Below are 72,089 nucleotides of genomic sequence, written 5' to 3' on the forward strand. Positions count from 1 at the left end.
GCTGTCATATCCGCTGCCCGCCGCGGCGACGTAAGTGTTGTGGGCCTCACCGCGAGCACATTTTTGTCGCTTGTTTCTGTTGTGTCGTGGTGCGTTGCAACATTTTCACAAGTTTGAAAAACTGCGACGCCACCTCCGCGGCTGCTGCATGGCACCCGTAGTGCTGCGCTAAGGTTTTAGAAAAGTGGCCGGGAACGACGAATATTTCCGTGCTAGTGCGCTTGAGAAGGGGCGAAAGTTGTTCGCTGCGAAATACGCTTACGACGTTGAGGAGACCCTGGAACGCTTTGATGGCGATTCACAAGTGGCGGCGAAATGCCACTCGCAAGTGCGTCAAGCTACGTACGACGTCAAAATTCAGGTACGTGCTTATATTCGTTAAGCTTTTTCTTATTTCACCATGACCGCGAAGTTTGGTGTCTTGCGTACTTTGACCAGCGTTTACGGACTTCATATCCTTATTAATTTTAAGTTTTGTGCGGTGTAGGGAAGCCTCACAAACTAAACAATTTCGAGCGCTGCTTATCTCGTGTACGCCTAGCGCAAATTTCGCTACGTCCGTGCGCGATAAGAATCACGTTTTCAGTTGTTTGACTAAAAAATCATATTTTTGCGTCGGCAGCTGTCATCGCAGCGGCGAATGCTGGGTGCGCAGTGCACGTGCAAGGCCGGCCTTGGTGGCGGTTGCAAACATGTAGCTGCCGTCGTCCTGTTTGTCAACGAGGCCGACGCGCCGTCTTCGACTGATCGCCCTCAAGGGTGGGGTCGGCCGTCCTCTAAGCCGGACACTTCTCGAAGGGAGTCCATCGAAGAGCTTTTTGGAGGTACACTGTCCACTTTGTCTTGCAAAGATGTGGCGTGGAGAACTACTGGTTCTCGGTGCAGCGGAAATTGAACGCCTTTTGGAAACATAATTTCATTTTCGTATTTATATGCCTGTTTTACAAGTCGACATTAACATGGTCAAAGTGGTGTCTAGCTGGTTTTGGGCATGCTGATGTTAAGCATATGTGGAAGGAAGCTATGTGCATGTGGAAGCTTGTGTATGTGTGTGGGTATGCAGGAAGGGGGGGGTCAGCAGCACTAAGCTGCTGGTCCTGTCGCTTGCGTAGGGACGCCCCTGCAATGACGATGCAACAGTGTCATATCTAATTAGCATGCATTTTCTGAGCATGGAGTCGGTATGTGTGTATGCCTAGCACAAGTTTGGCTATGTCTGTACTCAATCACAATCATGTTTTTATTGTTGCACTAAATACTGATCATGCTTTTGCACATGCAGCTGTCGTCACTGCAATTTCTTTGCTTTTAGTTTATTAAACATGTAGTTCACAGCTGTTATCTCTTGCAGAGTACAAGCCCCTGTATATTGGTGGCAAGTGCCCAAAAGAAGAACCACCATCCTATGTTCTGCACCATTTCCCCGACATAAGCTGTGTAATGAATTCAGCTTTGATAAGTGAGGAGCAAGGGCGAAATGAACGAGACGTGCAAGACGTCTTAGACGACCTTATTTCAAAAGCAGCACGCCATGCTGACGTATTATCTGTAGAAGAGGTGTTGATCTGGGAATGCAGTCTACCTCACTATACAGCAGGACAGTGTGCCTCACTCACTGCAATTGAGCAGCAATTTATTGCCACAAAAGTGGCATGTACAGGCTCCCAGGCAACCGTGACAGCTGCTGAAACTATAATGAAGGGAAAATGCCCCCGGTTTGTAACAAAGCACTGCACATTTCTGAAATTTCGCATTTTTTCCTTTTCTTACCTTTTCTGCTGCATGGGAACATGTAGTACACTATACTCTTTCTTGGTGCATGCATGGGTGCACGCTTTCAGAATGTGCTCTACGTTTTATTACTGGCCATGAAATTTAACTGATCCTTTTTGTGTTGCAGTTGGCACAAAGAAAGGTCGGTAAGGATATCCAGCTCCATTGCACACCGCATCCTGACTAGGCAAAAGGCCTTCGAGTCCCTGGCTGAGCAGCTGCAGAACTCCAAAACACCACTTGTTCCGGCGCTGATGTATGGTAGGCACCCTATTTTTTTTAGAAATGACTTGATGGACTTAAGACATGTAATAGAAATTAATAAATTTTGGTTTAAAGCAGCAGCCCTGAGCCAGTGACGGCACTAAGCACTGTAATCCACTGTAATATACCACTTTACATCACTTAGGAACACCTCAATCATGCAACTGAACAAATGTTTACATATGCACTGCTAAAGATTGGTCTTTGCTTAAATACTACTGCAACGTGGATCAGGTTATCAGTGACAGTAAAATTTGTAGCTCTGTGTTCCGTTAAGGGCATGACTGAGTAACAGTTCCTCTGGAAATGCACATTCTAACAAGGGAACATACAGCAAGGATTATGACAGCCGTAGATTCTTGTGCAGGCATTTGAACTTGAATGTCATGTGCCTACATACACCCTGTGAGCCTGTAAGCATCTAGGCAACCAACATATTGGTGTCTGTTGTATTCACACAGGAAGACGTAGGCTTCAAGAAATTGTTTTATTTTCCGTGCTGCATACTGGCAGCATGAAAGCAACAATTGATGATAGTGCAGTACACAAACAACAATATATATACACCAAGATACAGTCATACATGGAACATCATGGTGACATTCATTAGCCAGGTCATTGTCCTGAATACCAGCTAAGGAGGCATGCAATGTCACATTTCTCTGCTGGTGGGGCCGATTTGCCAGTGCACCACTAGGCATGTGGCGGCTGTAGTGAATTAAAAGAAATGTTCATTACTCGGTGTGCTAGAGGTTGAAGTGGCAGCAATGCTTGGGTTGGGGCTTGGATGTCCGTGTTAGCATGCCATCGTTTTACTGACAGAAACATAGTCTTGAGAAGCAGATATGGCCCTTTGGGCATGCGCAATACACAGTTTTTGCTAATTATTTTTCTTGTATATCTGACGCTGGCTTTGCATGTAGTGTTTGATTACCATGTCCGCGAGAGTGATTATGGCTGGCCTTGTGCGTGCACTGTACTCCACTGGGTTTTCATCAAATTTTGAGTTGTAAGCCAATGCTTGTGTATCATGTAGTATTCCTTGAATCCTGTCTGTATAATTGTATTTCACCTGGAATGAAAAGTAGCTGGGGTGTACTGGTAGGGCACTTGTTTCAGAGTTTTGCTAGTGTGTAGATGTGCTTAGTAGACGACAAAAGAAAGAATGAGATGCGCACAGCTGGTGTGTTACGCGTGTCTCGTCATCTCTTCTGTAATGTCTGGTAAGCACATGAACATGCACGATTGCAATTCTCAACTCGCCCAACTAGCTGTGTTGACCTGCTTGGCAGTCATGAGGTTCTTTGTTCGAGCCAACGAAAATTCATGAACCTTTTGTTCCTTTTCACTTCTGACACTTCCAAGTTTGATGTTACCAGGGGCCATGATGTAAAATGGATACACTAATAACTGCTTAGCACACTAAAAATGTTCAACACTGATACTGACAAGTGATTTATGGAAGGATTTCAGAGCAAAATCTATGATATCATTAATGAGCATGAGGCTCTCTAAGTATTTCTACATTGAACTCGTGCGATGGAAGCTTGTGCACATAGCATCTGCATTTTTTTCTACTTTTCTGAAGGTACTGCTATGGAACCAACAGCAAGGGCAACATTCGAGAAAAAAATTGGTGCCAAAGTGACCCAGGTTTGTAACTACATTCATCATCATCGTCACCAGCCTACTTTATGTCCGCAGCAGGCCGAAAGCCTCTCCCTGCGATCTCCAATTACCTCTGTCCCACGCCAACAGATTCCAACTAGCACTCGCAAATTTCCAAATTTCGTCGCACCACCTAGTCTTCTGCCATCCTCTACTGCACTTCCCTTCTCTTGGGACCTATTCTGTCACCCTAATGGTCCAACGGTTATCTAATCTGCGCATTAGATGACCTGCCCAGCACCATTTCTTTCTCTTAATGTCTATTAGAATATTGTCTATACCTATTTCCACTCTGATCTAAACCAATCTCTTTCTGTCTCTTAAAGTTATGCCTAGCATTCTTCATTGCATCGCTCTTTGCGCGGTGCTTAACTTGTTCTCAAGCTTCTTTGTCGGTCTCCATGTCTCTGCCCCATATGTCAGCACCGGTAAAATGTGCTGATTGTATACTTTTCTTTTCAGTGATAACAGTAAGCTCCCAGTCAAGAGCTCATGATGTCTGCTGTATGCGATCGAACCCATTTTTATTCTGTGAATTTCCTTCTCATGGTTAGGGTTCCCTGTGAATAGTTGACCTAGGCAAACATACTCCTTCACAGACTGTAGAGGCTGACTGGCGAACCTGAACTCTTGTTCCCTTGCTCGGCTGCCTATCTACAATTGCTCGTAGGTATAGCGGGGCGTGGTACTTGCGCAGATGACGGATGTTTGCACGCATGTGCGAGTAAGAGCGGTTGCAAGAGAGGAAATGTGGGGACTTTTGCTCCTTGAAAATGCGACTCTGCCTAGGCACTACGGAGGAGTTTCTTAGCACGTGTTTTATGTTTGTCCCTAGGCATGCCGGCAGAAGTTGCCGGGTGTGGTAGCGCTGAACTGGGCGTTGCAAATTGGTGGCTGGACGTAATTACATTTATTCAATCATCTTTTTTACTAATTGAAACAACGTGCCATTATTTCACATTACTGGCTGCACCTCCAGGACACCAAAGCGGCAACGAGGACATCAAAGCTGGAACCCAGACTGGTCTGTGGGTTGGGGCTCGCCGAATTATCCATGGGCCACCCTGCTTCCAGCTTTGATCCCCCCGCTACCCCTTGGGTGCCCTGGAGACCTGCGCCGCCTGCTTTATTGTAACCTCAGGTGCTCTTCTGAGGCCTCCGTTAGCCGGTTACATGTGCCCTCCTGGAGCAGTGCTTGTAAAAAATGCAATCTGTCGTCCCAACGAACAAACACCATGACTTATACAACACCAGTCAGAACCTTTCCCCTTCAGACACAGCGATCACCAAATGGGGCGTCCGTGTCCACTGCCTCACCGTGCCAGCAGCCAGCGGCAGAGCGTAAACAAACTGGACCACACTTCTTAATGCCGGCATGCCTAGGGGACAAACGCCTACAACACACGCTAAGAAACCTCCTCCGTAGTGCCTAGGCAGACTCACACATTCAAGGTGCAAAGGCCCCCAGATTTTCTCTCGCACCTGCTCATACTCGCGCCTGCGCAGAAACGTCCAGCACCACTGCAACTACTAGCACGAGCAACTACTAACGCTGTCCAGCTATTCATCATTATCTTTGTCTTCTATGTATTAACCTTAAACCCCACTCACACACTATCTTTTACGGTCCTTCCAGTTTTCCGGGACCCTTGCAGTCGATAGACACTTCATATTGAGAGCCGCCATTTTTCCAAGCATTATGTCTCCTCCATCTTTGATTAAATAGACTGTTATTTCATCTTCTCCTGCCGCTTTTCCCCATTTCATGCCTTGCAAGGCCCTTCTGACCTCATCTCTAGATATAGAGGAGTTTCTGTATACTGTTCAGTATTGTTTCGAATAGAGTACTCCTGGGTCTTCTGGGTACTGTACAGGTCAGTATAGAATCCTTACGCTGCTTTTATTATACCTTCGAGATTGCTGATGATATTACCCTGCTTATCTTTCAGTGCATACATCTTGGTCTGTGCTATGCCAAGTTTCTTTCTCACCGATTTCAGGCTGCGTCCATTTTTTACGGCTTCTTCAGTCTTTCTCACGTTATAATTTCAAATATCACTTATTTTCGTTTTGTTGATCAGTTTTGACAGTTCCATGAATTCTATCTGATCTCTTGAGTTGGACACTTTCATTCTTTGTCGTTTCTTTATTCTGTCCTTTGTTACTTGGGAGAACTTGCCTATTGGTTGCCTTGGTGCCTTGCCTCCCACTTCAATTCCTGCGTCTGACGCCAGCTTCGTTACGGTTTCATTCATTGCCTCTATGTCATCATCATCATCTCTGTTCTAAGGCAGCATATTTGTTTGCGAGTACCAGCCTAAATTTGTCTGCTCTTACCCTTCCTGCCTCTAAGTTGACCTGCTTTTTCTTGAGTGATTGTACTGTTTTTCTGTTCAATCTGAGGTGAATCCTAGCCCTCATTAACCTATGATTATTGCACTTTACCCTACCTATCACATCTACCTTCTGCAGTATGCTGGGATCGGCAGAAAGTATGAAATCAATTGCATTTCTTGTTTCACCATTACGGCTTTTCCAGGTCCACTTTCTGTTGCTACGTTTCCTGAAAAAGGTGTTCATCATTCTCAGCTTATTGCTTTCGGCGAAGTCTACCAGCATCTCTCCTCTAGCGTTTCTAGAATCGACGCCGTAGTTGCCAATTGCCTGCTCACCTGCCTGCTTTTCCCCCACTTTTGCATTGAAGTCACCCATTACTACTGTATACCGAGTCTGCACTTTTGTCATCGCTAATTCAACATCTTCATAAAACTGATCTACTTCCTCATCGTCGTGGCTGGATGCTGGAGTGTAGGCTTGTGCTGCCTTTAATCTATACCTCTACTGCTACTACTGCTACCCTCTTCATTAAAACTTCTTTCTGGGTGAGTTGGTGCATACTTGACATAAAAATTGTAACAGCGCCAATGCATGCATCCGCTAAGTAACAAGCGCTTGTGTCTCGTCCATTGTGGATGCATGTGTTGACACTGTTACAATTTTTATGTCAAGTGTGCTACCCTCTCGTTAATGCTGTAGAATTCGTCAGTGTTGCCCGCTATGTCCTTGTGGATTAGGAATCCTACCCCGTATTGCTTCTTATCAGGGAGACCTTTATAGCAGAGGACACGGCCGGTATTTAGAATGTATAAACCTCAACAGTTCTTCTAATTTTGCTAAGGCCGATAATATCCCAAACAATGTCCGATAGTTCCTCAGCTAGCCTCACTCGACAGAGTTCGGCTGTTAAAGGTTGACAGGGTCAGTTTCCATTGGCGGCCTGTTCGGACCTAGAGATTCTTAGCACCCTCTGCTGCGTTACAGGTCTGACCGCCGCCTTGGTCAGGTGCTCCGCAGCTGTTGGGGACTGAGGGCTATTAATTGTAGATATCATCAGGGAGGTTGTGGCCGAATACTGCACCAGGGAGGCCAATTGCTGTTCTGGTTGTAACTACGTTGTCACATAATGCATTTTAATATTGCACAACTAACTAATCTATCAGTTTACTAATACATACATCAAGTTGTTTTTTGTAGTGCTTTTATAGGAACTGCTAAGCGAGTTCGTAATAGATAAGGGCAAGTTTGAATTTCATCGACAAGTGCACGTTACTCAGCACAGCTGAAAGAATATACACTGCAAGAGTGGGTCATTAGTAGAGCTTGGCAGCGTTGCCCTTGTCTCTCTATCCCCCTCTCCACTATGCATTACTGGAATAAAAGTAAAACCGATTATTTTTCCCCTGAGCACATTTATAGATCAGCGTAATGCATTTTCATCGAAGTGCTTGTACACTGAGGCTGGCTCACACATACTGAAACTGTCACAGCCACTGCTGCACACACGGTGATTGCTACTGATATTTGAAAGCATGACTGTTGGACAAAACATATCGAATATGGTGTTCGTGCATGTTGTACATATTATTTGCTAACTTTACAAAATATGCTTTGCAGGTTGGCGTTGTGATTCACCCCTGTCAGCCATGGCTTTGTGCAAGTCCCGATGGGCTTTTCCAAAGAACCAGTGGTGTCGTTTTGCTTGAAATCAAGTGCCCCTACAGTCGTAAAGATGACATTATCATAGATCATTCTCTGTGCGAAAGCTACGTTAGCTATGTGACATATCATGATGGAATGCTTCAGTTGCCTCGCAGCCACCCATATTATTCACAGGTTCAGGTTGCCATGTATGTCACTAACACTACAGAATGTTTCTTTTTTGTTTATACAAGCAAGCAAGATATTACTATAGTTGTTGACAGAGATGAAGACTTTCTTGCTCGAAACATTCCTCGGTTGGAGACGTTTTATTATTCATACTACATTAAGCAGCTCATGCGTTAGACCAGATTCCTGCTTGCAGGAAGTAAGTTTGCTCTTAAAGGTTCATACAGCCGCTCAGCATATGAAATCAGATAACCCTGCTTATGGGATGATTCCCTATCCTAGTGGCTAAAACAAGCCATGTTTTTCTCATTAAATATGGAAATTTAGTTTTTAATCTATCACTAAAAGTCGCGAAAAATGACCTTTCGCGCACCACGTGGCACACACATGAAGCTGCATAAGAGCTCTGCCACGTGACCTTCTACTAGTGTACGCGGTTACTGGTCTTTTTATTAGTACTGAAATGCAGTATACTTTCTATTACACGTTTTTCCTGACTTACAGTGTGCAGATTTACAGATTACAGTGTGCAGAGTTGGCCCACTTGTGGCATAGTTGATGTCATATTGTATCTCTTAGGGGGGACCACAGAACTTCGGTTACTTGCATGCAAATTCGTCTGTGTACAAAAGCATCCATGTGTACCATTATGCATGCCTTTTTTACCTTGTAATACTCACAGATAATAGCGCCTGTGATTTTAAGGCAGGTAAAGCACAAATAAAAAACAGACAGCGGAAAGAATGATAAAATACATTGTGATTGCCATACATGCCTTACAAAACATGTTACTGTCTCGATCTTCCCCTGTACCAGCTAGCTTGGATACAGACCCTAGGTCTGTGTAATATAAAGGCTGATTTGTAAATTATGCTGCACTTATTAACAGCTCAATTACCTACAGTATGTTAGTATCAAGGTTTCACCTCCAGTGAATGACAAAGTGTTTTTCGATTTCTGTGCCAATTTAAAATTATAATTGCTACTTAAAACATGTACAGCATCCTTGTTTCTATCCATATAAATCATGGTCTTTTCCTTTGCACCATTTCATGACACATTCTTTGCACTTGTTGGCCCTTTAAGGAAGTTGCTAGTGCATTAAACACTGTTGAGCTACCTGATCGCAAAAGCTGGTTTTAGTCTGAAATCTTCCTCTGAAATTGCCTGGCTTTCAGGAACTTGCAAGTGAACAGCAATACTTTATTACCACCAATTTCTTTGCTTATTGTCGCTTTATAACTGCAACCTGAAAGACTGCATCAAAAAGATCCCGAACGTCTGCCATGGCTTTTACATGTCCATTCTGTCACTGAAGGAGTTGCTGTGATTCTTTAAGTTGTATCTGTAAGCTTGCACTGTATTTCCTTATTGAGAGCCTCTGCTGTTGCACAGTTAAGGCTAGTTCACAGTTGCAGTGTTTAAGCCATTTTTGATGCCTGTAGTGAATGTAGCCTTGAGGCCCATCCATTCAAGGCATCTATATCAGACCAGAGGTCTGATCACCATCGACGTGATCACGTCTCCTTTGATTTTAATTGATGTCTCCCATTTTTTTGTGTGTGTATGGTGGTTGAGAGCCACACCATAGCTTCTTAGATATGTTTGCAAATTTGTTCAGCCTAGTGCTGTCCCCTTGCTATACAATTTGTCATCCAAGTCTATAATTTCAGAGTCGCAGATAAAGCTGCTAGCTTTCCTGGTGACCTGGGCACTACTATGTTAGCTGGCTAAAATATCACTGCTACGAGCAGTTTCTTCAGTGTCATACTGCACTTAATGTTCTAAAAATAAAGCATAGTAATTTGTTTCTGTATGGTGCTTGCCTGCAAAACAGCAGTATTGTGTTTGCAAGCTAGGCACATAAGAATACACATGTTTACATGAATGGATTGGTCCGCTTTTTATTATTGCCAAAAATGATGAAAAACATACATGACCGGAATATTTTTAAAATCTCTGTGGGCAAGTTGGCCTTTAAATATTACAATTTTGTCACAGGTGGTAGCAGTGCTTATGCCAAAAATATGTTTGATACTCTGTGCTTGTGTATCACAGTGAAAATAAAGCACGTTACTTTGTGTTGCTTTGAATTATTGGACTTTGCAGATTTCCCAAAATGCAGCACATATGAAAAATCTCACTCATGGCAGGAATCAAACTGACAGGAATACGGTGCTCCAAAATTCCATGAGTTTTTATGCGCTGTATCACTCTCTCTACATGCACGCGCACTTGAGCAACATTGTATGTTTCTTGCAGTTCTGCAGGTGAGAAAGGCTGGTTGCCAGTTGAGAATGGTGGCATAATCAGTATGGCACTTTTACCTGCTACACCTGCTAGTATTCCAGGGAAACCTTTATCAGCAAGAATAACATCACGCTGACCAATTATTTCAAGGAATCCTGATTCCAGCACGATTTGTGTGCCTGAGCAACGCCCACCATAGGATTTGGACTTGAATACAATGAGGCCAGAGGGGGCAATCGCAACTAAAAATTTCAATGTAAAGCCACTTTTGTACGTAGAGTAGAGGACATGTTGTTGCCTCACCTCTGATGGTGTTTCTGTGCGCACCTCAGTGCAATCGACAATAAGTGTGCAGTCAGGATAGTTGACCTTAAAACACTCTGGACGTGTATCCCGTATCACTTGCATATGTGGCTTATATATCCACTTTCTTGTAGCACCCACAAGCGTGCCCAGAACTGTATGAAACGTTCGTGCCACTGTTGTTTCATGAATGCCAAAAATTACTGCAATTGCACTAAAAGGCACTCCGTGCTTCATTTTGAATAGAAATAATAAAAGTTTGTTCGGAAGGCTGACATCAGTACCCTTATCTCTCGTGTGAGGCAGGATACTTAACAGGAGGGAGAAAACACTGCCAGAAACGCCACAGAGGTCTCTCACTCCACCGGGTGTTAAGGAAACTGTGTCGAATCCCCCAAAAAAGCAAACCCTAGAGTCTGGTCCTGCGGCACGGTGCAATAGGCATGGCAAATTTCCTGCTGGTGTTGTGAAGCATGCTGTGGCTGATTCTTCTTTCTGGCACACTTTTTGCACTGTAAGGTCTAATGCCTCAATGTGCTCATCTTCAAAATTGTATTCAACCTGAAAGTCGCAAATGAGAGAGAATATGAATCGAGCTCCAGCAAACGGTGAACGTACCAGCTCCAGGCTACTGTGTCCATTTGGCGGTTCAAGGCATGACTGCTGCTGATACAAGCCTCCAGCCAAACTGTGAATGTCATTGACCTGTATAAATGGAAAAAGTCAATTAACTGCTGCTGATTGGAGCCTCCAACCAAACTGTGAGTGTCCTTGTCCTGTGTAAACGGAAAAAGTAAATTTTTCTATGATTTCTGAACCAAAATGCAACATTGTTTTCCACTTGCTCTCCTTTCACGTTGTTGTGATGGCTTCTGGCAATTCGTAGGTGATTTCGCACGTGCTCGAGCTCACTCTGCCCATCTGGTAAGAAAAAAAAACATAGAATCGGTGCACTTGTATGTACGGTTTTTAACGACATCCCCCACTGCATCAACGCGACATTAATGTGATAGGTTGATGAAGAAGACTTTTAAGATTAGTCGGAAGGCAACTCTTGGACTTTGAAAGCTAACTAACACCTCGTCAGCCGCTACAGCCTTTGTATCGTTGAAACCAATAAACTATGAAATGGAGTTTGGTGTCGCGATAGCCCGGAAATAAAACCGTCGGCTGCGTACAATTAAGCGACTGGGGTATGCGAACGTACCAAGCAGCAGTGGTGTATTGAGATGTCGAAGCGTACATGGAGGCTTTTACTACAAATAAACAGTTTGCATCGTTTCTACTGCAATGCAGAAATAGCCCAAGAAATGATGAAGGCGGCCGCGATCGTTCGTGGCCAGGGCGACATCTGATCGTCCGCGTTATCAATGGTGGATGACGAGTGGCATAAAACGAACAGTTTGGCCTTTGTGATTGTCAAACACCTGCACACTGGCACAGTAGCCGAACACAGCGCAAATTTCCAACCGCCTGACGGGCCCTTACGCGCGCGTCGTGCAAGTTCCGCTCCTCTCGGCAACCAGTTGACGGAGCGGCTTTCTCGAGGCGCGATCGCTCGATGCCTAATTTAACACAACCCACAACGATGACACGTAGTTTTGCTTTAAAAAACCTCACCGGTGGTAACGCTCTGTTGGTGCCGAAGGGTCGCATGGAACCGTGCAGCGGTATGCTGAAGGAAAAATTGTTGGCACGTAAGCGGGATGGTGCATGCAATTACTCTTTGCATTGCCGAAGAAGTGCCGGCTGCATATTCTGGTGTTCGCATTCGGCTGCCATGGCTTGCCGTCAGGTCTGTCGAACAAATTAAGCATATAAGTTCAAGCGTAGTCCCACCTGTTTAAGTGTCACGCTTTAAAATTCAGCACACTCACCCAGCACGTCGAACAGCTTGTATCCAACGTTGCCGCCGCTCTAACTCGTACGGCTTTGAAGGGAATGTGTAAAAAGACACGCTGCTATCATAGTCTTCTTGGTTGTGGCACTTAAAAACACAGCAATACCGCCGGCCTCGAAGTTTCTTTATCCGCGTTTCACCTATGGTTTCACTTTCATGCACCGCGGTGTCGTTGACGTTTGCTGCCATTTCTATTTGTTTGTATTACTGAAAACTTCCAGCCGCGTCCAAGAGGGCGGCGCTGCATGTTTGTCGAAACTCCAGTGCTGGTTCCCCATACTTGTGCGTGGCACTACAATATGGGGTAAACTCCATAGTGGCACGAAAGCATGAGAGAAACTCTATAGGTGCGTGTAGCACGATAGAATGAGAGAAACTCTATAGTTGTGTGTGGCACGAAAGAATGAGAGAAACGCTATAGTTGTGCTTGACAAGAAAAAATTAGAGATATTCTGTAGTTGTGCGTGAAACGAAAGTATGAAAGAAACAATATTGTTCTGCATGGCACAAAAAATGAGAGAAACTCTATAGTTGTGCGTGGCACGAAAGAACAAGAGAAACACTATTGTTGTGCGTGGCACAAAACAAATGAGAGAAACTCTACAGTTGTGCGTGGCACGAAAGAACGAGAGAAACGCTACATGTGCGTATAGCACAATTTAATGAGAGAAACTCTATAGTTACGTGTACAACGATAGAATGAGAGAACCTCTAGGGTTGCATGTAGCACAATAGAATGAGAGAAACACTATAGCTGTGCGTGGAACAATAGAATGGGGGAAAATCCATCGTTGTGCGTGACACGAAAGTTTGAGAGAAACTCTATAGTTGTGCGTGGCACGAAAGCATGACAAAAACTCTATAGTTGTACGTGGCACGAATCAATGAGCGAAGCTCTATAGTTGTGCGTGGCACGAGAGCATGAGGGAAACTCTATAGTTGTGCCTCGCACGAAAGAATGAGAGATACCCTACAGTTGTGCGTCGCACGAAAGCATTAGAGAAACTCTATAGTGGCGTGTAGCACGATAGAATGAGAAAAACTCTTTACTTGTGCGTGGAATGATAGAATGGGAAAAACTCCAAAGTTGTGCGTCGTACAAAAGAATGAGAGAAACTCTATAGTTGTGCGTGGAACGAAAGTATGAGAGACTCTATAATTGTGCGAGGCACGAAAGCATGAGAGAAACTCTATTGTTGCGCGTGGCACGAAACAGTGAGAGAAACTCTAGAGTTGCGCGTGGCACGAGTGAATGAGAGAAACTCTATAGTTGTGCATATCATGAAAGAATAAGAGAACCTCTGTAGTTGTGCGTGGCGCGAAAGAATGAGAGAAACTCTATAGTTGTGCTGGGTACGAAAGAAGGAGAGAAACTTTATAGTTGCGTGTAGCACGATTTAATGCGAGAATATCTATAGTTGTGCGTGACACGGAAGAATGAGAGAAACTGTATAGTTGCATTTCGCGCGAAAGAGTGAGAGAAACTTCATAGTTACGTGTACCACGATTGAATGAGAGAAACTCTATACTTCTGCGTGGCACAATAAAATGGGGTAAACACCATATTTGTGCGTCGTACAAAAGAATGAGAGAAACTCTACAGTTGTGCGTGGAACGAAAGCACGAGAGAAACTATATAGTTGTGTGTGGCACGAAAGAATGAGAGGAACGCTATAGTTGTGCTTGATACGAAAAAATTAGAGATATTATTTAGTTGTGCGTGAAACGAAAGCATGAGAGAAACAATATTGTTGTGCATGACACGAAAAAATGAGAGAAACTCTATAGTTGTGCGTGGCACGAAAGCAAGAGAAACACTATTGTTGTGTGTGGCACAAAAAAGATGCGGGAAACTCTACAGTTGTGCGTGGCACGAAAGAACGAGAGAAACTCAACATGTGCGTATAGCACAATTTAATGAGAGAAACTCTATAGTTACATGTACCACGATAGAATGTGAGAACCTCTAGGGTTGTATGTAGCACAATAGAATGAGAGAAACACTATAGTTGTGCGTGGAAGAATAGAATGGGGGAAAATCCATCGTTGTGCGTGACACGAAAGTTTGAGTGAAACTCTATAGTTGTGCGTGGCACGAAAACATGACAGAGACTCTATAGTTGCGCGTGGGATTAAAGAATGAGAGAAACTCTATATTTGCGTGTCGCACTATAGAAATAGAGAAACTCAATACTTGTGCGTGGCACGATAGAATGGGGTAAACTCCATAGTTGTGCGTCGTACAAAAGAATGAGAGAAAATCTATACTTGTGTGTGGAACGAAAGTAAGACAGAAACTCTATAGTTGTGCGAAACACGAAAGCATGAGAGAAACTCATTTGTGGCGCGTGGCACGAAAGAATGAGAGAAACTGTATAGTTGTGCTTGGCGTGAAAGAATGAGAGAAACTCTATAGTTATGCGGGGCAGGAAAGCATGAGAGAAGCTCTATAATTGTGCGCGGCACAAAAGAATGAGTCAAACTCTATAATAATGCGCGGAACGAAAGAATGAGAGAAACTCTATAGTTATGCGTGGAAAGAAAGCATGAAAGAAACTCTATAGTTGTACGTGGTGGAAATGAATGAGCGAAGCGCTATAGCTGTGCGTGGCACGAAAGCATGAGAGAAACTCTATAGTTGCGTGTAGCACGATAGAATGAGAGAAACTCTATATTTGTGCTTGGCACGAAAGAATGAGAGAAACTATAATTGCGTGTAGCACAATTTAATGAGAGAAACTATAGTTGTGCGTGGCACGGAAGAATACGAGAAACTCTATAGTTGCGTGCGGCAGGAAAGAGAGAGAGAAACTCTATAGTTACGTGTACCACGATAGAATGAGAGAACCTCTATACTTGTGCGTGGCACGATAGATTGGGGTAAACTCCATAGTTGTGCGTCGTACAAGAAATGAGAGAAACTCTATAGTTGTGTGTGGAACGAAAGCATAAGAGTAACTCTATAGTTGTACGTGGCACGAATGAACGAGAGAAGCTCTATAGTTGCATGTAGCACAATGGAATGAGAGAAACTCTGTGGTTGGGCATGGAACGATAGAATGGGGGTAACTCCATCGCTGTGGGTGACACGAAAGAATGATAGAAATCCTACAGTTGTGCGTGGCACGAAAGCATGAGAGAAACTCTATAGTTGTGTGTAGTACGATAGAATGAGAGAAACTCTATAGTTGTGGGTGGCACGAAAGAATGAGAGAAACGCTATATTTGTGGTTGACACGAAAAAATTAGAGATAGTCTGTAGTTGTGCGTGAAACGAAAGCATGAGAGAAACAATATTGTTGTGCATGGCACAAAATACGAGGGAAACTCTATAGTTGTGCGTGGCACGAAAGAACGAGAGAAACTCTATATGTGCGTATAGCAATATTTAATGAGACATACTCTATAGTTACGTGTACCACGATTGAATGAGAGAACCCCTAAGGTTGCATGTAGCACAATAGAATGAAAGAAACACTATAGTTGTGCGTGGAACAATAGAATGGGGGAAAATCCATCGTTGTGCGTGACACGAAAGTTTGAGAGAAACTCTATAGTGGTGCGTGGCACGAAAGCATGACAGAAACTCTATAGTTGCGCGTGGCATTAAAGAATGAGAGAAACTCTATATTTGCGTGTCGCACTACAGAAATAGAGAAACTCTATTATTGTGTGTGGCACGATAGAATGGGGTAAACTCCATAGTTGTGCGTCGTGCAAAAGAATGAGAGAAAATCTATACTTGTGCGTGGAACGAAAGTATGAGAGAAACTCTATAGTTGTGCGAAACACGAAAGCATGAGAGAAACTCATTTGTGGCGCGTGGCACGAAAGAATGAGAGAATCTGTACAGTTGTGCGTGGCACGAATGAATGAGAGAAACTCTATAGTTGTGCATATCACGAAAGAATGAGAGAAACTCTATAGTTGTGCGTGGCGCGAAAGAATGAGAGAAACTCTATAGTTGTGCGTGGAACGAAAGCATGAGAGAAGCTCTATAGTTATGCGGGGCAGGAAAGCATGAGAGAAGCTCTATAGTTGTGCGTGGCACAAAAGAATGAGACAAACTCTATAATAATGCGCGGAACTAAAGAATGAGAGAAACTCTATAATTATGCGTGGAAAGAAAGCATGAAAGAATCTCTATAATTGTACGTGGTGGAAATGAATGAGCGAAGCGCTATAACTGTGCGTGGCACGAAAGCATATTAGAAACTCTATAGTTGCGTGTAGCACGATAGAATGAGAGAAACTCTATATTTGTGATTGGCACGAAAGAATGAGAGAAACTCTATAATTGCGTGTAGCACAATTTAATGAGAGAAACTATAATTGTGCGTGGCACGGAAGAATCAGAGAAACTCTATAGTTGCGTGCGGCACGAAAGAGAGAGAGAAACTCTATAGTTACGTGTACCACGATAGAATGAGAGGACCTCTATACTTGTGCGTGGCACGATAGATTGGGGTAAACTCCAGAATTGTGCGTCGTACAAGAAATGAGAGAAACTCTATTGTTGTGTGAGGAACGAAAGCCTAAGAGAAACTCTATAGTTGTACGTGGCACGAATGAATGAGAGAAGCTCTATAGTTGCATGTAGCACAATGGAATGAGAGAAACTCTATGGTTGCGCATGGAACGATAGAAGGGGGTCAACTCCATTGCTGTGGGTGACACGAAAGAATGATAGAAACCCTACAGTTGTGCGTGGCACGAAAGCATGAGAGAAACTCTATAGTTTTGCATGGCACGAAAGCATGAGAGAAACTCTATAGTTGCGTGTAGCACGATAGAATGAGATAAACTCTATAGTTGTGTGTGGCATGAAAGAATGAGAGAAACGCTATAGTTGTGCTTGACACGAAAAAATTAGAGATACTCTGTAGTTGTGCGTGAAACGAAAGCATGAGAGAAACAATATTGTTGTGCATGGCACAAAAAATGAGAGAAACTCTATAGTTGTGCGTGGCACGAAAGAACAAGAGAAACACAATTGTTGTGTGTGGCACAAAAAAATGAGAGAAACCCTACAGTTGTGCGTGGCACGAAAGAACGAGAGAAACTCTACATGTGCGTATAGCACAATTTAATGAGAGAAACTCTATAGTTACATGTACCACGATAGAATGAGAGAACCTCTAGGGTTGTATGTAGCACGATAGAATGAGAGAAACACTATAGTTGTGCGTGGAACAATAGAATGGGGGAAAATCCATCGTTGTGCGTGACACGAAAGTTTCAGTGAAACTCTATAGTTGTGCGTGGCACGAAAGCATGACAGAAACTCAATAGTTGCGCGTGGCATTAAAGAATGAGAGAAACTCTATATTTGCATGTCGCACTATAGAAATAGAGAAACTCAATACTTGTGCGTGGCACGATAGAATGGGGTAAACTCCATAATTGTGCGTCGTACAAAAGAATGAGAGAAAATCTATACTTCTGCGTGGAACGAAAGTATGACAGAAACTCTATAGTTGCGTGTAGCACGATAGAATGAGAGAAACTCTATAATTGCGTGTAGCACAATTTAATGAGAGAAACTATAGTAGTGCGTGGCACGGAAGAATACGAGAAACTCTATAGTTGCGTGCGGCAGGAAAGAGAGAGAGAAACTCTATAGTTACGTGTACCACGATAGAATGAGAGAACCTCTATACTTGTGCGTGGCACGATAGATTGGGGTAAACTCCATAGTTGTGCGTCGTACAAGAAATGAGAGAAACTCTATAGTTGTGTGTGGAACGAAAGCATAAGAGTAACTCTATAGTTGTACGTGGCACGAATGAACAAGAGAAGCTCTATAGTTGCATGTAGCACAATGGAATGAGAGAAACTCTGTGGTTGGGCATAAAACGATAGAATGGGGGCAACTCCATCGCTGTGAGTGACACGAAAGAATGATAGAAATCCTACAGTTGTGCGTGGCACGAAAGCATGAGAGAAACTCTATAGTTGTGTGTAGCACGATAGAATGAGAGAAACTCTATAGTTGTGGGTGGCACGAAAGAATGAGAGAAACGCTATAGTTGTGCTTGACACGAAAAAATTAGAGATACTCTGTAGTTGTGCGTGAAACGAAAGCATGAGAGAAACAATATTGTTGTGCATGGCACAAAAAATGAGGGAAACTCTATAGTGGTGCGTGGCACGAAAGAACAAGAGAAACACTATTGTTGTGCGTGGCACAAAAAAATGAGAGAAACTCTACAGTTGTGCGTGGCACGAAAGAACGAGAGAAACTCTATATGTGCGTATAGCACAATTTAATGAGACATACTCTATAGTTACGTGTACCACGATAGAATGAGAGAACCGCTAAGGTTGCAGGTAGCACAATAGAATGAGAGAAACACTATAGTTGTGCGTGGACCAATAGAATGGGGGAAAATCCATCGTTGTGCGTGACACGAAAGTTTGAGAGAAACTCTATAGTTGTGCATATCACGAAAGAATAAGAGAAACTCTATACTTGTGCGTGGCGCGATAGAATTAGAAACTCTATAGTTGTGCGTTGAACGAAGGCATGAGAGAAACTCTATAGTTATGCGGGGCAGGAAAGCATGAGAGAAGCTCTATAGATGTGCGCGGCACAAAAGAATGAGACAAACTCTATAATAATGCGCGGAACGAAAGAATGAGAGAAACTCTATAGTTATGCGTGGAAAGAAAGCATGAAAGAATCTCTATAGTTGTACGTGGTGGAAATGAATGAGCGAAGCGCTATAGCTGTGCGTGGCACGAAAGGATGAGAGAAACTCTATAGTTGTGCTTGGCACGAAAGAATGACAGATACCCGGCAAATGTGTGCGGCACGAAAGCATATTAGAAACTCTATAGTTGCGTGTAGCACGATAGAATGAGATAAACTCTATATTTGTGCTTGGCACGAAAGAATGAGAGAAACTCTATAATTGCGTGTAGCACAATTTAATGAGAGAAACTATAATTGTGCGTGGCACGGAAGAATAAGAGAAACTCTATAGTTGCGTGCGGCACGAAAGAGAGAGAGAAACTCTATAGTTACGTGTACGACGATAGAATGAGAGGACCTCTACACTTGTGCGTGGCACGATAGATTGGGGTAAACTCCATAGTTGTGCATCGAACAAGAAATGAGAGCAACTCTATAGTTGTGTGTGGAACGAAAGCATAAGAGAAACTCTATAGTTGTACGTGGCACGAATGAATGAGAGAAGCTCTATAGTTGCATGTAGCACAATGGAATGAGAGAAACTCTATGGTTGCGCATGGAACGATAGAAGAGGGTCAACTCCATTGCTGTGGGTGACAAGAAAGAATGATAGAAACCCTACAGTTGTGCGTGGCACGAAAGCATGAGAGAAACTCTATAGTTTTGCATGGCACGAAAGCATGAGAGAAACTCTATAGTTGCGTGTAGCACGATAGAATGAGAGAAACTCTATAGTTGTGTGTGGCATGAAAGAATGAGAGAAACGCTATAGTTGTGCTTGACACGAAAAAATTAGAGATACTCTGTAGTTGTGCGTGAAACGAAAGCATGAGAGAAACAATATTGTTGTGCATGGCACAAAAAAATGAGAGAAACTCTATAATTGTGCGTGGCACGAAAGAACGAGAGACACACAATTGTTGTGTGTGGCACAAAAAATGTGAGAAACCCTACAGTTGTGCGTGGCACGAAAGAACGAGAGAAACTCTACATGTGCGTATAGCACAATTTAATGAGAGAAACTCTATAGTTACATGTACCACGATAGAATGAGAGAACCTCTAGGGTTGTATGTAGCACAATAGAATGAGAGAAACACTATAGTTGTGCGTGGAAAAATAGAATGGGGGAAAATCCATCGTTGTGCGTGACACGAAAGTTTCAGTGAAACTCTAGAGTTGTGCGTGGCTCGAAAGCATGACAGAAACTCTATAGTTGCGCGTGGCATTAAAGAATGAAAGAAACTATATATTTGCATGTCGCACTATAGAAATAGAGAAACTCAATACTTGTGCGTGGCACGATAGAATGGGGTAAACTCCATAGTTGTGCGTCGTACAAAAGAATGAGAGAAAATCTATACTTGTGCGTGGAACGAAAGTATGACAGAAACTCTATAGTTGTGCGAAACACGAAAGCATGAGAGAAACTCATTTGTGGCGCGTGGCACGAAAGAATGAGTGAAGCTGTATAGTTGTGCGTGGCACGAATGAATGAGAGAAACTCTATAGTTGTGCATATCACGAAAGAATAAGAGAAACTCTATAGTTGTGCTTGGCGCGAAAGAATGAGAGGAACTCTATAGTTGTGCTTGGCACGAAATGATAGAAACTTTATAGTTCCGTGTAGCACGATTTAATGCGAGAACATCTTTAGTTGTGCGTGGCACGGAAGAATGATAGAAGCTCTATAGTTGCGTTTGGCACGAAAGAGTGAGAGAAACTACATAGTTACGTGTACCACGATTGAATGAGAGAAACTCTATACTTGTGCGTGGCACAAGAAAATGGGGTAAACTCCATAATTGTGCGTCGTACAAAAGAATGAGAGAACCTCTATAGTTGTGCGTGGCACGAGAGCATGAGAGAAACTCTATATTTGTGCCTGGCACGAAAAAATGAGAGATACCGTACAGTTGTGCGTGGCACGAATGTATGAGAGAAACTCTATAGTTTCGTGTAGCACGATAGAGTCAGAGAAACTCTATATTTGTGCGTGGCACGAGAGAATGGGGTAAACTATATAGTTGTGGGTCGTACAAAAGAATGGGAGAAACTCTATAGTTGTGCGAGGAACGAAAGCATGAGAGGAACTCTATAGTTATGCGGGGCAGGAATACATGAGAGAAGCTCTATAGTTGCGTGTAGCACGATAGAATGAGAGAAACTCTATATTTGTGCTTGGCACGAAAGAATGAGAGAAACTATTTGCGTGTAGCACAATTTAATGAGAGAAACTGTAGTTGCGCGTGGCACGGAAGAATACTAGAAACTCTATAGTTGCGTGCGGCACGAAAGAGAGAGAGAGAAACTCTATAGTTACGTGTAGCACGATAGAATAAGAGTACCTGTATACTTGTGCGTGGCACAATACAATGGGGTAAACTCCATAGTTGTGCGTCGCACAAAAGTTTGAGAGAAACTCTATAGTAGTGCGTGGAACGAAAGCATGAGAGAAACTATATAGTTGTACGTGGCACGAATGAATGAGGGAAGATCTATAGTTGTGCGTGGCCCGAGAGCATGAGGGAAACTCTATAGTTGTGCCTGCCATGAAAGAATGAGAGATACCCTACAGTTGTGCCTGGCACAAATGATTGAGAGAAACTCTATAGTTGTGCATATCACGAAAGAATAAGGGAAACTCTATAGTTGTGCCTGGCGCGACAGAATGAGAGAAACTCTATAGTTGAGCTTGGCACGAAAGAATGAGAGAAACCTTATAGTTGCGTGTAGCACGATTTAATGCGAGAATATATATAGTTGTGCGTGGCACGGAAGAATGAGAGAAACTCTATAGTTGCGTTTGGCACGAAAGAGTGAGAGAAACTCCATAGTTACGTGTACCACGATAGAATGAGAGAAACTCTATACTTGTGCGTGGCACAATAAAATGGGGTAAACTCCATAGTTGTGCGTTGTACAAAAGAATGAGCGAAGCTCTGTAGTTGTGCGTGGAACGGAAGCATGAAAGAAACTCTGCAGTTGTACGTGGCACGAATGAATGAGGGAAGCTCTATAGTTGATCGTGGCACGAGAGCATGAGAGAAACTCTATAGTTGTGCCTGGCATGAAAGAATGAGACATACTCTACAGTTGTGCATGGCACGAAAGCATTAGAGAAATTCTATAGTGACGTGTAGCACGATAGAATGAGAAAAACTGTTTACTTCTGTGTGGAATGATAGAATGTGAAAAACTCCGTAGTTGTACGTCGTACAAAAGAATGACAGAAACTCTATAGTTGTTTGTGGAACGAAAGTATGAGAGCATATCTATAGTTGTGTGTGTCACGAAAGAATGAGAGAAACTCTTTAGTTGTGTTTGGCACGAAAAAGTGAGAGAAACTCTATAGTCACGTGTACCGCGATAGAATGAGAGAAATTCCATACTTGTGCATGGCACAATAAAATGGGGTCTACTCCATAGTAGTGCGCCGTACAAAAGAATGAGACAAACACTATAGTTTTGCGTGGCACGAGAGCATGAGAGAAACTCTATAGTTTTGCCTGGCATGAAAGAATGAGAGATACCCTACAATTGTGCGTGGCACGAAAGCATGAGAGAAACTCTATAGTGGCGTGTAGCACGATAGAATGAGAGAAACTCTATACTTGTGCGGGGCACGATAGAATGGTAAAAACTCCATAGTTATACGTCGTACAAAAGAATGACAGAAGCTCTATAGTTGTGCGTGGAACGAAAGCATGAGAGAAATTCTATTGCTGCGCGTGGCGCGAAAGCATGAGAGAAACTCTATTGTTGCGCATGGCACGAAAGAATGAGAGAAACTCTATAGTTGTGCGTGGCACGAATGAATGAAACCCTATAGTTGTGCATATCACGAAAGAATAAGAGAAACTCTATAGTTGTGTGTGGCGCGAAAGAATGAGGGAAACTCTATAGTTGTGCTTGGCACGAAAGAATGAGAGAAACTTTATAGTTGCGTGTAGCACGATTTAATGCGAGAATATCTATAGTTCTGCGTGGCACGAAAGAATGAGAGATACTCTTTAGGTGCGTTCGGCACGAACGAGTGAGAGAAACTCCATAGGTACGTGTACCATGATAGAATGAGAGAAACTCTATACTTGTGCGTGGCACAATAAAATGCGGAAAACTCCATAATTGTGCATCGTACAAAAGCTTGATAGAAACTCTATAGTAGTACGTGGCACAAATGAATGAGCGAAGCTCTATAGTTGTGCGTGGCACGAGAGCAAGAGAGAAACTCTATAGTGCCTGGCACGAAAGAATGAGAGATACCCTACAGTTGTGCGTGGCATGAAAGCATGAGAAACTCTATCGTTGTGCGAGGCACGAAAGCATGAGAGAAACTCTATTATTGCTCGTGGCACGAATGAATGAGAGAAACTCTATAGTTGTGCATATCACGAAAGAATAAGAGAAACTCTATAGTTGTGCGTGGCGCGAAAGAATGAGGGAAACTCTATAGTTGTGCTTTGCATGAAAGAATGAGAGAAACATTATAGTTGTGTGTAGCACGATTTAATGCGAGAATATCTATAGTTCTGTGTGGCACGGAAGAATGACAGAAACTCTGTAGTTGCGTTTGACACGAAAGAGTGAGAGAAACTCCATAGTTACGTGTACCACGATAGAATGAGATTTAAGGCTATTAGCGCAGCTCAGGACAAGCAAAAAAGGAAATAGGTAGGGGTAATCAAAGGGAACGGAAAACAGGGTGAGCGCTCACCCTGTTTTCCGTTCCCTTTGATTACCCCTACCTATTTCCTTTTTTGCTCGTCCTGAGCTGCGCTATTAGCCTTAAACAGTTATGACATACCAACTCGCCCAAACTGCCACGCTTTTGATAGAATGAGAGAAACTCTGTAGTTGTGCGTGGCACAATAAAATGAGGTAAACTCCATATATGTGCATCGTACTAAAGTATGAGAGAAACTCTATAGTTGTGCGAGGCACGAAAGCATGAGAGAAACTATATTGTTGCGTGTGGCACGAAAGAATGAGAGAAACTCTATAGTTCTGCGTGGCACGAATGAATGAGAGAAAATCTATAGTTGTGCATATCACGAAAGAATAAGAGAAGCTCTATAGTTGTGCGTGGCGCGAAAGAATGAGAGAAACTCTATAGTTGCGTTTGGCACGAAAGAGTGAGAGAAACTCCATAGGTACGTTTACCAGGATAGAATGAGAGAAACTCTATACTTGTGCATGGCACAATAAAATGGGGTAAGCTCCATAGTAGTGCATCGTACAAAAGAATGAGAGAAACTCTATATTTGTGCGTGGAACGAAAGCATGATAGAAACTATATAGTTGTACGTGGCACGAAAGCATGAGAGAAACTATTGCTGCGTGTGGCACGAAAGCATGAGAGAAACTCTATTGTTGTGCGTGGCACGAAAGAATGAGAGAAACTCTATAGTTATGCCTGGCATCAAAGAATGAGAGATACCCTACAGTTGTGCGTGGCACGAAAGCATGAGAGAAACTCTATGGTGGCGTGTAGCAAGATAGAATGAGAGAAACTCTATACTTGTGCGTGGCACGATAGAATGGGAAAAACTCCATAGTTGTATGTCGTACAAAAGAATGACAGAAACTCTATAGTTGTGCGTGGAACGAAAATATGAGAGAAACTCTATAGCTGTGCGAGGCACGAAAGCATGAGAGAAACTCTATTGCTGCGCGTGGCACGAAAGCATGAGAGAAACTCTATTGTTGCGCGTGGCACGAAAGAATGAGAGAAACTCTATAGTTGTGCTTGGCACGAAAGAATGAGAGAAACTTTATAGTTGCGTGTAGCATGATTTAATGCGAGAATATCTATAGTTGTGCTGGCACGGAAGAATGAGAGAAACTCTATAGTTGTGTCGCGCACGAAAGCATGAGAGAAGCTCTATAGTTGTGCGTGGCACGAAAGAATGAGAGAAACTACATAATTGTGCGCGGAACGAAAGCATGAGAGAAACTCTAGAGTTGTGCGTGGCACGAATGAAGGAAGGAAACTTTATAGTAGTGCGAGGCACGAAAGCCTGGGAGAAACTTTATGGTTGCGCGAGGCACGAAAGAATCAGAGAAACTCCATAGTTCTGCGTGGCACGAAAGAATGAGAGAAACTCAATAACTGTGCTTGCACGAACGAATGAGAGAATCTCTATGTTGCGTGTTGCACGATTTAATGAGAGAAACTCTATAGTTGTGCGTGGCGCGGAAGAATCAGAGAAACTCTATAGTTGTGTTTGGCACGAAACAGTGAGAGAAACTCTATAGTTACGTGTACCGCGATAGAATGAGAGAAATTCCATACTTGTGCGTGGCACAATAAAATGGGTAAACTCCATAGTAGTGCGTCGTACAAAAGAATGAGCGAAACCCTATAGTTGTGCGTGGAACGAAAGCATGAGAGAAACTATATAGTTGTACGTGGCACGAAGGAATAAGCGAAGCTCTGTAGTTGTGCGTGGCACGAGCGCATGAGAGAAACTCTATAGTTGTGCGTGGAACGAAAGCATGAGAGATACTCCATAATTGTGCGTGGAACGAAAGCATGAGAGAATCTCTATAGTTGTGCGTGGCGGGAATGAAGGAAGGAAACTCTATAGTAGTGCGAGGCACGAAAGCCTGTGAGAAATTTTATGGTTGTGCGAGGCACAAAAGAATGAGAAACTCCATAGTTCTGCGTGGCGCGAAAGAATGAGAGAAACTCTATACTTGAGCATGCCACAATAAAAGGGGGGTAAAGTCCATAGTTGTGCGTCGTACAAAAGAATGAGAGAAAATGTATAGTTGTGCGTGGAACGAAAGCATGAGAGAAACTATTGTTGCGCGTGGCACGAAAGAATGAGAGAAGCTCTATAGTTCTGCGTGGCACGAATGAATGAGAGAAACTCTATAGTTGTGCATATCACCAAAGAATAAGAGAAACTCTATAGTTGTGCGTGGCGCGAAAGACTGAGAGAAACACTATAGTTGTGTTTGGCACGAAAGAAAGAGAAACTTTATAGTTGCGTGTAGCACGATTTATTGCGAGAATATCGATAGTTGTGCATGGCACGGAAGAATGAGAGAAACATTATAGTTGCGTTTCGCACGAAAGAGTGAGAGAAACTCCATAGTTACGTGTACCAGGATAGAATGAGAGAAACTCTATACTTGTGCGTGGCACGATAGAATGGGACAAACTCCATTGTTGTACGTCGTACAAAAGAATGAGAGAAACTCTATAGTTGTGCGAGGCACGAAAGCATGAGAGAAACTCTATTGCTGCACGTGGCACGAAAGCATGAGATAAACTCTATTGTTGCGCGTGGCACGAAAGAACGAGAGAAACTCTATAGTTTTGCGTGGCACGAATGAATGAGAGAAACCCTATAGTTGTGCATATCACGAAAGAATAAGAGAAACTCTATAGTTGTGCTTGGCACGAAAGAATGAGAGAAACTTTATAGTTGCGTGTAGCACAGTTTATTGCGAGAATTTCTATAGTTGTGCGTGGCACGGAAGAATGAGAGAAACTCTATAGTTGTGTCGCGCACGAAAACATGAGTGAAGCTCTATAGTTGTGCGTGGCACGAAAGAATGAGAGAAACTCCATAATTGTGCGCGGAACGAAAGCATGAGAGAAACTCTATAGTTGTGCGTGGCACGAATGAAGGAAGGAAACTTTATAGTAGTGCGAGGCACGAAAGTCTGGGAGAAACTTTATGGTTGCTCGAGGCACGAAAGAATGAGAGAAACTCCATAGTTCTGCGTGGCACGAAAGAAAGAGAGAAACTCATTAACTGTGCTTGCACGAAAGAATGAGAGAATCTCTATGTTGCGTGTTGCACGATTTAATGAGAGAAACTCTATAGTTGTGCGTGGCATGGAAGAATGAGAGAAACTCTATAGTTGTGTTTGGCACGAAACAGTGAGAGAAACTCTATAGTTACGTGTACCGCGATAGAATGAGAGAAATTCCATACTTGTGCGTTGCACAATAAAATGAGGTAAACTCCATAGTAGTGCGTCGTACAAAAGAATGAGCGAAACTCTATAGTTGTGCGTGGAACGAAAGCACGAGAGAAACTATATAGTTGTACGTGGCACGAAGGAATAAGCGAAGCTCTGTAGTTGTGCGTGGCACGAGCGCATGAGAGAAACTCTATAGTTGTGCCTAGCACGAACGTATGAGAGATGCCCTACAGTTGTGCGTGGAACGAAAGCATGAGAGAAACTCTATAGTTGTGCGTGGCGGGAATGAACGAAGGAAACTCTATAGTAGTGCGAGGCACGAAAGCCTGTGAGAAACATTATGGTTGTGCGAGGCACAAAAGAATGAGAAACTCCATAGTTCTGCGTGGCGCGAAAGAATGAGAGAAACTCTATACTTGAGCATGCCACAATAAAATGGGGGTAAAGTCCATAGTTGTGCGTCGTACAAAAGAATGAGAGAAAATCTATAGTTGTGCGTGGAACGAAAGCATGAGAGAAACTCTATAGTTCTGCGTGGCACGAATGAATGAGAGAAACTCTATAGTTGTGCATATCACCAAAGAATAAGAGAAACTCTATAGTTGTGCGTGGCGCGAAAGAATGAGAGAAACTCTATAGTTGTGTTTGGCACGAAAGAATGAGAGAAACTTTATAGTTGCGTGTAGCACGATTTATTGCGAGAATATCTATAGTTGTGCATGGCACGGAAGAATGAGAGAAACTTTATAGTTGCGTTTGGCACGAAGGAGTGAGAGAAACTCCATAGTTGCGTGTACCAGGATAGAATGAGAGAATCTCTATACTTGTGCGTGGCACGATAGAATGGGACAAACTCCATGGTTGTACGTCGTACAAAAGAATGAGAGAAACTCTATAGTTGTGCGTGGAACGAAAATATGAGAGAAACTCTATAGTTGTGCGAGGCACGAAAGCATGAGAGAAACTCTATTGCTGCGCGTGGCACGAAAGCATGAGAGAAACTCTATTGTTGCGCGTGGCACGAAAGAATGAGAGAAACTCTATAGTTTTGCATGGCACGAATGAATGAGAGAAACCCTATAGTTGTGCATATCACGAAAGAATAAGAGAAACTCTATAGTTGTGCTTGGCACGAAAGAATGAGAGAAACTTTATAGCTGCGTGTAGCACAATTTATTGCGAGAATTTCTATAGTTGTGCGTGGCACGGAAGAATGAGAGAAACTCTATAGTTGTGTCGCGCACGAAAACATGAGAGAAGCTCTATAGTTGTGCGTGGCACGAAAGAATGAGAGAAACTCCATAGTTCTGCGTGGCACGAAAGAATGAGAGAAACTCAATAACTGTGCTTGCACGAAAGAATGAGAGAATCTCTATGTTGCGTGTTGCACGATTTAATGAGAGAAACTCTATAGTTGTGCGTGGCACGGAAGAATGAGAGAAACTCTATAGTTGTGTTTGGCACGAAACAGTGAGAGAAACTCTATAGTTACGTGTACCGCGATAGAATGAGAGAAATTCCGTACTTGTGCGTGGCACAATAAAATGGGGTAAACTCCATAGTAGTGTGTCATACAAAAGAATGAGCGAAACTCTATAGTTGTGCGTGGAACGAAAGCATGAGAGAAACTATATAGTTGTACGTGGCACGAAGGAATGAGCGAAGCTCTGTAGTTGTGCGTGGCACGAGCGCGTGAGAGAAACTCTATAGTTGTGCCTAGCACGAACGTATGAGAGATGCCCTACAGTTGTGCGTGGAACGAAAGCATGAGAGAAACTCTATAGTTGTGCGTGGAACGAAAGCATGTGAGAAAATCTATAGTTGTGCGGGGCACGAAAGCATGAGAGAAGCTCTATAGTTGTACGTGGCACGCAAGAATGAGAGATACTCCATAATTGTGCATGGAACGAAAGCATGAGAGAAACTGAATAGTTGTCCGTGGCACGAATGAAGGAAGGAAACTCTACAGTAGTGCGAGGCACGAAAGCCTGGGAGTAATTTTATGGTTGCGCGAGGCACGAAAGAATGAGAAACTCCATTGTTCTGCGTGGCGTGAAAGAATTAGAGAAACTCTATAGTTGTGCATATCACGAAAGAATAAGAGAAACCGTGTAGTTGTGCGTGGCACGAAAGAATGAGAGAAACGCCATAACTGTGCTTGGCACGAAAGAATGAGAGAATCTCTATGTTGCGTGTTGCACGATTTAATGAGAGAAACTCTATAGTTCTGCGTGGCACGGAAGAATGAGAGAAACTCTATGGTTGCGTTTGGCACGAAAGAGTGAGAGAAACTCCATAGTTACGTGTACCACGATAGAATGAGAGAAACTCTATACTTCTGCGTAGCACAAAAAATTGGGGTAAACTCCATAGTTGTGCATCGTACAAAAGAATGAGAGAATCTCTATAGTTGTGCGTGGAAAGAAAGCATGAAAGAAACTCTATAGTTGTACGTGGCACGAATGAATGAGCGAAGCTCTATAGTTGCGCGTGGCACGAGAGCATGAGGAAAACTCTGTAGTTGTGCCTGGCACGAAAGAATGAGAGATACCCTACAGTTGAGCGTGGCACGAAAGCATGAGAGAAACTCTATAGTGGCGTGTAGCATGATAGAATTAGAGAAACTCTATACTTGTGCGTGGCACGATAGAATGGGAAAAACTCCATGGTTGTGCGTCGTACAAAAGAATGAGAGAAACTCTATAGTTGTGCGGGGAACCAAAGTAGGAGAGAAACTTCATAGTTGTGCGAGGCACGAAAGCAGGAGAGAAACTCTATTGTTGCGCGTGGCACGAAAGAATGAGAGAAACTCTATAGTTCTGCGTGGCAAGAATGAATGAGAGAAACCCTATAGTTGTGCATATCATGAAACAATAAGAGAAACTCTATCGGTGTGCGTGGCGCGAAAGAATGAGAAACTCTATAGTTGTGCTTGGCACGAAAGAATGAGAGAAACATTACAGTTGCGTGTAGCACGATTTATTGCGAGAATATCTATAGTTGTGCATGGCATGGAAGAATGAGAGAAACTCTATAGTTGCGTTTGGCACGAAAGAGTGAGAGAAACTACATAGTTACATGTACTAGGATAGAATGAGAGAAACTCTATACTTGTGCGTGGTACAATAAAATGGGGTAAACTCCATAGTTGTGCGTCCTACTAAAGTATGAGAGAAACTCGATAGTTGTGCGATGCACGAAAGCATGAGAGAAACACTATAGTTGTGCGTGGAACGAAGGTATGAGAGAAACTCTATAGTTGTACATAGCACGAATGAATGAGCGAAGCTCTATGGTTGTGAGTGGCTCGAGAGCATGAGAGAAACACTGTAGTTGTGCCTGGCACGAAAGTATGAGAGATACCCTACAGTTGTACGTGGCACCAAAGCATGAGAGAAACTCTATAGTTGCGTGAAGCACGATAGAATGAGAGAAACTACATAGTTGTGGGTCGTACAAAAGAATTAGAGAAACTCTATAGTTGTGCGTGGAACGAAAGCATGAGAGAAATTGTATGGTTGGGCGGGGCACGAAAGCATGAGAGAAGCTCTATAGTTGTGCGTGGCACGAAAGAATGAGAGATACTCCATAATTGTGCGTGGAACGAAAGCATGAGGGAAACTCTATAGTGCGTGGCACGAATCAAGGAAGGAAACTCTATAGTACTGCGAGGCACGAAAGCCTGGGAGTAACTTCATGGTTGCGCGAGGCACGAAAGAATGCGAAACTCCATAGTTCTGTGTGGCGCGAAAGAATGAGAGAAACTCTATAGTTGTGCGTGGCACGAAAGAATGATAGAAACTCAATAACTGTGCTTGGCACGAAATAATGAGAGAGTCTCTATGTTGCGTGTTGCACGATTTAATGAGAGAAAGTCTATAGTTCTGCGTGGCACAAAAAATTGGGGTAAACTCCATAGTTGTGCATCGTACAAAAGAATGAGAGAAACTCTATAGTTGTACGTGGCACGAATGAATGAGCGAAGCTCTATAGTTGTGCGTGGCACGAGAGCATGAGAAAAACTCTGTAGTTGTGCCTGGCACGAAAGAATGAGAGAAACTCTATAGTGGCGTGTAGCATGATAGAATGAGAGAAACTCTATACTTGTGCGTGGCACGATAGAATGGGAAAAACTCCATAATTGTGCGTCGTACAAAAGAATGAGAGAAACTCTATAGTTGGCCGTGGAACGAAAGTATGAGAGAAACACCATAGTTGTGCGAGGCACGAAAGCATGAGAGAAACTCTATTGTTGCGCGTGGCACGAAAGAATGAGAGAAACTCTATAGTTCTGCGTGGCACGAATGAATGAGGGAAACTCTATTGTTGTGCATATCACGAAAGAATAAGAGAAACTCTATAGTTGTGCGTGGAACGAAAATATGAGAGAAACTCTATAGTTGTGCGAGGCACGAAAGCATGAGAGAAACTCTATTGCTGCGCGTGGCACGAAAGCATGAGAGAAACTCTATTGTTGCGCGTGGCACGGAAGAATGAGAGAAACTCTATAGTTTTGCATGGCACGAATGAATGAGAGAAACACTATAGTTGTGCATATCACGAAAGAATAAGAGAAACTCTATAGTTGTGCTTGGCACGAAAGAATGAGAGAAACTTTATAGCTGCGTGTAGCACAATTTATTGCGAGAATTTCTATAGTTGTGCGTGGCACGGAAGAATGAGAGAAACTCTATAGTTGTGTCGCGCACGAAAACATGAGAGAAGCTCTATAGTTGTGCGTGGCACGAAAGAATGAGAGAAACTCCATAGTTCTGCGTGGCACGAAAGAATGAGAGAAACTCAATAACTGTGCTTGCACGAAAGAATGAGAGAATCTCTATGTTGCGTGTTGCACGATTTAATGAGAGAAACTCTATAGTTGTGCGTGGCACGGAAGAATGAGAGAAACTCTATAGTTGTGTGTGGCACGAAACAGTGAGAGAAACTCTATAGTTACGTGTACCGCGATAGAATGAGAGAAATTCCGTACTTGTGCGTGGCACAATAAAATGGGGTAAACTCCATAGTAGTGTGTCATACAAAAGAATGAGCGAAACTCTATAGTTGTGCGTGGAACGAAAGCATGAGAGAAACTATATAGTTGTACGTGGCACGAAGGAATGAGCGAAGCTCTGTAGTTGTGCGTGGCACGAGCGCGTGAGAGAAACTCTATAGTTGTGCCTAGCACGAACGTATGAGAGATGCCCTACAGTTGTGCGTGGAACGAAAGCATGAGAGAAACTCTATAGTTGTGCGTGGAACGAAAGCATGAGAGAAACTCTATAATTGTGCGGGGCACGAAAGCATGAGAGAAGCTCTATAGTTGTGCGTGGCACGAAAGAATGAGAGATACTCCATAATTGTGCGTGGAACGAAAGCATGGGAGAAACTCTATAGTTGTGCGTGGCGCGAATGAAGGAAGGAAACTCTATAGTAGTGCGAGGCACGAAAGCCTGGGAGAAACTTTATGGTTGCGCGAGGCACAAAAGAATGAGAAACTCCATAGTTCTGCGTGGCGCGAAAGAATGAGAGAAACTCTATACTTGTGCATGGCACAATAAAATGGGGGTAAAGTCCATAGTTGTGCGTCGTACAAAAGAATGAGAGAAAATCTATAGTTGTGCGAGGAACGAAAGCATGAGAGAAACTCTATAGTTGTACATGGCACGAATGAATGAGCGAAGCTCTATAGTTGTGTGTGGCACGAGAGCATGAGAGAAACACTATAGTTGTGCCTGGCACGAAAGTATGAGAGATACCCTACAGTTGTACGTGGCACCAAAGCATGAGAGAAACTCTATAGTTGCGTGTAGCACGATAGAATGAGAGAAACTACATAGATGTGGGTCGTACAAAAGAATTAGAGAAACTCTATAGTTGTGCGTGGAACGAAAGCATGTGAGAAAATCTATAGTTGTGCGGGGCACGAAAGCATGAGAGAAGCTCTATAGTTGTACGTGGCACGAAAGAATGAGAGATACTCCATAATTGTGCATGGAACGAAAGCATGAGAGAAACTGAATAGTTGTCCGTGGCACGAATGAAGGAAGGAAACTCTACAGTAGTGCGAGGCACGAAAGCCTGGGAGTAATTTTATGGTTGCGCGAGGCACGAAACAATGAGAAACTCCATTGTTCTGCGTGGCGTGAAAGAATTAGAGAAACTCTATAGTTGTGCATATCACGAAAGAATAAGAGAAACCGTGTAGTTGTGCGTGGCACGAAAGAATGAGAGAAACGCCATAACTGTGCTCGGCACGAAAGAATGAGAGAATCTCTATGTTGCGTGTTGCACGATTTAATGAGAGAAACTCTATAGTTCTGCGTGGCACGGAAGAATGAGAGAAACTCTATGGTTGCGTTTGGCACGAAAGAGTGAGAGAAACTCCATAGTTACGTGTACCACGATAGAATGAGAGAAACTCTATACTTCTGCGTAGCACAAAAAATTGGGGTAAACTCCATAGTTGTGCATCGTACAAAAGAATGAGAGAATCTCTATAGTTGTGCGTGGAAAGAAAGCATGAAAGAAACTCTATAGTTGTACGTGGCACGAATGAATGAGCGAAGCTCTATAGTTGCGCGTGGCACGAGAGCATGAGGAAAACTCTGTAGTTGTGCCTGGCACGAAAGAATGAGAGATACCCTACAGTTGAGCGTGGCACGAAAGCATGAGAGAAACTCTATAGTGGCGTGTAGCATGATAGAATTAGAGAAACTCTATACTTGTGCGTGGCACGATAGAATGGGAAAAACTCCATGGTTGTGCGTCGTACAAAAGAATGAGAGAAACTCTATAGTTGTGCGGGGAACCAAAGTAGGAGAGAAACTTCATAGTTGTGCGAGGCACGAAAGCAGGAGAGAAACTCTATTGTTGCGCGTGGCACGAAAGAATGAGAGAAACTCTATAGTTCTGCGTGGCAAGAATGAATGAGAGAAACCCTATAGTTGTGCATATCATGAAACAATAAGAGAAACTCTATCGGTGTGCGTGGCGCGAAAGAATGAGAAACTCTATAGTTGTGCTTGGCACGAAAGAATGAGAGAAACATTACAGTTGCGTGTAGCACGATTTATTGCGAGAATATCTATAGTTGTGCATGGCATGGAAGAATGAGAGAAACTCTATAGTTGCGTTTGGCACGAAAGAGTGAGAGAAACTACATAGTTACATGTACTAGGATAGAATGAGAGAAACTCTATACTTGTGCGTGGTACAATAAAATGGGGTAAACTCCATAGTTGTGCGTCCTACTAAAGTATGAGAGAAACTCGATAGTTGTGCGATGCACGAAAGCATGAGAGAAACACTATAGTTGTGCGTGGAACGAAGGTATGAGAGAAACTCTATAGTTGTACATAGCACGAATGAATGAGCGAAGCTCTATGGTTGTGAGTGGCTCGAGAGCATGAGAGAAACACTATAGTTGTGCCTGGCACGAAAGTATGAGAGATACCCTACAGTTGTACGTGGCACCAAAGCATGAGAGAAACTCTATAGTTGCGTGAAGCACGATAGAATGAGAGAAACTACATAGTTGTGGGTCGTACAAAAGAATTAGAGAAACTCTATAGTTGTGCGTGGAACGAAAGCATGAGAGAAATTGTATGGTTGGGCGGGGCACAAAAGCATGAGAGAAGCTCTATAGTTGTGCGTGGCACGAAAGAATGAGAGATACTCCATAATTGTGCGTGGAACGAAAGCATGAGGGAAACTCTATAGTGCGTGGCACGAATCAAGGAAGGAAACTCTATAGTACTGCGAGGCACGAAAGCCTGGGAGTAACTTCATGGTTGCGCGAGGCACGAAAGAATGCGAAACTCCATAGTTCTGTGTGGCGCGAAAGAATGAGAGAAACTCTATAGTTGTGCGTGGCACGAAAGAATGATAGAAACTCAATAACTGTGCTTGGCACGAAAGAATGAGAGAGTCTCTATGTTGCGTGTTGCACGATTTAATGAGAGAGAGTCTATAGTTCTGCGTGGCACAAAAAATTGGGGTAAACTCCATAGTTGTGCATCGTACAAAAGAATGAGAGAAACTCTATAGTTGTACGTGGCACGAATGAATGAGCGAAGCTCTATAGTTGTGCGTGGCACGAGAGCATGAGAAAAACTCTGTAGTTGTGCCTGGCACGAAAGAATGAGAGAAACTCTATAGTGGCGTGTAGCATGATAGAATGAGAGAAACTCTATACTTGTGCGTGGCACGATAGAATGGGAAAAACTCCATAATTGTGCGTCGTACAAAAGAATGAGAGAAACTCGATAGTTGGCCGTGGAACGAAAGTATGAGAGAAACACCATAGTTGTGCGAGGCACGAAAGCATGAGAGAAACTCTATTGTTGCGCGTGGCACGAAAGAATGAGAGAAACTCTATAGTTCTGCGTGGCACGAATGAATGAGGGAAACTCTATTGTTGTGCATATCACGAAAGAATAAGAGAAACTCTATAGTTGTGCGTGGAACGAAAATATGAGAGAAACTCTATAGTTGTGCGAGGCACGAAAGCATGAGAGAAACTCTATTGCTGCGCGTGGCACGAAAGCATGAGAGAAACTCTATTGTTGCGCGTGGCACGAAAGAATGAGAGAAACTCTATAGTTTTGCATGGCACGAATGAATGAGAGAAACCCTATAGTTGTGCATATCACGAAAGAATAAGAGAAACTCTATAGTTGTGCTTGGCACGAAAGAATGAGAGAAACTTTATAGCTGCGTGTAGCACAATTTATTGCGAGAATTTCTATAGTTGTGCGTGGCACGGAAGAATGAGAGAAACTCTATAGTTGTGTCGCGCACGAAAACATGAGAGAAGCTCTATAGTTGTGCGTGGCACGAAAGAATGAGAGAAACTCCATAGTTCTGCGTGGCACGAAAGAATGAGAGAAACTCAATAACTGTGCTTGCACGAAAGAATGAGAGAATCTCTATGTTGCGTGTTGCACGATTTAATGAGAGAAACTCTATAGTTGTGCGTGGCACGGAAGAATGAGAGAAACTCTATAGTTGTGTTTGGCACGAAACAGTGAGAGAAACTCTATAGTTACGTGTACCGCGATAGAATGAGAGAAATTCCGTACTTGTGCGTGGCACAATAAAATGGGGTAAACTCCATAGTAGTGTGTCATACAAAAGAATGAGCGAAACTCTATAGTTGTGCGTGGAACGAAAGCATGAGAGAAACTATATAGTTGTACGTGGCACGAAGGAATGAGCGAAGCTCTGTAGTTGTGCGTGGCACGAGCGCGTGAGAGAAACTCTATAGTTGTGCCTAGCACGAACGTATGAGAGATGCCCTACAGTTGTGCGTGGAACGAAAGCATGAGAGAAACTCTATAGTTGTGCGTGGAACGAAAGCATGAGAGAAACTCTATAATTGTGCGGGGCACGAAAGCATGAGAGAAGCTCTATAGTTGTGCGTGGCACGAAAGAATGAGAGATACTCCATAATTGTGCGTGGAACGAAAGCATGGGAGAAACTCTATAGTTGTGCGTGGCGCGAATGAAGGAAGGAAACTCTATAGTAGTGCGAGGCACGAAAGCCTGGGAGAAACTTTATGGTTGCGCGAGGCACAAAAGAATGAGAAACTCCATAGTTCTGCGTGGCGCGAAAGAATGAGAGAAACTCTATACTTGTGCATGGCACAATAAAATGGGGGTAAAGTCCATAGTTGTGCGTCGTACAAAAGAATGAGAGAAAATCTATAGTTGTGCGAGGAACGAAAGCATGAGAGAAACTCTATAGTTGTACATGGCACGAATGAATGAGCGAAGCTCTATAGTTGTGTGTGGCACGAGAGCATGAGAGAAACACTATAGTTGTGCCTGGCACGAAAGTATGAGAGATACCCTACAGTTGTACGTGGCACCAAAGCATGAGAGAAACTCTATAGTTGCGTGTAGCACGATAGAATGAGAGAAACTACATAGATGTGGGTCGTACAAAAGAATTAGAGAAACTCTATAGTTGTGCGTGGAACGAAAGCATGTGAGAAAATCTATAGTTGTGCGGGGCACGAAAGCATGAGAGAAGCTCTATAGTTGTACGTGGCACGAAAGAATGAGAGATACTCCATAATTGTGCATGGAACGAAAGCATGAGAGAAACTGGATAGTTGTCCGTGGCACGAATGAAGGAAGGAAACTCTATATTAGTGCGAGGCACGAAAGCCTGGGAGTAATTTTATGGTTGCGCGAGGCACGAAAGAATGAGAAACTCCATTGTTCTGCGTGGCGTGAAAGAATTAGAGAAACTCTATAGTTGTGCATATCACGAAAGAATAAGAGAAACCGTGTAGTTGTGCGTGGCACGAAAGAATGAGAGAAACGCCATAACTGTGCTTGGCACGAAAGAATGAGAGAATCTCTATGTTGCGTGTTGCACGATTTAATGAGAGAAACTCTATAGTTCTGCGTGGCACGGAAGAATGAGAGAAACTCTATGGTTGCGTTTGGCACGAAAGAGTGAGAGAAACTCCATAGTTACGTGTACCACGATAGAATGAGAGAAACTCTATACTTCTGCGTGGCACAAAAAGTTGGGGTAAACTCCATAGTTGTGCATCGTACAAAAGAATGAGAGAATCTCTATAGTTGTGCGTGGAAAGAAAGCATGAAAGAAACTCTATAGTTGTACGTGGCACGAATGAATGAGCGAAGCTCTATAGTTGCGCGTGGCACGAGAGCATGAGGAAAACTCTGTAGTTGTGCCTGGCACGAAAGAATGAGAGATACCCTACAGTTGAGCGTGGCACGAAAGCATGAGAGAAACTCTATAGTGGCGTGTAGCATGATAGAATTAGAGAAACTCTATACTTGTGCGTGGCACGATAGAATGGGAAAAACTCCATGGTTGTGCGTCGTACAAAAGAATGAGAGAAACTCTATAGTTGTGCGGGGAACCAAAGTAGGAGAGAAACTTCATAGTTGTGCGAGGCACGAAAGCATGAGAGAAACTCTATTGTTGCGCGTGGCACGAAAGAATGAGAGAAACTCTATAGTTCTGCGTGGCAAGAATGAATGAGAGAAACCCTATAGTTGTTCATATCATGAAACAATAAGAGAAACTCTATCGGTGTGCGTGGCGCGAAAGAATGAGAAACCCTATAGTTGTGCTTGGCACGAAAGAATGAGAGAAACATTACAGTTGCGTGTAGCACGATTTATTGCGAGAATATCTATAGTTGTGCATGGCATGGAAGAATGAGAGAAACTATAGTTGCGTTTGGCACGAAAGAGTGAGAGAAACTACATAGTTACATGTACTAGGATAGAATGAGAGAAACTCTATACTTGTGCGTGGTACAATAAAATGGGGTAAACTCCATAGTTGTGCGTCCTACTAAAGTATGAGAGAAACTCGATAGTTGTGCGATGCACGAAAGCATGAGAGAAACACTATAGTTGTGCGTGGAACGAAGGTATGAGAGAAACTCTATAGTTGTACATAGCACGAATGAATGAGCGAAGCTCTATGGTTGTGAGTGGCTCGAGAGCATGAGAGAAACACTATAGTTGTGCCTGGCACGAAAGTATGAGAGATACCCTACAGTTGTACGTGGCACCAAAGCATGAGAGAAACTCTATAGTTGCGTGAAGCACGATAGAATGAGAGAAACTACATAGTTGTGGGTCGTACAAAAGAATTAGAGAAACTCTATAGTTGTGCGTGGAACGAAAGCATGAGAGAAATTGTATGGTTGTGCGGGGCACGAAAGCATGAGAGAAGCTCTATAGTTGTGCGTGGCACGAAAGAATGAGAGATACTCCATAATTGTGCGTGGAACGAAAGCATGAGGGAAACTCTATAGTGCGTGGCACGAATCAAGGAAGGAAACTCTATAGTACTGCGAGGCACGAAAGCCTGGGAGTAACTTCATGGTTGCGCGAGGCACGAAAGAATGCGAAACTCCATAGTTCTGTGTGGCGCGAAAGAATGAGAGAAACTCTATAGTTGTGCGTGGCACGAAAGAATGATAGAAACTCAATAACTGTGCTTGGCACGAAAGAATGAGAGAGTCTCTATGTTGCGTGTTGCACGATTTAATGAGAGAAAGTCTATAGTTCTGCGTGGCACAAAAAATTGGGGTAAACTCCATAGTTGTGCATCGTACAAAAGAATGAGAGAAACTCTATAGTTGTACGTGGCACGAATGAATGAGCGAAGCTCTATAGTTGTGCGTGGCACGAGAGCATGAGAAAAACTCTGTAGTTGTGCCTGGCACGAAAGAATGAGAGAAACTCTATAGTGGCGTGTAGCATGATAGAATGAGAGAAACTCTATACTTGTGCGTGGCATGATAGAATGGGAAAAACTCCATAATTGTGCGTCGTACAAAAGAATGAGAGAAACTCTATAGTTGGCCGTGGAACGAAAGTATGAGAGAAACACCATAGTTGTGCGAGGCACGAAAGCATGAGAGAAACTCTATTGTTGCGCGTGGCACGAAAGAATGAGAGAAACTCTATAGTTCTGCGTGGCACGAATGAATGAGAGAAACTCTATTGTTGTGCATATCACGAAAGAATAAGAGAAACTCTATAGTTGTGCGTGGGGCGAAAGAATGAGAGAAACTCTATAGTTGTGTTTGGCACGAAAGAATGAGAGAAACTTTATAGTTGCGTTTGGCACGAAAGAGTGAGAGAAACTCCATAGTTATGTGTACCAGGATAGAATGAGAGAAACTCTATACTTGTGCTTGGCACGATAGAATGGGAAAAACTCCATGGTTGTACGTCGTACAAAAGAATGTGAGAAACTCTATTGCTGCGCGTGGAACGAAAGCATGAGAGAAACTCTATTGTTGCGCGTGGCACGAAAGAATGAGAGAAACTCTATAGTTGTGCGTGGCACGAATGAATGAGAGAAACCCTATCGTTGTGCATATCACGAAAGAATAAGAGAAACTCTATAGTTGTGCTTGGCACGAAAGAATGAGAGAAACTTTATAGTTGCGTGTAGCACGATTTAATGCGAGAATATCTATAGTTGTGCGTGGCACGGAAGAATGAGAGAAACTCTATAGTTGTGTCGCGCACGAAAGCATGAGAGAAGCTCTATAGTTGTGCGTGGCACGAAAGAATGAGAGAAACTCCATAATTGTGCGCGGAACGAAAGCATGAGAGAAACTCTATAGTTGTGCGTGGCACGAATGAAGGAAGGAAACATTATAGTAGTGCGAGGCACGAAAGCCTGGGAGAAACTTTATGGTTGCGCGAGGCACGAAAGAATGAGAGAAACTCCATAGTTCTGCGTGGCACGAAAAAATGAGAGAAACTCAATAACTGTGCTTGGCACGAAAGAATGAGAGAATCTCTATGTTGCGTGTTGCACGATTTAATGAGAGAAACTCTATAGTTGTGCGTGGCACGGAAGAATGAGAGAAACTCTAGAGTTGTGTTTGGCACGAAACAGTGAGAGAAACTCTATAGTTACGTGTACCGCGATAGAATGAGAGAAATTCCATACTTGTGCGTGGCACAATAAAATGGGGTAAACTCCATAGTAGTGCGTCGTACAAAAGAATGAGCGAAACTCTATAGTTGTGCGTGGAACGAAAGCATGAGCGAAACTATATAGTTGTACGTGGCACGACGGAATGAGCGAAGCTCTGTAGTTGTGTGTGGCACGAGCGCATGAGAGAAACTCCATAGTTGTGCCTAGCACAAACGTATGAGAGATGCCCTACAGTTGTGCGTGGAACGAAAGCATGAGAGAAACTCTATAGTTGTGCGTGGAACGAAAGCATGAGAGAAACTCTATAGTTGTGCGTTCACGAAAGCATGAGAGAAGCTCTATAGTTGTGCGTGGCGCGAATGAAGGAAGGAAACTCTATAGTAGTGTGAGGCACGAAAGCCTGGGAGAAACTTTATGGTTGCGCGAGGCACAAAAGAATGAGAAACTCCATAGTTCTGCGTGGCGCAAAAGAATGAGAGAAACTCTATACTTGTGCATGGCACGATAAAATGGGAGTAAAGTCCATAGTTGTGCGTCGTACAAAAGAATGAGAGAAAATCTATTGTTGTGCGTGGAACGAAAGCATGAGAGAAACTCTATAGTTGTACATGGCACGAATGAATGAGCGAAGCTCTATAGTTGTGCGTGGCACGAGAGCATGAGAGAAACACTATAGTTGTGCCTGGCACGAAATTATGAGAGATACCCTACAGTTGTACGTGGCACCAAAGCATGAGAGAAACTCTATAGTTGCGTGTAGCGCGATAGAATGAGAGAAACTACATAGCTGTGGGTCGTACAAAAGAATTAGAGAAACTCTATAGTTGTGCGTGGAACGAAAGCACGTGAGAAACTCTATAGTTGTGCGGGGCACGAAAGCATGAGAGAAACTCTACTGCTGCGCGTGGCACGAAAGCATGAGAGAAACTCTATTGTTGCGCGTGGCACGAAAGATTGAGAGAAACTCTATAGTTGTGCGTGCACGAATGAATGAGAGAAACACTATAGTTGTGCATATCACGAAAGAATTAGAGAAACTCTATAGTTGTGCTTGGTACGAAAGAATGAGAGAAACTTTATAGTTGCGTGTAGCACAATTTAATGCGAGAATATCGATAGTTGTGCGTGGCACAGAAGAATGAGAGGAACTCTAGTTGCGTTTGGCACGAAAGAGTGAGAGAAACTCCATAGTTACGTGTACCAGGATAGAATGAGAGAAACTGTATACTTGTGTGTGGCACGATAGATTGGGAAAAGCTCCATAGTTGTACGTCGTACAAAAGAATGAGAGGAACTCTATAGTTGTGCGTGGAACGAAGGTATGAGAGAAACTCTATAGTTGTGCGAGGCACGAAAGCATGAGAGAAACTCTATTGCGCGTATCACGAAAGAATGAGAGAAACTCTATAGTTGCGTGTAGCACGATTTAATGCGAGAATATCTATAGTTGTGCGTGGCATGAATGAAGGAAGGAAACTCTATAGTAGTGCGAGGCACGAAAGCCTGGGAGAAACTTTATGCTTGCGCGAGGCACGAAAGAATGAGAGAAACATTATAGTTGTGCGTGGCACGAATGAATGAAACCCTATAGCTGTGCATATCACGAAAGAATAAGAGAAACTCTATAGTTGTGCTTGGCACGAAAGAATGAGAGAAACTTATTGTTGCGTGTAGCACGATTTAATGCGAGAATATCTATAGTTGTGCGTGGCACGGAAGAAAGAGAGATACTCTTTAGTTGCGTTTGCCACGAACCAGTGAGAGAAACTCCATAGTTACGTGTACCATGATAGAATGAGAGAAACTCAATACTTGTGCGTGGCACAATAAAATGGGGTAAACTCCATAATTGTGCGTCGTACAAAAGCATGATATAAACTCTATAGTTGTACGTGGCACGAATGAATGAGCGAAGCTCTATAGTTGTGCGTGGCACAAGAGCATGAGAGAAACTCTATAGTTGTGCCTGGCACGAAAGAATGAGAGATACCCTACAGTTGTGCGTGGCACGAAAGCATGAGAGAAACTCTATCGTTGTGCGAGGCACGAAAGCTTGAGAGAAACTCTATTATTGCGCATGGCACGAAAGAATGAGAGAAGCTCTATAGTTGTGCGTGGCACCAAAGAGTGAGAGAAACTCCATAGTTACGTGTACCACGATAGAATGAGAGAAAATCTGTACTTGTGCGTGGCACAATAAAATGGGGTAAACTCCATAGTTGTGCGTCGTACCAAAGAATGAGATAAACTGTAGTTGTGCGTTGAACGAAAGCATGAAAGAAACTCTATAGTTGTACGTGGCACGAATGAATGAGCGAAGCTCTATAGTTGTGCGTGGCACGAGAGCATGAGAAAAACTCTGTAGTTGTGCCTGGCACGAAAGAATAGGAGATACCCTACAGTTGTGCGTGGCACGAAACCATGAGAGAAACTCTATAGTGGCGTGTAGCATGATAGAATGAGAGAAACTCTGTACTTGTGCATGGCACGATAGAATGGGAAAAACTCCATAGTTGTGCATCGTACAAAAGAATGAGAGAAACTCTATAGTTGTGCGTGGAACGAAAGTATGAGAGAAACTCTATAGTTGTGCGAGGCACGAAAGCATGAGAGAAACTCTATTGTTGTGCGTGGCATGAAAGAGAGAGAGAAACTCTATAGTTGTGCATATCACGAAAGAATAAGAGAAACTCTATAGTGCGTGGCGCGAAAGAAAGAGAGAAACTCTACAGTTGTGCTTGGCACGAAAGAATGAGAGAAACTTTATAGTTGCATGTTGCACGATGTAATGCGAGAATATCTATAGTTGTGAATGGCACGGAAGAATGAGAGAAACTGTATAGTTGCGTTTGGCACGAAAGAGTGAGAGAAACTCCATAGTTACGTGTACCAGGATAGAATGAGAGAAACTCTATACTTGTGCGTGGCACAATAAAATGGGGTAAACTCCATAGTTGTGCGTCGTACTAAAGTATGAGAGAAACTCTATAGTTGTGGGAGGCACGAAAGCATGAGAGAAACTCTATTGTTGCGTGTGGTACGAAAGAATGAGAGAAACTCTATAGTTCTGCGTGGCACGAATGAATGAGAGAAAATCTATAGTTGTGCATATCACGAAAGAATAAGAGAAACTCTATAGTTGTGCGTGGCGCGACAGAACGAGAGAAACTCTATAGTTGTGCTTGGCACGAAAGAATGAGAGAAACTCTATAGTTGTGTCGCGCACGAGAACATGAGAGAAGCTCTATAGTTGTGCGTGGCACGAAAGAATGAGAGAAACTCCATAATTGTGCGCGGAACGAAAGCATGAGAGAGACTCTATAGTTGTGCGTGGCACGAATGAAGGAAGGAAACTTTATAGTAGTGCGAGGCACGAAAGCCTGGGAGAAACTTTATGGTTGCGCGAGGCACGAAAGAATGAGAGAAACTCCATAGTTCTGCGTGGCACGAAAGAATGAGAGAAACTCAATAACTGTCCTTGCACGAAAGAATGAGAGAATCTCTATGTTGCGTGTTGCACGATTTAATGAGAGAAACTCTATATTTGTGCGTGGCACGGAAGAATGAGAGAAACTCTATAGTTGTGTTTGGCACGAAACAGTGAGAGAAACTCTATAGTTACGTGTACCGCGATAGAATGAGAGAAATTCCGTACTTGTGCGTGGCACAATAAAATGGGGTAAACTCCATAGTAGTGTGTCATACAAAAGAATGAGCGAAACTCTATAGTTGTGCGTGGCACGAGCGCATGAGAGAAACTCTATAGTTGTGCCTAGCACGAACGTATGAGAGATGCCCTACAGTTGTGCGTGGAACGAAAGCATGAGAGAAACTCTATAGTTGTGCGGGGCACGAAAGCATGAGAGAAGCTCTATAGTTGTGCGTGGCACGAAAGAATGAGAGATACTCCATAATTGTGCGTGGAACGAAAGCATGGGAGAAACTGAATAGTTGTGCGTGGCACGAATGAAGGAAGGAAACTCTATAGTAGTGCGAGGCACGAAAGCCTGGGAGTAACTTTATGGTTGCGCGAGGAACGAAAGAATGGGAAACTCCATTGTTCTGCGTGGCGTGAAAGAATTAGAGAAACTCTATAGTTGTGCATATCACGAAAGAATAAGAGAAACCGTGTAGTTGTGCGTGGCACGAAAGAATGAGAGAAACTCCATAACTGTGCTTGGCACGAAAGAATGAGAGAATCTCTATGTTGCGTGTTGCACGATTTAATGAGAGAAACTCTATAGTTCTGCGTGGCACGGAAGAATGAGAGAAACTCTATAGTTGCGTTTGGCACGAAAGAGTGAGAGAAACTCCATAGTTACGTGTACCACGATAGAATGAGAGAAACTCTATACTTCTGCGTGGCACAAAAAATTGGGGTAAACCCCATAGTTGTGCATCGTACAAAAGAATGAGAGAATCTCTATAGTTGTGCGTGGAACGAAAGCATGAAAGAAACTCTATAGTTGTACGTGGCACGAATGAATGAGCGAAGCTCTATAGTTGTGCGTGGCACGAGAGCATGAGGAAAACTCTGTAGTTGTGCCTGGCACGAAAGAATGAGAGATACCCTACAGTTGAGCGTGGCACGAAAGCATGAGAGAAATTCTATAGTGGCGTGTAGCATGATAGAATTAGAGAAACTCTATTCTTGTGCGTGGCACGATAGAATGGGAAAAACTCCATGGTTGTGCGTCGTACAAAAGAATGAGAGAAACTCTATAGTTGTGCGTGGAACCAAAGTAGGAGAGAAACTTCATAGTTGTGCGAGGCATGAAAGCATGAGAGAAACTCTATTGTTGCGCGTGGCACGAAAGAATGAGAGAAACTCTATAGTTCTGCGTGGCACGAATGAATGAGAGAAACCCTATAGTTGTGCATATCATGAAACAATAAGAGAAACTCTATCGGTGTGCGTGGCGCGAAAGAATGAGAAACTCTATAGTTGTGCGAGGCACGAAAGCATGAGAGAAACTCTATTGTTGTGCGTGGCATGAAAGAGAGAGAGAAACTCTATAGTTGTGCATATCACGAAAGAATAAGAGAAACTCTATAGTGCGTGGCGCGAAAGAATGAGAGAAACTCTACAGTTGTGCTTGGCACGAAAGAATGAGAGAAACTTTATAGTTGCATGTTGCACGATGTAATGCGAGAATATCTATAGTTGTGCATGGCACGGAGAATGAGAGAAACTGTATAGTTGCGTTTGGCACGAAAGAGTGAGAGAAACTCCATAGTTACGTGTACCAGTATAGAATGAGAGAAACTCTATACTTGTGCGTGGCACAATAAAATGGGGTAAACTCCATAGTTGTGCGTCGTACTAAAGTATGAGAGAAACTCTATAGTTGTGCGAGGCACGAAAGCATGAGAGAAACTCTATTGTTGCGTGTGGTACGAAAGAATGAGAGAAACTCTATAGTTCTGCGTGGCACGAATGAATGAGAGAAAATCTATAGTTGCGCATATCACGAAAGAATAAGAGAAACTCTATAGTTGTGCGTGGCGCGACAGAATGAGAGAAACTCTATAGTTGTGCTTGGCACGAAAGAATGAGAGAAACTGTATAGTTGTGTCGCGCACGAAAACATGAGAGAAGCTCTATAGTTGTGCGTGGCACGAAAGAATGAGAGAAACTCCATAATTGTGCGCGGAACGAAAGCATGAGAGAGACTCTATAGTTGTGCGTGGCACGAATGAAGGAAGGAAACTTTATAGTAGTGCGAGGCACGAAAGCCTGGGAGAAACTTTATGGTTGCGCGAGGCACGAAAGAATGAGAGAAACTCCATAGTTCTGCCTGGCACGAAAGAATGAGAGAAACTCAATAACTGTGCTTGCACGAAAGAATGAGAGAATCTCTATGTTGCGTGTTGCACGATTTAATGAGAGAAACTCTATAGTTGTGCGTGGCACGGAAGAACGAGAGAAACTCTATAGTTGTGTTTGGCACGAAACAGTGAGAGAAACTCTATAGTTACGTGTACCGCGATAGAATGAGAGAAATTCCGTACTTGTGCGTGGCACAATAAAATGGGGTAAACTCCATAGTAGTGTGTCATACAAAAGAATGAGCGAAACTCTATAGTTGTGCGTGGAACGAAAGCATGAGAGAAACTATATAGTTGTACGAGGCACGAAGGAATGAGCGAAGCTCTGTAGTTGTGCGTGGCACGAGCGCATGAGAGAAACTCTATAGTTGTGCCTAGCACGAACGTATGAGAGATGCCCTACAGTTGTGCGTGGAACGAAAGCATGAGAGAAACTCTATAGTTGTGCGGGGCATGAAAGCATGAGAGAAGCTCTATAGTTGTGCGTGGCACGAAAGAATGAGAGATACTCCATAATTGTGCGTGGAACGAAAGCATGGGAGAAACTCTATAGTTGTGCGTGGCGCGAATGAAGGAAGGAAACTCTATAGTAGTGCGAGGCACGAAAGCCTGGGAGAAACTTTATGGTTGCGCGAGGCACAAAAGAATGAGAAACTCCATAGTTCTGCGTGGCGCGAAAGAATGAGAGAAACTCTATACTTGTGCATGGCACAATAAAATGGGGGTAAAGTCCATAGTTGTGCGTCGTACAAAAGAATGAGAGAAAATCTATAGTTGTGCGAGGAACGAAAGCATGAGAGAAACTCTATAGTTGTACATGGCACGAATGAATGAGCGAAGCTCTATAGTTGTGTGTGGCACGAAAGCATGAGAGAAACACTATAGTTGTGCCTGGCACGAAAGTATGAGAGATACCCTACAGTTGTACGTGGCACCAAAGCATGAGAGAAACTCTATAGTTGCGTGTAGCACGATAGAATGAGAGAAACTACATAGATGTGGGTCGTACAAAAGAATTAGAGAAACTCTATAGTTGTGCGTGGAACGAAAGCATGTGAGAAACTCTATAGTTGTGCGGGGCACGAAAGCATGAGAGAAGCTCTATAGTTGTACGTGGCACGAAAGAATGAGAGATACTCCATAATTGTGCATGGAACGAAAGCATGAGAGAAACTGAATAGTTGTGCGTGGCACGAATGAAGGAAGGAAACTCTATAGTAGTGCGAGGCACGAAAGCCTGGGAGTAACTTTATGGTTGCGCGAGGAACGAAAGAATGGGAAACTCCATTGTTCTGCGTGGCGTGAAAGAATTAGAGAAACTCTATAGTTGTGCATATCACGAAAGAATAAGAGAAACCGTGTAGTTGTGCGTGGCACGAAAGAATGAGAGAAACTCCATAACTGTGCTTGGCACGAAAGAATGAGAGAATCTCTATGTTGCGTGTTGCACGATTTAATGAGAGAAACTCTATAGTTCTGCGTGGCACGGAAGAATGAGAGAAACTCTATAGTTGCGTTTGGCACGAAAGAGTGAGAGAAACTCCATAGTTACGTGTACCACGATAGAATGAGAGAAACTCTATACTTCTGCGTGGCACAAAAAATTGGGGTAAACTCCATAGTTGTGCATCGTACAAAAGAATGAGAGAGTCTCTATAGTTGTGCGTGGAACGAAGGTATGAGAGAAACTTTATAGTTGTACATAGCACGAATGAATGAGCGAAGCTCTATGGTTGTGCGTGGCTCGAGAGCATGAGAGAAACACTATAGTTGGGCCTGGCACGAAAGTATGAGAGATACCCTACAGTTGTACGTGGCACCAAAGCATGAGAGAAACTCTATAGTTGCGTGTAGTACGATAGAATGAGAGAAACTACATAGTTGTGGGTCGTACAAAAGAATTAGAGAAACTCTATAGTTGTGCGTGGAACGAAAGCATGAGAGAAATGGTATGGTTGTGCGGGGCACGAAAGCATGAGAGAAGCTCTATAGTTGTGCGTGGCACGAAAGAATGAGAGATACTCCATAATTGTGCGTGGAACGAAAGCATGAGAGAAACTCTATAGTGCGTGGCACGAATGAAGGAAGGAAACTCTATAGTACTGCGAGGCATGAAAGCCTGGGAGTAACTTTATGGTTGCGCGAGGCACGAAAGAATGAGAGAAACTCCATAGTTCTGCGTGGCGCGAAAGAATGAGAGAAACTCTATAGTTGTGCGTGGCACGAAAGAATGATAGAAACTCAATAACTGTGCTTGGCACGAAAGAATGAGAGAGTCTCTATGTTGCGTGTTGCACGATTTATTGAGAGAAAGTCTATAGTTCTGCGTGGCACAAAAAAATGGGGTAAACTGCATAGTTGTGCGTCGTACAAAAGAATGAGAGAAACTCTACAGTTGTACGTGGCACGAATGAATGAGCGAAGCTCTATAGTTGTGCGTGGCACGAGAGCATGAGAAAAACTCTGTAGTTGTGCCTGGCACGAAAGAATGAGAGAAACTCTATAGTGGCGTGTAGCATGATAGAATGAGAGAAACTCTATACTTGTGCGTGGCACGATAGAATGGGAAAAACTCCATAATTGTGCGTCGTACAAAAGAATGAGAGAAACTCTATAGTTGGCCGTGGAACGAAAGTATGAGAGAAACACCATAGTTGTGCGAGGCAAGAAAGCATGAGAGAAACTCTATTGTTGCGCGTGGCACGAAAGAATGAGAGAAACTCTATAGTTCTGCGTGGCACGAATGAATGAGAGAAACTCTATTGTTGTGCATATCACGAAAGAATAAGAGAAACTCTATAGTTGTGCGGGGGGCGAAAGAATGAGAGAAACTCTATAGTTGTGTTTGGCACAAAAGAATGAGAGAAACTTTATAGTTGCGTTTGGCACGAAAGAGTGAGAGAAACTCCATAGTTACGTGTACCAGGATAGAATGAGAGAAACTCTATACTTGTGCTTGGCACGATAGAATGGGAAAAACTCCATGGTTCTACGTCGTGCAAAAGAATGAGAGAAACTCTATTGCTGCGCGTGGCACGAAAGCATGAGAGAAACTCTATTGTTGCGCGTGGCACGAAAGAATGAGAGAAACTCTATAGTTGTGCGTGGCACGAATGAATGAGAGAAACCCTATAGTTGTGCATATCACGAAAGAATAAGAGAAACTCTACAGTTGTGCTTGGCACGAAAGAATGAGAGAAACTTTATAGTTGCGTGTAGCACGATTTAATGCGAGAATATCTATAGTTGTGCGTGGCACGGAAGAATGAGAGAAACTCTATAGTTGTGTCGCGCACGAAAGCATGAGAGAAGCTCTATGGTTGTGCGTGGCACGAAAGAATGAGAGAAACTCCATAATTGTGCGCGGAACGAAAGCATGAGAGAAACTCTATAGTTGTGCGTGGCACGAATGAAGGAAGGAAACTTTATAGTAGTGCGAGGCACGAAAGCCTGGGAGAAACTTTATGGTTGCGCGAGGCACGAAAGAATGAGAGAAACTCCATAGTTCTGCGTGGCACGAAAGAATGAGAGAAACTCAATAACTGTGCTTGGCACGAAAGAATGAGAGAATCTCTATGTTGCGTGTTGCACGATTTAATGAGAGAAACTCTATAGTTGTGCGTGGCACGGAAGAATGAGAGAAACTCTAGAGTTGTGTTTGGCACGAAACAGTGAGAGAAACTCTATAGTTACGTGTACCGCGATAGAATGAGAGAAATTCCATACTTGTGCGTGGCACAATAAAATGGGGTAAACTCCATAATTGTGCGTCGTACAAAAGCATGATATAAACTCTATAGTTGTACGTGGCACGAATGAATGAGCGAAGCTCTATAGTTGTGCGTGGCACGAGAGCATGAGAAAAACTCTGTAGTTGTGCCTGGCACGAAAGAATAGGAGATACCCTACAGTTGTGCGTGGCACGAAACCATGAGAGAAACTCTATAGTGGCGTGTAGCATGATAGAATGAGAGAAACTCTATACTTGTGCATGGCACGATAGAATGGGAGAAACTCCATAGTTGTGCGTCGTACAAAAGAATGAGAGAAACTCTATAGTTGTGCGAGGCACGAAAGCATGAGAGAAACTCTATTGTTGTGCGTGGCACGAAAGAGAGAGAGAAACTCTATAGTTGTGCATATCACGAAAGAATAAGAGAAACTCTATAGTGCGTGGCGCGAAAGAATGAGAGAAACTCTACAGTTGTGCTTGGCACGAAAGAATGAGAGAAACTTTATAGTTGCATGTTGCACGATGTAATGCGAGAATATCTATAGTTGTGCATGGCACGGAAGAATGAGAGAAACTGTATAGTTGCGTTTGGCACGAAAGAGTGAGAGAAACTCCATAGTTACGTGTACCAGGATAGAATGAGAGAAACTCTATACTTGTGCGTGGCACAATAAAATGGGGTAAACTCCATAGTTGTGCGTCGTAGTAAAGTATGAGAGAAACTCTATAGTTGTGCGAGGCACGAAAGCATGAGAGAAACTCTATTGTTGCGTGTGGTACGAAAGAATGAGAGAAACTCTATAGTTCTGCGTGGCACGAATGAATGAGAGAAAATCTATAGTTGTGCATATCACGAAAGAATAAGAGAAACTCCATAGTTGTGCGTGGCGCGACAGAATGAGAGAAACTCTATAGTTGTGCTTGGCACGAAAGAATGAGTGAAACTCTATAGTTGTGTCGCGCACGAAAACATGAGAGAAGCTCTATAGTTGTGCGTGGCACGAAAGAATGAGAGAAACTCCGTAATTGTGCGCGGAACGAAAGCATGAGAGAGACTCTATAGTTGTGCGTGGCACGAATGAAGGAAGGAAACTTTATAGTAGTGCGAGGCACGAAAGCCTGGGAGAAACTTTATGGTTGCGCGAGGCACGAAAGAATGAGAGAAACTCCATAGTTCTGCGTGGCACGAAAGAATGAGAGAAACTCAATAACTGTGCTTGCACGAAAGAATGAGAGAATCTCTATGTTGCGTGTTGCACGATTTAATGAGAGAAACTCTATAGTTGTGCGTGGCACGGAAGAATGAGAGAAACTCTATAGTTGTGTTTGGCACGAAACAGTGAGAGAAACTCTATAGTTACGTGTACCGCGATAGAATGCGAGAAATTCCGTACTTGTGCGTGGCACAATAAAATGGGGTAAACTCCATAGTAGTGTGTCATACAAAAGAATGAGCGAAACTCTATAGTTGTGCGTGGAACGAAAGCATGAGAGAAACTATATAGTTGTACGCGGCACGAAGGAATGAGCGAAGCTCTGTAGTTGTGCGTGGCACGAGCGCATGAGAGAAACTCTATAGTTGTGCCTAGCACGAACGTATGAGAGATGCCCTACAGTTGTGCGTGGAACGAAAGCATGAGAGAAACTCTATAGTGCGTGGAACGAAAGCATGAGAGAAACTCTATAGTTGTGCGGGGCACGAAAGCATGAGAGAAGCTCTATAGTTGTGCGTGGCACGAAAGAATGAGAGATACTCCATAATTGTGCGTGGAACGAAAGCATGGGAGAAACTCTATAGTTGTGCGTGGCGCGAATGAAGGAAGGAAACTCTATAGTAGTGCGAGGCACGAAAGCCTGGGAGAAACTTTATGGTTGCGCGAGGCACAAAAGAATGAGAAACTCCATAGTTCTGCGTGGCGCGAAAGAATGAGAGAAACTCTATACTTGTGCATGGCACAATAAAATGGGGGTAAAGTCCATAGTTGTGCGTCGCACAAAAGAATGAGAGAAAATCTATAGTTGTGCGAGGAACGAAAGCATGAGAGAAACTCTATAGTTGTACATGACACGAATGAATGAGCGAAGCTCTATAGTTGTGTGTGGCACGAGAGCATGAGAGAAACACTATAGTTGTGCCTGGCACGAAAGTATGAGAGATACCCTACAGTTGTACGTGGCACCAAAGCATGAGAGAAACTCTATAGTTGCGTGTAGCACGATAGAATGAGAGAAACTACATAGATGTGGGTCGTACAAAAGAATTAGAGAAACTCTATAGTTGTGCGTGGAACGAAAGCATGAGAGAAACTCTATAGTTGTGCGGGGCACGAAAGCATGAGAGAAGCTCTATAGTTGTACGTGGCACGAAAGAATGAGAGATACTCCATAATTGTGCATGGAACGAAAGCATGAGAGAAACTGAATAGTTGTGCATGGCACGAATGAAGGAAGGAAACTCTATAGTAGTGCGAGGCACGAAAGCCTGGGAGTAACTTTATGGTTGCGCGAGGAACGAAAGAATGGGAAACTCCATTGTTCTGCGTGGCGTGAAAGAATTAGAGAAACTCTATACTTGTGCATATCACGAAAGAATAAGAGAAACCGTGTAGTTGTGCGTGGCACGAAAGAATCAAACTCCATAACTGTGCTTGGCACGAAAGAATGAGAGAATCTCTATGTTGCGTGTTGCACGATTTAATGAGAGAAACTCTATAGTTCTGCGTGGCACGGAAGAATGAGAGAAACTATATAGTTGCGTTTGGCACGAAAGAGTGAGAGAAACTCCATAGTTACGTGTACCACGATAGAATGAGAGAAACTCTATACTTCTGCGTGGCACAAAAATTGGGGTAAACTCAATAGTTGTGCATCGTACAAAAGAATGAGAGAATCTCTATAGTTGTGCGTGGAACGAAAGCATGAAAGAAACTCTATACTTGTACGTGGCACGAATGAATGAGCGAAGCTCTATAGTTGTGCGTGGCACGAGAGCATGAGGAAAACTCTGTAGTTGTGCCTGGCACGAAAGAATGAGAGATACCCTACAGTTGAGCGTGGCACGAAAGCATGAGAGAAACTCTATAGTGGCGTGTAGCATGATAGAATTAGAGAAACTCTATACTGGTGCGTGGCACGATAGAATGGGAAAAACTCCATGGTTGTGCGTCGTACAAAAGAATGAGAGAAACTCTATAGTTGTGCGTGGAACCAAAGTAGGAGAGAAACTTCATACTTGTGCGAGGCATGAAAGCATGAGAGAAACTCTATTGTTGCGCGTGGCACGAAAGAATGAGAGAAACTCTATAGTTCTGCGTGGCACGAATGAATGAGAGAAACCCTATAGTTGTGCATATCATGAAACAATAAGAGAAACTCTATCGGTGTGCGTGGCGCGAAAGAATGAGAAACTCTATAGTTGTGCTTGGCACGAAGGAATGAGAGAAACATTACAATTGCGTGTAGCACGATTTATTGCGAGAATATCTATAGTTGTGCATGGCATGGAAGAATGAGAGAAACTCTATAGTTGCGTTTGGCACGAAAGAGTGAGAGAAACTACATAGTTACGTGTACTAGGATAGAATGAGAGAAACTCTATACTTGTGCGTGGTACAATAAAATGGGGTAAACTCCATAGTTGTGCATCCTACTAAAGTATGAGAGAAACTCGATAGTTGTGCGATGCACGAAAGCATGAGAGAAACACTATAGTTGTGCGTGGAACGAAGGTATGAGAGAAACTCTATAGTTGTACATAGCACGAATGAATGAGCGAAGCTCCATGGTTGTGCGTGGCTCGAGAGCATGAGAGAAACACTATAGTTGTGCCTGGCACGAAAGTATGAGAGATACCCTACAGTTGTACGTGGCACCAAAGCATGAGAGAAACTCTATAGTTGCGTGTAGCACGATAGAATGAGAGAAACTACATAGTTGTGGGTCGTACAAAAGAATTAGAGAAACTCTATAGTTGTGCGTGGAACGAAAGCATGAGAGAAACTCTATAGTGCGTGGCACGAATGAAGGAAGGAAACTCTATAGTACTGCGAGGCATGAAAGCCTGGGAGTAACTTCATGGTTGCGCGAGGCACGAAAGAATGCGAAACTCCATAGTTCTGTGTGGCGCGAAAGAATGAGAGAAACTCTATAGTTGTGCGTGGCACGAAAGAATGATAGAAACTCAATAACTGTGCTTGGCACGAAAGAATGAGAGAGTCTCTATGTTGCGTGTTGCACGATTTATTGAGAGAAAGTCTATAGTTCTGCGTGGCACAAAAAATGGGGTAAACTCCATAGTTGTGCATCGTACAAAAGAATGAGAGAAACTCTATAGTTGTACGTGGCACGAATGAATGAGCGAAGCTCTATAGTTGTGTGTGGCACGAGAGCATGAGGAAAACTCTGTAGTTGTGCCTGGCACGAAAGAATGAGAGAAACTCTATAGTGGCGTGTAGCATGATAGAATGAGAGAAACTCTATACTTGTGCGTGGCACGATAGAATGGGAAAAACTCCATAATTGTGCGTCGTACAAAAGAATGAGAGAAACTCTATAGTTGGCCGTGGAACGAAAGTATGAGAGAAACACCATAGTTGTGCGAGGCACGAAAGCATGAGAGAAACTCTATTGTTGCGCGTGGCACGAAAGAATGAGAGAAACTCTATAGTTCTGCGTGGCACGAATGAATGAGAGAAACTATTGTTGTGCATATCACGAAAGAATAAGAGAAACTCTATAGTTGTGCGTGGGGCGAAAGAATGAGAGAAACTCTATAGTTGTGTTTGGCACGAAAGAATGAGAGAAACTTTATAGTTGCGTTTGGCACGAAAGAGTGAGAGAAACTCCATAGTTACGTGTACCAGGATAGAATGAGAGAAACTCTATACTTGTGCTTGGCACGATAGAATGGGAAAAACTCCATGGTTGTACGTCGTACAAAAGAATGAGAGAAACTCTATTGCTGTGCGTGGCACGAAAGCATGAGAGAAACTCTATTGTTGCGCGTGGCACGAAAGAATGAGAGAAACTCTATAGTTGTGCGTGGCACGAATGAATGAGAGAAACCCTATAGTTGTGCATATCACGAAAGAATAAGAGAAACTCTACAGTTGTGCTTGGCACGAAAGAATGAGAGAAACTTTATAGTTGCGTGTAGCACGATTTAATGCGAGAATATCTATAGTTGTGCGTGGCACGGAAGAATGAGAGAAACTCTATAGTTGTGTCGCGCACGAAAGCATGAGAGAAGCTCTATGGTTGTGCGTGGCACGAAAGAATGAGAGAAACTCCATAATTGTGCGCGGAACGAAAGCATGAGAGAAACTCTATAGTTGTGCGTGGCACGAATGAAGGAAGGAAACTTTATAGTAGTGCGAGGCACGAAAGCCTGGGAGAAACTTTATGGTTGCGCGAGGCACGAAAGAATGCGAGAAACTCCATAGTTCTGCGTGGCACGAAAGAATGACAGAAACTCAATAACTGTGCTTGGCACGAAAGAATGAGAGAATCTCTATGTTGCGTGTTGCACGATTTAATGAGAGAAACTATATAGTTGTGCGTGGCTCGGAAGAATGAGAGAAACTCTAGAGTTGTGTTTGGCACGAAACAGTGAGAGAAACTCTATAGTTACGTGTACCGCAATAGAATGAGAGAAATTCCATACTTGTGCGTGGCACAATAAAATGGGGTAAACTCCATAGTAGTGCGTCGTACAAAAGAATGAGCGAAACTCTATAGTTGTGCGTGGAACGAAAGCACGAGCGAAACTATATAGTTGTACGTGGCACGACGGAATGAGCGAAGCTCTGTAGTTGTGCGTGGCACGAGCGCATGACAGAAACTCTATAGTTGTGCCTAGCACGAACGTATGAGAGATGCCCTACAGTTGTGCGTGGAACGAAAGCATGAGAGAAACTCTATAGTTGTGCGTGGAACGAAAGCATGAGAGATACTCCATAATTGTGCGTGGAACGAAAGCATGAGAGAAACTCTATAGTTGTGCGTGGCAGGAATGAAGGAAGGAAACTCTATAGTAGTGCGAGGCACGAAAGCCTAGGAGAAACTTTATGGTTGTGCGAGGCACAAAAGAATGAGAAACTCCATAGTTCTGCGTGGCGCGAAAGAATGAGAGAAACTCTATACTTGTGCGTGGCACAATAAAATGGGGGTAAAGTCCATAGTTGTGCGTCGTACAAAAGAATGAGAGAAAATTTATAGTTGTGCGTGGAACGAAAGCATGAGAGAAACTCTATTGTTGCGCGTGGCACGAAAGAATGAGAGAAACTCTATAGTTCTGCGTGGCACGAATGAATGAGAGAAACTCTATAGTTGTGCATATCACGAAAGAATAAGAGAAACTCTATAGTTGTGCGTGGCGCGAAAGAATGAGAGAAACTCTATAGTTGTGTTTGGCACGAAAGAATGAGAGAAACTTTATAGTTGCGTGTAGCACGATTTATTGCGAGAATATCTATAGTTGTGCATGGCACGGAAGAATGAGAGAAACTTTATAGTTGCGTTTGGCACGAAAGAGTGAGAGAAACTTCATAGTTACGTGTACCAGGATAGAATGAGAGAAACTGTATACTTGTGCGTGGCATGATAGAATGGGAAAAACTCCATAGTTGTGCGTCGTACAAAAGAATGAGAGAAACTCTATAGTTGTGCGTGGAACGAAAGTATGAGAGAAACTCTATAGTTGTGCGAGGCACAAAAGCATGAGAGAAAATCTATTGTTGTGCGTGGCACGAAAGAAAGAGGGAAACTCTATAGTTGTGCATATCACGAAAGAATAAGAGAAACTCTATAGTGCGTGGCGCGAAAGAATGAGAGAAACTCTAAAGTTGTGCTTGGCACGAAAGAATGAGAGAAACATTATAGTTGCATGTTGCACGATGTAATGCGATAATATCTATAGTTGTGCATGGCACGGAAGAATGAGAGAAACTGTATAGTTGCGTTTGGCACGAAAGAGTGAGAGAAACTCCATAGTTACGTGTACCAGGATAGAATGAGAGAAACTCTATACTTGTGCGTGGCACAATAAAATGGGGTAAACTCCATAGTTGTACGTCGTACTAAAGTATGAGAGAAACTCTATAGTTGTGCGAGGCACGAAAGCATGAGAGAAACTCTATTGTTGCGTGTGGTACGAAAGAATGAGAGAAACTCTATAGTTCTGCGTGGCACGAATGAATGAGAGAAAATCTATAGTTGCGCATATCACGAAAGAATAAGAGAAACTCTATAGTTGTGCGTGGCGCGACAGAATGAGAGAAACTCTATAGTTGTGCTTGGCACGAAAGAATGAGAGAAACTGTATAGTTGCGTGTAACACAATTGAATGCGAGAATATCTATAGTTGTGCATGGCACGGAAGAATGAGAGAAACTCTATAGTTGCATTTGGCACGAAAGAGTGAGAGAATCTCCATAGGTACGTTTACCAGGATAGAATGAGAGAAACTCTATACTTGTGCATGGCACAATAAAATGGGGTAAACTCCATAGTAGTGCGTCGTACAAAAGAATGAGAGAAACTCTATAGTTGTGCGTGGAACGAAAGCATAAGAGAAACTATATAGTTGTACGTGGCACGAAAGCATGAGAGAAACTCTATTGTTGCGCGTGGCACGAAAGAATGAGAGAAACTCTATAGTTCTGCGTGGCACGAATGAATGAGAGAAACTCTATTGTTGCGCGTGGCACGAAAGAATGAGAGAAACTCTATAGTTGTGCCGAGCACGAACGTATGAGAGATGCCCTACAGTTGTGCGTGGAACGAAAGCATGAGAGAAACTCTATAGTTGCGTGTAGCACGATAGAATGAGAGAAACTCTACACTTGTGCGTGGCACAATAGAATGGGAAAAACTCCATAGTTCTACGTCGTACAAAAGAATGAGAGAAACTCTATAGTTGTGCGTGGAACGAAAGTATGAGAGAAACTCTATAGTTGTGCGAGGCACGAAATTATGAGAGAAACTCTATTTCTGCGCGTGGCACGAAAGCATGAGCGAAACTCTATTGTTGTGCATGGCACGAAAGAATCAGAGAAACTCTATAGTTGTGCGTGGCACGAATGAATGAGAGAAACTACATAGTTGTGGGTCGTACAAAAGAATTCGAGAAACTCTATAGTTGTGCGTGGAACGAAAGCATGAGAGAAACTCTATAGTTGGGCAGGGCACGAAAGCATGAGAGAAGGTCTGTAGTTGTGCGTGGCACAAAAGAATGAGAGATACTCTATAATTGTGCGTGGAACGAAAGCATGAGAGAGACTCAATAGTTGTGCGTGGCGCGAATGAAGGAAGAAAACTCTATAGTAGTGCGAGGCACGAAAGCCTGGGAGAAATTTTATGGTTGCGCGAGGCACAAAAGAATGAGAAACTCCATAGTTCTGCGTGGCGCGAAAGAATGAGAGAAACTGTATATATGTGCGGTGCACAATAAAATGGGGGTAAACTCCATAGTTGTGCGTCGTACAAAAGAATGAGAGAAACTCTACAGTTGTGCGTGGAACGAAAGCATGAGAGAAACTCTATAGTTGTGCGTGGAACGATAGCATGAGAGAAACTCTATAGTTGTACATAGCACGAATGAATGAGCGAAGCTCTATGGTTGTGCGTGGTTCGAGAGCATGAGAGAAACACTAGAGTTGTGCCTGGCACGAAAGAATGAGAGATACCCTACAGTTGAGCGTGGCACGAAAGCATGAGAGAAACTCTATAATGGCGTGTAGCATGATAGAATCAGAGAAACTCTATACTTGTGTGTGGCACGATAGAATGGGAAAAACTCCATAATTGTGCGTCGTACAAAAGAATGAGTGAAACTCTATAGATGGCCGTGGAACGAAAGTATGAGCGAAACACCATAGTTGTGCGAGGCACGAAAGCATGAGAGAAACTCTATTGTTGCGCGTGCCACGAAAGAATGAGAGAAACTCTATAGTTGTGCATATCACGAAAGAATAAGAGAAACTCTATAGTTGTGCGTGGCGCGAAAGAATGAGAGAAACTCTATAGTTGTGTTTGGCACGAAAGAATGAGAGAAACTTTATAGTTGCGTGTAGCACGATTTATTGCGAGAATATATATAGTTGTGTATGGCACGGAAGAATGAGAGAAACTTTATAGTTGCGTTTGGCACGAAAGAGTGAGAGAAACTCCATAGTTACGTGTACCAGGATAGAATGAGAGAAACTCTATACTTGTGCGTGGCACGATAGAATGGGAAAAACTCCATGGTTGTACGTCGTACAAAAGAATGAGAGAAACTCTATAGTTGTGCGTGGAACGAAAATATGAGAGAAACTCTATAGTTGTGCGAGGCACGAAAGCATGAGAGAAACTCTATTGCTGCGTGTGGCACGAAAGCATGAGAGAAACTATTGTTGCGCGTGGCACGAAAGAATGAGAGAAACTCTATAGTTGTGCGTGGCACGAAACCATGAGAGAAACTCTATTGTTGCGCGTGGCACGAAAGAATGAGAGAAACTCTATAGTTGTGCGTGGCACGAATGAATGAGAGAAACCCTATAGTTGTGCGTGGCACGAAAGAATGAGAGAAACTCCATAATTGTGCGCGGAACGAAAGCATGAGAGAAACTCTATAGTTGTGCGTGGCACGAATGAAGGAAGGAAACTTTATAGTAGTGCGAGGCACGAAAGCCTGGGAGAAACTTTATGGTTGCTCGAGGCACGAAAGAATGAGAGAAACTCCATAGTTCTGTGTGGCACGAAAGAATGAGAGAAACTCAATAACAGTGCTTGCACGAAAGAATGAGAGAATCTCTATGTTGCGTGTTGCACGATTTAATGAGAGAAACTCTATAGTTGTGCGTGGCATGGAAGAATGAAAGAAACTCTATAGTTGTGTTTGGCACGAAACAGTGAGAGAAACTCTATAGTTACGTGTACCGCCATAGAATGAGAGAAATTCCATACTTGTGCGTGGCACAATAAAATGGGGTAAACTCCATAGTAGTGCGTCGTACAAAAGAATGAGCGAAACTCTATAGTTGTGCGTGGAACGAAAGCATGAGAGAAACTATATAGTTGTACGTGGCACGAAGGAATAAGCGAAGCTCTGTAGTTGTGCGTGGCACGAGTGCATGAGAGAAACTCTATAGTTGTGCGTGGCGGGAATGAAGGAAGGAAACTCTATAGTAGTGCGAGGCACGAAAGCCTAGGAGAAACTTTATGGTTGTGCGAGGCACAAAAGAATGAGAAACTCCATAGTTCTGCGTGGCGCGAAAGAATGAGAGAAACTCTATACTTGTGCATGGCACAATAAAATGGGGGTAAAGTCCATAGTTGTGCGTCGTACAAAAGAATGAGAGAAAATCTATAGTTGTGCGTGGAACGAAAGCATGAGAGAAACTCTATTGTTGCGCGTGGCACGAAAGAATGAGATAAACTCTATAGTTCTGCGTGGCGCGAATGAATGAGAGAAACTCTATAGTTGTGCATATCACAAAAGAATAAGAGAAACTCTATAGTTGTGCGTGGCGCGAAAGAATGAGAGAAACTCTATAGTTGTGTTTGGCACGAAAGAATGAGAGAAACTTTATAGTTGCGTGTAGCACGATTTATTGCGAGAATATCTATAGTTGTGCATGGCACGGAAGAATGAGCGAAACTCTATAGTTGTGTCGCGCACGAAAACATGAGAGAAGCTCTATAGTTGTGCGTGGCACGAAAGAATGAGAGAAACTCCATAATTGTGCGCGGAACGAAAGCATGAGAGAGACTCTATAGTTGTGCGTGGCACGAATGAAGGAAGGAAACTTTATTGTAGTGCGAGGCACGAAAGCCTGGGAGAAACTTTATGGTTGCGCGAGGCACGAAAGAATGAGAGAAACTCCATAGTTCTGCGTGGCACGAAAGAATGAAAGAAACTCAATAACTGTGCTTGCACGAAAGAATGAGAGAATCTCTATGTTGCGTGTTGCACGATTTAATGAGAGAAACTGTATAGTTGTGCGTGGCACGGAAGAATGAGAGAAACTCTATAGTTGTGTTTGGCACGAAACAGTGAGAGAAACTCTATAGTTACGTGTACCGCGATAGAGTGCGAGAAATTTCGTACTTGTGCGTGGCACAATAGAATGGAGTAAACTCCATAATAGTGCGTCATACAAAAGAATGAGCGAAACTCTATAGTTGTGCGTGGAACGAAAGCATGAGAGAAACTCTATAGTTGTGCATGGAACGAAAGCATGAGAGAAACTCTATAGTTGTGCGGGGCACGAAAGCATGAGAGAAGCTCTATAGCTGTGCGTGGCACGAAAGAATGAGAGATACTCCATAATTGTGCGTGGAACGAAAGCATGAGAGAAACTCTATACTTGTGCGTGGCGCGAATGAAGGAAGGAAACTCTATAGTAGTGCGAGGCACGAAAGCCTGGGAGAAACTTTATGGTTGCGCGATGTACAAAAGAATGAGAAACTCCATAGTTCTGCGTGGCGCGAAAGAATGAGAGAAACTCTATACTTGTGCATGACACAATAAAATGGGGGTAAAGTCCATAGTTGTGCGTCGTACAAAAGAATGAGAGAAAATCTATAGTTGTGCGTGGAACGAAAGCATGAGAGAAACTCTATAGTCGTACATGGCACGAATGAATGAGCGAAGCTCTATAGTTGTGTGTGGCACGAGAGCATGAGAGAAACACTATAGTTGTGCCTGGCACGAAAGTATAAGAGATACCCTACAGTTGTACGTGGCACCAAAGCATGAGAGAAACTCTATAGTTGCGTGTAGCACGATAGAATGAGAGAAACTACATTGATATGGGTCGTACAAAAGAATTAGAGAAACTCTATAGTTGTGCGAGGCACGAAAGCATGAGAGAAACTCTATTGTTGTGCGTGGCACGAAAGAAAGAGAGAAACTCTATAGTTGTGCATATCACGAAAGAATAAGAGAAACTCTATAGTGCGTGGCGCGAAAGAATGAGAGAAACTCTACAGTTGTGCTTGGCACGAAAGAATGAGAGAAACATTATAGTTGCATGTTGCACGATGTAATGCGATAATATCTATAGTTGTGCATGGCACGGAAGAATGAGAGAAACTGTATAGTTGCGTTTGGCACGAAAGAGTGAGAGAAACTCCATAGTTACGTGTACCAGGATAGAATGAGAGAAACTCTATACTTGTGCGTGGCACAATAAAATGGGGTAAACTCCATAGTTGTACGTCGTACTAAAGTATGAGAGAAACTCTATAGTTGTGCGAGGCACGAAAGCATGAGAGAAACTCTATTGTTGCGTGTGGTACGAAAGAATGAGAGAAACTCTATAGTTCTGCGTGGCACGAATGAATGAGAGAAAATCTATAGTTGCGCATATCACGAAAGAATAAGAGAAACTCTATAGTTGTGCGTGGCGCGACAGAATGAGAGAAACTCTATAGTTGTGCTTGGCACGAAAGAATGAGAGAAACTGTATAGTTGCGTGTAACACAATTGAATGCGAGAATATCTATAGTTGTGCATGGCACGGAAGAATGAGAGAAACTCTATAGTTGCATTTGGCACGAAAGAGTGAGAGAATCTCCATAGGTACGTTTACCAGGATAGAATGAGAGAAACTCTATACTTGTGCATGGCACAATAAAATGGGGTAAACTCCATAGTAGTGCGTCGTACAAAAGAATGAGAGAAACTCTATAGTTGTGCGTGGAACGAAAGCATGAGAGAAACTATATAGTTGTACGTGGCACGAAAGCATGAGAGAAACTCTATTGTTGCGCGTGGCACGAAAGAATGAGAGAAACTCTATAGTTCTGCGTGGCACGAATGAATGAGAGAAACTCTATTGTTGCGCGTGGCACGAAAGAATGAGAGAAACTCTATAGTTGTGCCGAGCACGAACGTATGAGAGATGCCCTACAGTTGTGCGTGGAACGAAAGCATGAGAGAAACTCTATAGTTGCGTGTAGCACGATAGAATGAGAGAAACTCTACACTTGTGCGTGGCACAATAGAATGGGAAAAACTCCATAGTTCTACGTCGTACAAAAGAATGAGAGAAACTCTATAGTTGTGCGTGGAACGAAAGTATGAGAGAAACTCTATAGTTGTGCGAGGCACGAAATTATGAGAGAAACTCTATTTCTGCGCGTGGCACGAAAGCATGAGCGAAACTCTATTGTTGTGCATGGCACGAAAGAATCAGAGAAACTCTATAGTTGTGCGTGGCACGAATGAATGAGAGAAACTACATAGTTGTGGGTCGTACAAAAGAATTCGAGAAACTCTATAGTTGTGCGTGGAACGAAAACATGAGAGAAACTCTATAGTTGGGCAGGGCACGAAAGCATGAGAGAAGCTCTGTAGTTGTGCGTGGCACAAAAGAATGAGAGATACTCTATAATTGTGCGTGGAACGAAAGCATGAGAGAGACTCAATAGTTGTGCGTGGCGCGAATGAAGGAAGAAAACTCTATAGTAGTGCGAGGCACGAAAGCCTGGGAGAAATTTTATGGTTGCGCGAGGCACAAAAGAATGAGAAACTCCATAGTTCTGCGTGGCGCGAAAGAATGAGAGAAACTGTATATATGTGCGGTGCACAATAAAATGGGGGTAAACTCCATAGTTGTGCGTCGTACAAAAGAATGAGAGAAACTCTACAGTTGTGCGTGGAACGAAAGCATGAGAGAAACTCTATAGTTGTGCGTGGAACGATAGCATGAGAGAAACTCTATAGTTGTACATAGCACGAATGAATGAGCGAAGCTCTATGGTTGTGCGTGGTTCGAGAGCATGAGAGAAACACTAGAGTTGTGCCTGGCACGAAAGAATGAGAGATACCCTACAGTTGAGCGTGGCACGAAAGCATGAGAGAAACTCTATAATGGCGTGTAGCATGATAGAATCAGAGGAACTCTATACTTGTGTGTGGCACGATAGAATGGGAAAAACTCCATAATTGTGCGTCGTACAAAAGAATGAGTGAAACTCTATAGATGGCCGTGGAACGAAAGTATGAGCGAAACACCATAGTTGTGCGAGGCACGAAAGCATGAGAGAAACTCTATTGTTGCGCGTGCCACGAAAGAATGAGAGAAACTCTATAGTTGTGCATATCACGAAAGAATAAGAGAAACTCTATAGTTGTGCGTGGCGCGAAAGAATGAGAGAAACTCTATAGTTGTGTTTGGCACGAAAGAATGAGAGAAACTTTATAGTTGCGTGTAGCACGATTTATTGCGAGAATATATATAGTTGTGCATGGCACGGAAGAATGAGAGAAACTTTATAGTTGCGTTTGGCACGAAAGAGTGAGAGAAACTCCATAGTTACGTGTACCAGGATAGAATGAGAGAAACTCTATACTTGTGCGTGGCACGATAGAATGGGAAAAACTCCATGGTTGTACGTCGTACAAAAGAATGAGAGAAACTCTATAGTGCGTGGAACGAAAATATGAGAGAAACTCTATAGTTGTGCGAGGCACGAAAGCATGAGAGAAACTCTATTGCTGCGTGTGGCACGAAAGCATGAGAGAAACTATTGTTGCGCGTGGCACGAAAGAATGAGAGAAACTCTATAGTTGTGCGTGGCACGAAAGCATGAGAGAAACTCTATTGTTGCGCGTGGCACGAAAGAATGAGAGAAACTCTATAGTTGTGCGTGGCACGAATGAATGAGAGAAACCCTATAGTTGTGCGTGGCACGAAAGAATGAGAGAAACTCCATAATTGTGCGCGGAACGAAAGCATGAGAGAAACTCTATAGTTGTGCGTGGCACGAATGAAGGAAGGAAACTTTATAGTAGTGCGAGGCACGAAAGCCTGGGAGAAACTTTATGGTTGCTCGAGGCACGAAAGAATGAGAGAAACTCCATAGTTCTGTGTGGCACGAAAGAATGAGAGAAACTCAATAACTGTGCTTGCACGAAAGAATGAGAGAATCTCTATGTTGCGTGTTGCACGATTTAATGAGAGAAACTCTATAGTTGTGCGTGGCATGGAAGAATGAAAGAAACTCTATAGTTGTGTTTGGCACGAAACAGTGAGAGAAACTCTATAGTTACGTGTACCGCCATAGAATGAGAGAAATTCCATACTTGTGCGTGGCACAATAAAATGGGGTAAACTCCATAGTAGTGCGTCGTACAAAAGAATGAGCGAAACTCTATAGTTGTGCGTGGAACGAAAGCATGAGAGAAACTATATAGTTGTACGTGGCACGAAGGAATAAGCGAAGCTCTGTAGTTGTGCGTGGCACGAGCGCATGAGAGAAACTCTATAGTTGTGCGTGGCGGGAATGAAGGAAGGAAACTCTATAGTAGTGCGAGGCACGAAAGCCTAGGAGAAACTTTATGGTTGTGCGAGGCACAAAAGAATGAGAAACTCCATAGTTCTGCGTGGCGCGAAAGAATAAGAGAAACTCTATACTTGTGCATGGCACAATAAAATGGGGGTAAAGTCCATAGTTGTGCGTCGTACAAAAGAATGAGAGAAAATCTATAGTTGTGCGTGGAACGAAAGCATGAGAGAAACTCTATTGTTGCGCGTGGCACGAAAGAATGAGATAAACTCTATAGTTCTGCGTGGCGCGAATGAATGAGAGAAACTCTATAGTTGTGCATATCACAAAAGAATAAGAGAAACTCTATAGTTGTGCGTGGCGCGAAAGAATGAGAGAAACTCTATAGTTGTGTTTGGCACGAAAGAATGAGAGAAACTTTATAGTTGCGTGTAGCACGATTTATTGCGAGAATATCTATAGTTGTGCATGGCACGGAAGAATGAGAGAAACTCTATAGTTGTGTCGCGCACGAAAACATGAGAGAAGCTCTATAGTTGTGCGTGGCACGAAAGAATGAGAGAAACTCCATAATTGTGCGCGGAACGAAAGCATGAGAGAGACTCTATAGTTGTGCGTGGCACGAATGAAGGAAGGAAACTTTATTGTAGTGCGAGGCACGAAAGCCTGGGAGAAACTTTATGGTTGCGCGAGGCACGAAAGAATGAGAGAAACTCCATAGTTCTGCGTGGCACGAAAGAATGAAAGAAACTCAATAACTGTGCTTGCACGAAAGAATGAGAGAATCTCTATGTTGCGTGTTGCACGATTTAATGAGAGAAACTGTATAGTTGTGCGTGGCACGGAAGAATGAGAGAAACTCTATAGTTGTGTTTGGCACGAAACAGTGAGAGAAACTCTATAGTTACGTGTACCGCGATAGAGTGCGAGAAATTTCGTACTTGTGCGTGGCACAATGGAATGGAGTAAACTCCATAATAGGGCGTCATACAAAAGAATGAGCGAAACTCTTTAGTTGTGCGTGGAACGAAAGCATGAGAGAAACTCTATAGTTGTGCATGGAACGAAAGCATGAGAGAAACTCTATAGTTGTGCGGGGCACGAAAGCATGAGAGAAGCTCTATAGCAGTGCGTGGCACGAAAGAATGAGAGATACTCCATAATTGTGCGTGGAACGAAAGCATGAGAGAAACTCTACTTGTGCGTGGCGCGAATGAAGGAAGGAAACTCTATAGTGGTGCGAGGCACGAAAGCCTGGGAGAAACTTTATGGTTGTGCGAGGTACAAAAGAATGAGAAACTCCATAGTTCTGCGTGGCGCGAAAGAATGAGAGAAACTCTATACTTGTGCATGACACAATAAAATGGGGGTAAAGTCCATAGTTGTGCGTCGTACAAAAGAATGAGAGAAAATCTATAGTTGTGCGTGGAACGAAAGCATGAGAGAAACTCTATAGTCGTACATGGCACGAATGAATGAGCGAAGCTCTATAGTTGTGTGTGGCACGAGAGCATGAGAGAAACACTATAGTTGTGCCTGGCACGAAAGTATAAGAGATACCCTACAGTTGTACGTGGCACCAAAGCATGAGAGAAACTCTATAGTTGCGTGTAGCACGATAGAATGAGAGAAACTACATTGATGTGGGTCGTACAAAAGAATTAGAGAAACTCTATAGTTGTGCGTGGAACGAAAGCATGAAAGAAACTGAATAGTTGTGCGTGGCACGAATGAAGGAAGGAAATTCTATAGTAGTGCGAGGCACGAAAGCCTGGGAGTAACTTTATGGTTGCGCGAGGCACGAAAGAATGAGAAACTCCATAGTTCTGCGTGGTGTGAAAGAATGAGAGAAACTCTATAGTTGTGCATATCACGAAAGAATAAGAGAAACCCTGTAGTTGTGCGTGGCACGAAAGAATGAGTGAAAATCCATAACTGTGCTTGGCACGAAAGAATGAGAGAATCTCTATGTTGCGTGTTGCACGATTTAATGAGAGAAACTCTATAGTTCTGCGTGGCACGGAAGAATGAGAGAAACTCTATAGTTGCGTTTGGCACGAAAGAGTGAGAGAAACTCCATAGTTACGTGTACCACGATAGAATGAGAGAAACTCTATAGTTGTGCATATCACGAAAGAATAAGAGAAACTCTATAGTTGTGCGTGGCGCGAAAGAATGAGAGAAACTCTATAGTTGTGTTTGGCACGAAAGAATGAGAGAAACTTTATAGTTGCGTGTAGCACGATTTATTGCGAGAATATCTATAGTTGTGCATGGCACGGAAGAATGAGAGAAACTTTATAGTTGCGTTTGGCACGAAAGAGTGAGAGAAACTCCATAGTTACGTGCACCAGGATAGAATGAGAGAAACTCTATACTTGTGCGTGGCACGATAGAATGGGAAAAACTCCATGGTTGTGCATCGTACAAAAGAATGAGATAATCTCTATAGTTGTGCATGGAACGAAAGCATGAAAGGAACTCTATAGTTGTACGTGGCACGAATGAATGAGCGAAGCTCTATAGTTGTGCGTGGCACGAGAGCATGAGAAAAACTCTGTAGTTGTGCCTGGCACGAAAGAATGAGAGATACCCTACAGTTGAGCGTGGCACGAAAGCATGAGAGAAACTCTATAGTGGCGTGTAGCATGATAGAATGAGAGAAACTCTATACTTGTGCGTGGCACGATAGAATGGGAAAAACTCCATAATTGTGCATCGTACAAAAGAATGAGAGAAACTCTATAGTTGGCCGTGGAACGAAAGTATGAGAGAAACACCATAGTTGTGTGAGGCACGAAAGAATGAGAGAAACTCTATAGTTCTGCGTGGCACGAATGAATGAGAGAAACTCTATTGTTGTGCATATCACGAAAGAATAAGAGAAACTCTATAGTTGTGCGTGGCGCGAAAGAAACTCTATAGTTGTGTTTGGCACGAAAGAATGAGAGAAACTTTATAGTTGCGTGTAGCACGATTTATTGCGAGAATATCTATAGTTGTGCATGGCACGGAAGAATGAGAGAAACTCTATAGTTGCGTTTGGCACGAAAGAGTGAGAGAAACTCCATAGTTACGTGTTCCAGGATAGAATGAGAGAAACTCTATACTTGTGCGTGGCACGTTAGAATGGGAAGAACTCCATGGTTGTACATCGTACAAAAGAATGAGAGAAACTCTATTGCTTCGCGTGGCACGAAAGCATGAGAGAAACTCTATTGTTGCGCGTGGCACGAAAGTATGAGAGAAACTCTATAGTTGTGCGTGGCACGAATGAGTGAGAGAAACCCTATAGTTGTGCATATCACGAAAGAATAAGAGAAACTCTATTGTTGTGCTTGGCACGAAAGAATGAGAGAAACTTTATAGTTGCGTGTAGCACGATTTAATGCGAGAATATCTATAGTTGTGCGTGGCACGAGCGCATGAGAGAAACTCTATAGTTGTGCCTAGCACGAACGTATGAGAGATGCACTACAGTTTTGCGTGGAACGAAAGCATGAGAGAAACTCTATAGTTGTGCGTGGAACGAAAGCATGTGAGAAACTCTATGGTTGTGCGGGGCACGAAAGCATGAGAGAAGCTCTATAGTTGTACCTGGCACGAAAGAATGAGAGATACTCCATAATTGTGCATGGAACGAAAGCATGAAAGAAACTGAATAGTTGTGCGTGGCACGAATGAAGGAAGGAAATTCTATAGTAGTGCGAGGCACGAAAGCCTGGGAGTAACTTTATGGTTGCGCGAGGCACGAAAGAATGAGAAACTCCATAGTTCTGCGTGGCGTGAAAGAATGAGAGAAACTCTATAGTTTTGCATATCATGAAAGAATAAGAGATACCCTGTACTTGTGCGTGGCACGAAAGAATGAGTGAAAATCCATAACTGTGCTTGGCACGAAAGAATGAGAGAATCTCTATGTTGCGTTTTGCACGATTTAATGAGAGAAACTCTATAGTTCTGCGTGGCACGGAAGAATGAGAGAAACTCTATAGTTGCGCTTGGCACGAAAGAGTGAGAGAAACTCCATAGTTACGTGTACCACGATAGAATGAGAGAAACTCTATACTCGTGCGTGGCACAAAAAAATGGGGTAAACTCCATAGTTGTGCATCGTACAAAAGAGTGAGATAATCTCTATAGTTGTGCGTGGAACGAAAGCATGAAAGAAACTCTATAGTTGTACGTGGCACGAATGAATGAGCGAAGCTCTATAGTTGTGCGTGGCACGAGAGCATGAGAAAAACTCTGTAGTTGTGCCTGGCACGAAAGAATGAGAGATACCCTACAGTTGAGCGTGGCACGAAAGCATGAGAGAAACTCTATAGTGGCGTGTAGCATGATAGAATGAGAGAAACTCTATACTTGTGCGTGGCACGATAGAATGGGAAAAACTCCATAATTGTGCATCGCACAAAAGAATGAGAGAAACTCTATAGTTGGCCGTGGAACGAAAGTATGAGAGAAACACCATAGTTGTGTGAGGCACGAAAGCATGAGAGAAACTCTATTGTTCTGCGTGGCACGAATGAATGAGAGAAACTCTATTGTTGTGCAAGGCACGAATGAATGAGAGAAACTCTATTGTTGTGCATATCACGAAAGAATAAGAGAAACTCTATAGTTGTGTGTGGCGCGAAAGAATGAGAGAAACTCTATAGTTGTGTTTGGCACGAAAGAATGAGAGAAACTTTATAGTTGCGCGTAGCACGATTTATTGCGGAATATCTATAGTTGTGCATGGCACGGAAGAATGAGAGAAACTCTATAGTTGCGTTTGGCACGAAAGAGTGAGAGAAACTCCATAGTTACGTGTACCAGGATAGAATGAGAGAAACTCTATACTTGTGCGTGGCACGATAGAATGGGAAAAACTCCATGGTTGTACATCGTACAAAAGAATTAGAGAAACTCTATTGCTGCGCGTGGCAGGAAAGCATGAGAGAAACTCTATTGTTGCGCGTGGCACGAAAGAATGAGAGAAACTCTATTGTTGTGCGTGGCACGAATGAGTGAGAGAAACCCTATAGTTGTGCATATCACGAAAGAATAAGAGAAACTCTATAGTTGTGCTTGGCACTAAAGAATGAGAGAAACTTTATAGTTGCGTGTAGCACGATTTAATGCGAGAATATCTATAGTTGTGCGTGGCACGAGCGCATGAGAGAAACTCTATAGTTGTGCCTAGCACGAACGTATGAGAGATGCCCTACAGTTGTGCGTGGAACGAAAGCAAGAGAGAAACTCTATATTTGTGCGTGGAACGAAAGCATGAGAGAAACTCTATAGTTGTGCGGGGCACGAAAGCATGAGAGAAGCTCTATAGTTGTGCGTGGAACGAAAGAATGAGAGATACTCCATAATTGTGCGTGGAACGAAAGCATGAGAGAAACTCTATAGTTGTGCGTGGCGCGAATGAAGGAAGGAAACTCTATAGTAGTGCGAGGCACGAAAGCCTGGGAGAAACTTTATGGTTGCGCGAGGTACAAAAGAATGAGAGAAACTCCATAGTTCTGCGTGGCACGAAAGAATGAAAGAAACTCTATAGTGGCGTGTAGCATGATAGAATGAGAGAAACTCTATACTTGTGCGTGGCACGATATAATGGGAAAAACTCCATAATTGTGCATCGTACAAAAGAATGAGAGAAACTCTATAGTTGGCCCTGGAACGAAAGTATGAGAGAAACACCATAGTTGTGTGAGGCACGAAAGAATGAGAGAAACTCTATAGTTCTGCGTGGCACGAATGAATGAGAGAAACTCTATTGTTGTGCATATCACGAAAGAATAAGAGAAACTCTATAGTTGTGCGTGGCGCGAAAGAAACTCTATAGTTGTGTTTGGCACGAAAGAATGAGAGAAACTTTATAGTTGCGCGTAGCACGATTTATTGCGAGAATATCTATAGTTGTGCATGGCACGGAAGAATGAGAGAAACTCAATAGTTGCGTTTGGCACGAAAGAGTGAGAGAAACTCCATAGTTACGTGTTCCAGGATAGAATGAGAGAAACTCTATACTTGTGCGTGGCACGATAGAATGGGAAGAACTCCATGGTTGTACGTCGTACAAAAGAATGAGAGAAACTCTATTGCTGCGCGTGGCACGAAAGCATGAGAGAAACTCTATTGTTGCACGTGGCACGAAAGTATGAGAGAAACTCTATAGTTGTGCGTGGCACGAATGAGTGAGAGAAACCCTATAGTTGTGCATATCACGAAAGAATAAGAGAAACTCTATTGTTGTGCTTGGCACGAAAGAATGAGAGAAACTTTATAGTTGCGTGTAGCACGATTTAATGCGAGAATATCTATAGTTGTGCGTGGCACGAGCGCATGAGAGAAACTCTATAGTTGTGCCTAGCACGAACGTATGAGAGATGCCCTACAGTTTTGCGTGGAACGAAAGCATGAGAGAAACTCTATAGTTGTGCGTGGAACGAAAGCATGTGAGAAACTCTATGGTTGTGCGGGGCACGAAAGCATGAGAGAAGCTCTATAGTTGTACGTGGCACGAAAGAATAAGAGAAACCCTGTAGTTGTGCGTGGCACGAAAGAATGAGTGAAAATCCATAACTGTGCTTGGCACGAAAGAATGAGAGAATCTCTATGTTGCGTGTTGCACGATTTAATGAGAGAAACTCTATAGTTCTGCGTGGCACGGAAGAATGAGAGAAACTCTATAGTTGCGTTTGGCACGAAAGAGTGAGAGAAACTCCATAGTTACGTGTACCACGATAGAATGAGAGAAACTCTATAGTTGTGCATATCACGAAAGAATAAGAGAAACTCTATAGTTGTGCGTGGCGCGAAAGAATGAGAGAAACTCTATA

The 72,089-nt window shown here is 43.1% G+C and overlaps 1 protein-coding gene and 1 long non-coding RNA gene across 2 annotated transcripts; one reads left to right on the forward strand and one right to left on the reverse strand.

The window, feature by feature from the left end:
- Positions 1-651: 651 nt before the first annotated feature.
- Positions 652-7,734, forward strand: LOC142582035 (uncharacterized). Its single transcript, XR_012828366.1, has 4 exons — positions 652-824; positions 1,901-2,034; positions 3,626-3,690; positions 7,660-7,734. It is a non-coding gene; the product is annotated as an uncharacterized LOC142582035 (long non-coding RNA).
- A 2,211-nt stretch (positions 7,735-9,945) lies between these two features.
- On the reverse strand, positions 9,946-11,346 carry LOC142583712 (uncharacterized). Its single transcript, XM_075694200.1, has 3 exons — positions 11,338-11,346; positions 11,044-11,130; positions 9,946-10,986 (listed from the first exon to the last, which is right to left on the reverse strand). The coding sequence occupies exons 1-3, from the start codon at positions 11,344-11,346 to the stop codon at positions 9,946-9,948; spliced, it is 1,137 nt and encodes a 378-aa protein (XP_075550315.1).
- Positions 11,347-72,089: the final 60,743 nt, after the last annotated feature.

The sequence above is a fragment of the Dermacentor variabilis genome, chromosome 5, assembly GCF_050947875.1.
Source record: "Dermacentor variabilis isolate Ectoservices chromosome 5, ASM5094787v1, whole genome shotgun sequence".
NCBI lineage: Eukaryota > Metazoa > Arthropoda > Arachnida > Ixodida > Ixodidae > Dermacentor > Dermacentor variabilis.

Excerpts from the sequence above, each read along its gene's own strand:
- LOC142583712 (XM_075694200.1), bottom strand. Across the intron at positions 10,987-11,043 it reads GACACAGTAGCCTGGAGCTG|GTTGAATACAATTTTGAAGA; the intron begins GTACGTTCACCG and ends TGCGACTTTCAG.